Source organism: Triticum aestivum, chromosome 2A (assembly GCF_018294505.1).
Source record: "Triticum aestivum cultivar Chinese Spring chromosome 2A, IWGSC CS RefSeq v2.1, whole genome shotgun sequence".
NCBI classification, from domain to species: domain Eukaryota; kingdom Viridiplantae; phylum Streptophyta; class Magnoliopsida; order Poales; family Poaceae; genus Triticum; species Triticum aestivum.
The window spans coordinates 731,690,207-731,762,295 of NC_057797.1; the positions used below are offsets into that span (position 1 = coordinate 731,690,207).

General features: G+C 46.4%; 1 pseudogene; it reads right to left on the reverse strand.

Moving 5' to 3' along the window:
- Nucleotides 1-13,255: 13,255 nt before the first annotated feature.
- LOC123191940 (E3 ubiquitin-protein ligase RNF14-like) lies at nt 13,256-33,171 on the reverse strand (annotated as a pseudogene).
- Nucleotides 33,172-72,089: the final 38,918 nt, after the last annotated feature.

Here is a 72,089-nt window from a genome sequence, read left to right on the forward strand (position 1 = left end):
AAGGACAAGCTGATGTCCTAGGTGGAAACCATCTTAAAATCCCTCCAAGAACCGTTGGCGATCACAAGTGGCTAAACAGACCTCACCCTGCACTGGGGCTGGAACCATGGACTCAGCTCAAGATCTCTGAAGATGATGATGGGCTCCTGTCGCCAAAGAAAAGAGACATTCACTACGCTGCTCCTTCCAGCCCGGTATATCCGCTTCTTGCCTGTTGGTCACCACAGTCGGACGCTGCCCCTCGTCTGAAGGCCATGAAGACAACACTGGCTCCCCCCTGTGCCCTTTGAGCGCTTTCAGCTTAGCTGCTTTTACCGTTCCTGGCACCTTTAGGTTGCCTTGTAATAAAAAAAGCCACTCCTGGATGTTAGTCTATTTCTTTCTTTCCGTTTTTTAAACTGCTGTATCAGACTGGTGTGCTTGGTTTCGTTCTCAGCAATGGAACCGGGGAGGTGCTCCCTGTTTTTCTAAAAAAACAGGTGCTAATAGTCTGCATTTTCACACAACCAAGACTGTATTGCAAACTTCAAAGAAATTACCTAGCAACAAGTAAGCAAAAATGATGACATAGGGTAGTAAAAATAGCGCACTTACGTCTGTACTATAAGCTTCATAGCCTCCTCTGGGGATTCCTTGCACATCTCCTCACTTTGGCATAGCTCCTCTTCCCATGGTTTCGCCGAATCAGGTTCAGGTTCTTGGAAAAACGAAGGCATTGGGGTGGAAAAGCAAATGTCTTCAAATTCTTCAAGTTGCCCCTGTATTCCTTCAGCGCTTGCTCCTTGCTTCATCTGTCAAACCATACTCTTCATCTCCTTACGCAGGCCATCATATTTCTTCCTCTCAGCCCTTCTCCTCTGTCGGACTTCCAGTTTCTTCCTTTTCTGAACCTCCTGGCACCTCAGCTCTTCTGCCTCCTGATCACCTTGATTGTTCTGCATTTTCTGTTTATCTCGCTCCTCCAGCTCATACATCTGGTAAAGCTTCTTGATCAGATTCTCAACAGGGACCGTAATGTCTATGAAATCAAGATCGGCGCTGGCGTACAATGATTCCTCCTTCAACTTGGAAGTGACATAGAAGTCCCGCTCGGTGAAGCTCAGGGCGACTGTCACGGACCAGCAGTGCAGCACAAAGAGAATGTCACAAAGCTTGACACCGAGCCCCACCACATGAGACATGATGGAAATCCCCTCGCCGCCGGGCAGCCTCTGGATCACGGCGACCTCCCTGGGGCCCTCTTTGAAGACGCCTTCTTTGGGACGTGAAAACTCCCTGTAACTCGTGTCGGCGTGGTAGGACAGAGCACCGGGCTACCGGCCCTCCCCCGCCTGCTCCAGCCGGAACCCGCCGTCCAGTGCGATCACCAGGCGCGCGACCCGCAAGGCGCAGGTGTACCCCGGCCGCTCCGGAGGGAACATGTCGTACTTCTTCATCCACCATGATACGCGCGCTTTCTTGGCGGACGCCTTCATCTTGAAGAGGAAGAAGGGTTGCTTGAGCTTGAGGGCCTTCCTGCTCCGGTCGCGGGGGCGTATCCACTGGCCCAGTTCTTGGTCGTTCCGGTTTCTCTTGTCGAAGGACGCGAGCAGCTGCTGGAGCAGGCAGGCGTGTATCGCCTCCTCGGTCTTCAGTCCCGTGCGGATCACGGCGGAGAGGGTCTCCTCGGCGTCGAGGCCGCTCCGGACGGCGAGGTGGAGGATCTTCTCCGCCTCATCGGCCTCCAGTCCGCCGCGCTGTACGGCGTTGTCAACTAGCTTCCTCACTTGATCGGCGTCGAGCCCGCCCCTGGCGTCGATGTAGACGGCTAACTCGGCTTTGAGCCCGCCCCAGAAGGCGAGGGATACGGCCTTCTCCGTTTCCACGGCGTTTAGCCCGCTCTGACAGGCAAGGGAGAGGGCCTTCCTCCCCTCCTCGGTCTTGACATCTGATCCCTCTCCCTCGGCCGGTACCCTGCCACCAATAGTGTATGCACTCATGTCCAGGGAATCCCCCCCCCCCCCCCCCCCCCCCCCCTTCTCCGGCTCTAGTCGCGCCGGAGTTTCGCCGCCGCCGTCGCCAAGTTGAGATCGAGATCGAGATTAGGGGAGCTGTATGTCGCACAGAGCGAAGACCAACTGGACCGGCCCATGTAGCTAACCCTACTTTAGCGAGCGTTCCTCATGATTTTTTTATTTTTATTCTTCTTTCTGTGTTTTTACTTTTAATTTTGCTTTTCTAGAAGAAGAAAAAAATAATTTAGTTGTTTTAAACAGATGTTTTTAGAAATTCCTGAATATTTTTTAAACAATGAACAATATTTAAACATGAATATTTTTAGGCACAATTTTTTTAACCTTTTTAGAAATCCCAAAAAAATCCCTATTTTTAAAAATAACATTTTAAAAATCAAATATTTAAAAAAAATTGAAATACAAAAAATAAGAAAAAAAATCAAACCAAAACCTTTTAGAGGTCCCAAAACTGGGATGCAATAGTACATATCCCAACTAAATGGGTCGGCGAAGTTCAGTCACTAGCTTCCTCCTGATGTGATTTGGGCAAAATTTGGTTAGAGTGGGCAACAAATAGGATTCACCCATGATTACCCAGGGGCGGGCCCAGAGATAGGCTTAAGCCCCATGTTATGCCTTATGTGTGGCCTTTGGGTTCTTACTTTCTATAGTTTTTTCTACATTTTAAAGAAGCATTTAGGGAAGTTTTTGGGGCTAAGAACCAGGCTAAAGCCCGGGTTGCCTTGGGTGTAGCCCCCCCCCCCCCCTAAGATTATGGTTCATTTGCGGATGGACCCTCCTACCTCTCTCTCTCTCTCTAAGGCTTCCCTTATATTATTTTGAAGTAAACAATTTGAGTTTACTGATTAACTAGGCAAAATACCTCGGATCGAGAAAACTTAGACACACGTGAACATCAAAGTTTCCAGATAAACTTACATCAAAGATATTCAAAGTCTATCGCCCTTTCTAATTGCACCTTTTGCATATTGACGCTCGTTGGAAACTCTATCTTCCTTTCTAACCTCAAAGGTTTGAAGAGGCGCTTGAGGCGGTCACCCCAACAGGTGAGAACTTATGATCATTGACTGGGTTGCAGATGTGGACATGCACTTTGCAAGACATGTTGCAAAAAGGCTCATTCATCGTCATTTTGTTGAGGAAGAACTCATGAGCACAAAAGAACGAAGCACAAGGATTACTCAGAATACCAACTAGACACCACAAGATCGAATGTTGGCATTCTGTTGAGGAAAAACACTATGGGCACTAGTGTCAACAGCGTCGTCCAAGGAAGCCACACCAGGATGGGGATAGAGTTGTGTGACTTTTATATGTGTGAGCGACATCATCTCCACCGTGAAACATGTGGTGACCATTGACACAAAAGGATAGCATCAAAGAAAAAAAATTGCACCGTGGAAAAGTGTTCAACATAAGGATTGTTCGTCTCGTCGAGGCGCACAAGTTTCATATTTGGGCCGTCTTGATCGGAGGTCATATGCAAGCTCAGTGGCCCGCGCAAGGAGGAAGACAGAAGTTGGGCCAGATTCAGACTGAATCCGAGTTGGAATAGAACTAGGACTCTAGGACGTGAATTGATGTAATTTTTTGTAAGGAAAGCCTAGATGAATCGTTTGCTTGTACGGGAAGTCCAGCCGCCTCTTATATATGTTGGGGGTGATGGCCGATTGAAGATGGTCTTATTTGGAAAAGTGTTCAACATAAGGATATTCAAGATGGTCTTATTTAGAATATTCAAGATGGTCTTATTTGGAAAAGTGTTCAACATAAGGCTTGTTCGTCTCATCGAGGCGCACAAGTTTCATATTTGGGCCGTCTTGATCGGAGGTCATATGCAAGCTCAGCGGCCCGCGCAAGGAGGAAGACAGAAGTTGGGCCAGATTCAGGCTGAATCCGAGTTGGAATAGAACTAGGACTCTAGGACGTGTTGAACAACACACAATCGAACAAATCAATATACTACTTTTTCATCTACGTTTTATCTCTCCACCATTTTTCTCTCTCGTTCTTCGCTGTTCTTCGTGTTTGAGAGCTACGAATCCCGAGGCTCTAGGGGCGAGCGAATCGACCTAGGGCAGCCCATAGCCGCCGCACTCCCTGACGGGGTCCCTCCCGGGGGTGTGGGGTTTTCGGGTCTGCAAAAGCGCCCGTCGACTATCTTGTGTATCGCGCTGTCGGTCGGGTCTCCTTCGACGTGAGCTGCGGTGCATCACCCCCAGCGTCGAGGGTACACGTGACGTGTTCGTGTGTCAACAGGTTACACAGATCTATGCCGACGGCCGCCGTCGGCACAGAACGGCCGTCGACCTAGATGCAGACATGCCGACAGCCGCCGTCGGCATACTTGTGGGTCCGACGACCCCGCCCGTGACTAGCGGCTAACGCCGTCAAACCTATGCCGACGGTCGGGACGGGCGACCGTCGGCATATCTCCGCATGCCACGTCACCGATCTGCGGTCTAGGTATGCCGACGGCAGCCATCGGCATAGGTGACACGTCACTGATCCGCGGCACGGCGCCCACCAAAACCCCGCGGTCTCTATGCCGACGGCATAGCTATTTTTTTTACATGCGTATTTTTGCATACGTTTTTATGCTTTTTTTACATATGTTTTTATGTTTTCTTAAATATGTTTTCATGCTTTTTTACGTATTATATGAATATATATGTAGTTTGTAATTTTTTCCATAGATTATGAATATATATATATATATATATAGTTTGTATTTTTTTCAAGCACATTAATAATGTGCTGTCATGTTCTTTTGAATACAGGTCCTTATATTTTATTAAAATAAAAAACAGTTATGTGACAGAAGTTGAGTGGCGGTTGCAAACGCCCGGCACCCGTCTCTGGAGTGTGACCCCCTCACGTCCGCGGTGTTCCCCCCTCACGGACGGCGCCGTCGCCAGCATCTGGAGGGCGGAAATAGCCGCATCGGGTCTATACGGAGGGGACGTTGCTCCCAAGTGTTTCTATGGGATGACCTACCACAACCGGGTGGTGTTGTGGCATGTTCGAAGAGGCGGCACGCATCACCAGGGCATGGCCACCCTAACGGACGGCGCCGCCGCCCACACCTGGAGGGGGGAAATGGACGCATTGGGTCTACATGGAGGGGATGTAGTTGTCGGTTTGGCCCGGATGTTGCTCCCAGGTGTCCCTTTGAGCTGACCTGACACAACCGGGTGGAGAGGTCCACTATTCAAAGCCCGTCCGTGGAAAGTCAAAGGGCTAGATCTCTTGGTCAACCGCTCCAGGGTTAGGCGTGACGGGGGCCCTGGGGGTAGCAATGCCACCGAAGCGTCGCACCGGCCCCTCATACATGCGGGGTGGTGTGGTGGCATGTCCGAAGAGGCGGCACGCGTCTCTGGGGTTTGGCCCCCCTCACGGACGGCGCCACCACCGGCACCTGGAGGGGGGAAACGGATGCGTCGGGTCTACACGGGGGGGGGGGGGAGGTCTTGCTGTGGGTCTGGCCCGGATGTTGCTCCAAAGTGTTCCTATGGGCTGGCCTAACACAACCGGGTGGAGAGGTCCACTGGTCAAAGCCCGTCCGTGCAAAGTCAAAGGGCTAGATCCCGTGGTCAGACGGTACAGAGGTTAGGAGGGACGGGGGCCCTGGGGGGTAGCAATGCCACCGGAGCGTCGCACCGGGCCCTCATACATGCGGGGTGGTGTGGTGGCATGTCTGAAGAGGCAGCACGCGTCTCCGGGGTGTGGCCCCCCTCACGGACGGCGATGACACGGTAGTAGACGTTCTGCGGTAACGATGCGGCGTGAATATTATTAACGGAGCGCGATAAAATCTTGAGTTTTTTACACGATGTGGGCACATGTGCTATAGGACTGATGGTCATTTTTTCATAATTTTTCGTGATGGAGAAGTATCTGAAACTTCCTTCTACGCGGATTGCTCTTCGCGCGTCTACGATTGTGGCCGGCGGCCTCTGGGGGCTAGCATGCCGCCAAATCTTGCGTAGGCGGCCTCTCGCAAGTCTGGAAGTGTTGTGGCGGTTGCAAATGCCCGGCACGCGTCTCCGGGGTGTGCCCCCCTCACGGACGGCACCGCCGCCGGCACCTGGAGGGGGGAAACGAACGCGTCGGGTCTACACAGAGGGGATCTTGATGTGGGTCTGGCCTGGATGTTGCTCCAAAGTGTTCCTATGGGCTGACCTAACACAACTGGGTGGGGATGTCCACTGGCCAAAGCCCGTCCGTGCAAAGTCAAAGGGCTAGATCCCGTGGTCAACCGCTACAGTGTTAGGCGGGACGGGGGCCCTGGGGGGGGGGGTAGCAATGCCACCGGAGCGTCGCACCAGGCCCTCATACATGCGGGGTGGTGTGGTGGCATGTCTGAAGAGGCGGCACACGTCTCCGGGGTGTGCCCCCCTCACGGACGGCGCCGCCGCCAGCACTTGGAGGGGGAAACGGACGCGTCGGGTCTACACGGAGGGGATCTTGTTGTGGGCCTGGCCCGGATGTTGTTCCAAAGTGCTCCTATGGGCTGACCTAACACAACTGGGTGGGGAGGTCCACTGGTCAAAGCCCGTCCGTGCAAAGTCAAAGGGCTAGATCCAGTGGTCAAACGCTACAGGGTTAGGCGGGACGGGGGCCCTGGGGGTAGCAATGCCACCGGAGCGTCGCACTGGGCCCTCATACATGCGGGGTGGTGTGGTGGCATCTCCAAAGAGGCGGCATGCGTCTCCGGGGTGTGCCCCTCCCTCACGGACGGCGCCGCCGCCGGCACCTGGAGGGGGAAACGGACGCGCCGGGTCTACACGGAGGGGATCTTGCTGTGGGTCTGGCCCGAATATTGCTCCAAAGTGTTACTATGGTCTGACCTAACACAACCGTATGGGGAGGTCCACTGGTCAAAGCCCGTCCGTGCAAAGTCAAAGGGCGAGATTCTGTGGTGAAACGCTACACGGTTAGGCGGGACAGGTGCCCTGGGGGGTAGCAATGCCACCGGAGCATCGCACCGGGCCCTCATACATGCGGGGTGGTGTGGTGGCATGTCCGAAGAGGCGGCACGCGTCTCCGGGGTGTGGCTCCCCTCACGGACGGCGCCGCCGCCGGCACCTGGAGGGGGAACGGACGCGTCGGATCTACACGGAGGGGATCTTGCTGCGGGTCTGGCCCGAATGTTGCTCCAAAGTGTTCCTATGGGCTGACCTAACACAACCGGGTGGAGAGGTCCACTGGTCAAAGCCCGTCCGTGTAAAGTGAAAGGGCTAGATCCCGTGGTCAAACGGTACAGAGGTTAGGAGGGACGGGGGCCCTGGGGGTAGCAATGCCACCGGAGCGTCGCACCAGGCCCTCATACATGCGGGGTGGTGTGGTGGCATGTCTGAAGAGGCGGAACGCGTCTCCGGGGTGTGGCCCCCCTCACGGACGGCGATGACACGGTAGTAGACGTTCTGCGGTAACGATGCAGCGTGAATATTATTAACGGAGCGCGATAAAATCATGAGTTTTTTACACGATGTGGGCACATGTGCTATAGGACTGATGGTCATTTTTTCATAATTTTTCGTGATGGAGAAGTATCTGAAACTTCCTTCTACGCGGATTGGTCTTCGCGCGTCTACGATTGTGGCCGGCGGCCTCCGGGGGCTAGCATGCCGCCAAATCTTGCGTAGGCGGCCTCTCGCAAGTCTGGAAGTGTTGTGGCGGTTGCAAACGCCCGGCACGCGTCTCCGAGGTGTGCCCCCCTCACGGACGGCGCCGCCGCCGGCACCTGGAGGGGGGAAATGGACGCGTCGGGTCTACACGGAGGGGATCTTGATGTGGGTCTGGCCTGGATGTTGCTCCAAAGTGTTCCTATGGGCTGACCTAACACAACTGAGTGGGGATGTCCACTGGCCAAAGCCCGTCCGTGCAAAGTCAAAGGGCTAGATCCCGTGGTCAACCGCTACAGGGTTAGGCGGGACGGGGGCCCTGGGGGGGGGGGTGGGGGTAGCAATGCCACCGGAGTGTCGCACCAGACCCTTATACATGCGGGGTGGTGTGGTGGCATGTCTGAAGAGGCGGCCCACGTCTCCGAGGTGTGCCCCCCCCTCACGGACGGCGCCGCCGCCAGCACTTGGAGGGGAAACGAACGCGTCGGGTCTACACGGAGGGGATCTTGTTGTGGGTCTGGCCCGGATGTTGTTCCAAAGTGCTCCTATGGGCTGACCTAACACAACTGGGTGGGGAGGTCCACTGGTCAAAGCCCGTCCGTGCAAAGTCAAAGGGCTAGATCCAGTGGTCAAACGCTACAGGGTTAGGCGGGACGGGGGCCCTCGGGGTAGCAATGCCACCGGAGCGTCGCACCGGGCCCTCATACATGCGGGGTGGTGTGGTGGCATCTCCAAAGAGGCGGCATGCGTCTCCGGGGTGTGCCCCTCCCTCACGGACGGCGCTGCCGCCGGCACCTGGAGGGGGAAACGGACGCACCGGGTCTACACGGAGGGGATCTTGCTGTGGGTCTGGCCCGAATATTGCTCCAAAGTGTTCCTATGGTCCGACCTAACACAACCGTATGGCGAGGTCCACTGGTCAAAGCCCGTCCGTGCAAAGTCAAAGGGCTAGATTCTGTGGTCAAATGCTACACGGTTAGGCGGGACAGGTGCCCTGGGGGGTAGCAATGCCACCGGAGCATCGCACCGGGCCCTCATACATGCGGGGTGGTGTGGTGGCATGTCCGAAGAGGCGGCACGCGTCTCCGGGGTGTGGCCCCCCTCACGGACGGCGCCGCCGCCGGCACCTGGAGGGGGGAACGGACGCGTCGGATCTACACGGAGGGGATCTTGCTGCGGGTCTGGCCCGGATGTTGCTCCAAAGTTTTCCTATGGGCTGACCTAACACAACCGGATGGGGAGGTGCACTGGTCAAAGCCCATTAGTGCAAAGTCAGAGGGCTAGATCTCGTGGTCAAACGCTACAGGGTTAGGCGGGACGGGGCCCTGGGGGGTAGCAACGCCACCGGAGCGTAGCACCGGGCCCTCAAACTTGCGGGGTGGTGTGGTGGCATGTTCGAAGAGGCGGCACGTGTCTCCAGGGTGTGGCCCCCCTCACGGACGGCGCCGCCGCCGGCACCTGGAGGGGAGAAACGGACGCGTCGGGTCTACACGGAGGGGATCTTGCTGTGGGTATGGCCCGAATGTTGCTCCAAAGTGTTCCTATGGGCTGACCTAACACAACCGGATGCAGAGGTCCACTAGTCAAAGCCCATCCGTGCAAAGTCAAAGGGCTAGATCCCGTGGTCAAACGCTACAGGGTTAGGCAGGACGGGGGCCCTGGGGGTAGCAACGCCACCGAAGCGTCGCACCGGGCCCTCATACATGCGGGGTAGTGTGGTGGCATGTCCGAAGAGGCGGCACGCGTCTCCGGGGTGTGGCCCCCCTCACGGACGGCGCCGCCGTCGACACCTGGAGGGGGGAAACGGACGCGTCGGGTCTACACGGAGGGGATCTTGCTGTGCGTCTGGCTGGTATGTTGCTCCAAAGTGTTCCTATGGGCTGACCTAACACAACTGAGTGGGGAGGTCCACTGGTCAAAGCCTGTTCATGCAAAGTCAAAGGGCTAGATCCCGTAGTCAAATGCTACAGGGTTAGGCGGGACGGGGGCCCTGGGGGATAGCAATGCCACCGGAGCGTCGCACCGGGCCCTCATACATGCGGGGTGGTTTGGTGGCATGTCCGAAGAGGCGGCACGCGTCTCTGGGGTGTGGCCCCCCTCACAGACGGCGATGACACGGTAGTAGACGGATCAGGCACTCGCATAGTTACTGGATCAGGCACTCGGTAACGGTACCCCTCATTTAGTTGCTCTCCTATGTATCACCTTTCGCGAGACCATAGAAAATATTTATATCATAAAGAAATGTTGCCCCCTCAATTTATTTCGAAATATTTTAACACAATGTATATTAAAATATGTATACGAAACTTTTCAATACGTATGAAAATAATATACACTAAAAATATATTTGAAGACAGTTAATAATATATGCCACGTGTGTAATTAACATGTATACGGCTAGTTTGTAATTAACATGTATAAAAAAAATATACCTATGCCTATGGCTTAGCCGTCGGCATATATGCCAGGTGGCATGATTTATATATGCCGACGGCATAGGGCTCCTTATCCATCCCTAGGTTCGCCCCGTCCACTCGTTTCCCTGTGCTCTCCCCGACCCCGATCCAGCTCGTCCCCGACCCCTGCTGCCGCCGCCGCCGCATTCATCCCCACCGCCTGCCGCCGCCCACTCCACCCCTGCCTCCCCCGCCGCCATCTCCACCCGCCGTCGCCCCCGCCGCCGTCTCCACCTGCCATCTCCCCGCCATCCCCGCCGTCTCCACCCCTGCCTCCCCCGTCGCCGCCTCCACCCGCCGTCGCCCCGGCCTCCCCTGACCGCGCTGCGCCGCCCCGGCCTCCCCCGACCCCACCGCCGCCCCAGCCTCCCCCCGATCGCGCGCTGGACACGGCTCCTGTCGGCCCGCGCGCTGGGCCCTCCCGTCCCCGGCTGCCCCTGCCTCACTGTCCGCGGCTGCCCTGATGAGCTTTTTTTTTCATTTTTTTGCATTTTGTTACTGCTTGTTATGTGATAGATGCATGTTGTATGGATGAATGGATGGATTGATGTATATTGGTTAGTTATAGCTTTGGTCAAGTTAGTGATGTTGTCAAATGTTGTCAAATTTGAAGAACAAAATTGGTATATTTGAGATGTTGTCAAATAGCTATAGTTTCATTTTGTGATGTTGACAAAATTGGTATCTGATGAGTAGTTATTTTATCATGATGATCTTGCTAAAAAAATTGAAGAACAAAAATTGACACTTGATGAAAATTAGGATTTGAAGTATCATGATGATCTAAAACCTTGACTAGATGTCATTAGCAATATGAATTTTTTCATAGTTTGAAGTGTCAATGCTTTATGTGATGTGATGCCATCAAATTTTTTGACTCGGTAAAATTTACAGGATTTGTGGTATTTCATATCCCTGGAGCCTTCGTCATCTGGGTTTGGTCCGTGATCCTGCCGCTGCTCGACTACTTCCTCTACAGTGGAGGGTGAGCTACGAATCCACCTTCACCTCCTAGCCTCTTTTAACTAGATTAAATTTTCACATCAAGTCGCGTAACCTAGGTCTCCCATCCGAAAGGGTTGCATCAATAAATATGCATTCAATTGCATATTTATCACCGCAGCTCTTTCGGATTGTCCAGCGCTTTCCACGAACAGCCCGAGGATGTGTAGATTGGGTACATTGTTCATGCTCTACCCCGTTCCGAGACAGGATTTCGGCGGCGCCTCCCTGTTGTTCTCCGGATGCACATTCTCTCGGCATTTTGCCAAGACGTGTATTTGGAGAACAACGGGGAGGTGCTGCCGAAATTTTGTCTCGAATGGGGTAGAGCATGGACAACATACTCAATCTACACATTCTCGGGTGGGATTAGGACCCATCTTTACCTATTAGAGATGTAGGTGGATTAAATGTCGTTTCTCGTCAACCTTGTAAAAAATAAAATATTGATGTGAGTAATTTAAATGAATCCTTAATTTTGTTGTATGGCTTCCAATAAAGCAGAGGTGGCAGATAATCAGTGGATGTATAGTGGGCTTTTCCGTCGGAATAAAGTAACAACAGAGTGGGTCGAGAAAACTGATGTGTTTTTGAAAGAGATATTTTGTAGTCCAATAAGGAAGGTGCTAGAATGCCCGTGTGCCAAATGTAAGAGACGTATCCGCATAGATAAGAGTGAGATGACTAAGCACCTTCGCACGCATGGATTTATGCCCAACTTTAATATGCCGATAAACTTTGCCCAGTGGGACCATGGTAGAGAGGATGTGATACGACAACGCGTTGCTGGTTATGAGGACGATGGGGTTAGAGACATGCTAGATGATGTCTTTGCTGCACAGCCGACACCTCCGTCACATTCAGCGAATGAACCGGAGGAGCCGGAGGAAACCGCAAAGGCCTTCCTCGAAATCTTGGCCTCATCAAAGAAACCTCTCTATGAGGGTGCCAAGCTGTCTGTGCTGGATGCCATCTTGCAACTGATGGCAGTCAATGCTGAGTACGGCGGAGGTGGTCTTGGTGGTGGTGGTTTTGGCAGAGGTGGTCTTGCACGGCGGAGGTGGTCTTGGTGGTGGTGGTTTTGGCGGTGGTGGTTTTGGCGGAGGTGGTTTTCGCGGAGGTGGTCTTGCTTGATGTCGATGATGATTCCGTGCATGTGGCCGTCGTGCCATGCCTTTCATGTTCCTACTTTTATGATGTTCCATGTCTTGCACTACTTTTATGTTCATGAACTTTCACCGGTGATGATCTTTAGATGATGAACTTGACTATGTTTAAATGATGATGATGAACTTGAGTATGTTTAGATGATGAACTGTCATATTTCTGCATAATTCCATATTATTCTGCTTTGAAATGTTGTCAAATGAATTGAAAAAGAGAAAACAGGGAAACAAAAAAACTATGCCTACGGCAAAGCCGTCGGCATATATAAGCCCAGGAGTTACCAGGGCGTGCCACGTGGCAGAGCTATGCCGACGGCAAAGCCGTCGGCATAGATGGATCTATGCCGACGGCTTTGCCGTTGGCATAGCCCTGCCGCCAGGAGAAACCAGGGGACGACATGTGGCAAGGATATGCCTACGGCAAAGCCGTCGGCATAGATTCCATCTATGCCTACGGCTTTGCTGTAGGCATAGCCCTGCCACCAGGATGCACCATGGAATGCCACGTGGCACAGGTATGCCGACGGCTAGGTCGTCGGCATAGATTTCTACCTATGTCGACGGCCAAGCCGTCGGCATACCTCTGCCACGTGGCATTCCATGAATCGCCAGCGCTTTTAACGGCGCCGTCCGTTGCCGTCAGACGAAAAACACTACCGACGGCTAAACTATGCCGACGGCTGACGCTCGGCCATCGGCATAGGCCCCTATGCCGACGGTCTGACAAGACTACGCTCACGTGATCTATGCCGATGGGTCTATGCCGACGGCAGCCGTAGGCATAGATCTATGCCGACGGCAAAGGACCTATGCTGACGGCCCTGGGCCATAGGCATAGGCCGCGAGTCCGGTAGTGCCCCCCCCCCCGGCTGGACCGGCGACCTTCTGAAGTCCTGTCCATGTTTCAAGAAGTCCCAAAGTCTTTTTGTTCTATTTCAAGTTTGATCACCATGAAAGAGTAATATGTATGTCTTATAACACATTGGCTACCCCCACCATTCCGGTGATCCCCAGTGCCCCCCTGCCCCATGTTGCTTTGTAAACTGGACCTGCTTCTGGCACAACGTACAATACCTAGCTTGGCAATGCCAGCAGTAAATATATTCATCATCATCCTGGAAACATACATATGATAATCGCATCGGTATTAGATAGATGCATACGACAGGTAGCTCAGTGCTTAGTAAATTGGTCACTGCTTGCAAATTTATACCATGTTGCAAATTGAACGAGACAAATTTCCTTACCTTGTAAATTTTCCGATGGCAGCTTGGGCATTCTACGGTGCTACCTACCGAGTCCTTTCGAGCCCTTCGTTCCATCATTTGTAGTTCTTTCAGTCGCTTCTGCAAATCATTTGTGTCATCTTCTCGTTGCGCATACATCCCGCATTTGCTGCAAACCATATGTCACAGCCCTAGCTCTGTCCTTTGCTTGTCATTGCATATGCATCCATGCATCATCTTAAATTCCAGTAAATTGAATTGAGGGAATTCTCAACCCTCAGAAATCACCTCAGAAATAATCAACATTAAAAAAATGTCTTCAAACAAGCCCAATAAAATGTTCCTGTTAATATTTGGAAATATTGGCAAGAGATAAAATTCAAACCAATATTTTTAGAATCTCAGGAATATTTATTTTGGGCCCTAGAATTAATCCAATAAATATTTGAATTGGACTTATATTTATTATTTAATAAATATATGTTCAATAATTCTGCAAATTGTTGTGTGGTTTGGGTTAAAGACCACTTAGTTCGCACAACTATTTTCATGAAGTTTTGAAGTGGTTTAGTATTTTTGCTAAATTAGAAAACAAAGACAGAAATAGAAAACAGAAACAAATAAAAAAAGGAAAGCAGAAAGAGAGAGAGAAGCCCACCTGGACCTTACCTGGCGGCCCAAGTGGCTGGCCCAGCCCGCCTGGCCCCTCCCCTGTCGTCTTCCTACTTCGCCAGGAGGATGGGCGTGTGGCCGCCGTGCGCGCACATGCGCCCCGGCCACCTCCTGCTTGCCGCTTCCCCGACCCCCCTGGAGATGCCACACACCTCCCTGGCGCCACATCCACTTCTCCTTCCGACCCTATCCTCCTCTGCTCTCTATCCCTCCTGCGACCGAACACCACCATCGCCGCCGCTCGCTGCCAACGCGCCCACCGAACTCGCCTGACCTCCCCACCGTATGCCTAGGCTCCGCCGCGGCTCTGCACATCGACGAGAAGAACAAAACAAGCCCCGGGAGCCCCTCAGCCTCACCATCGCCGTCGTCCTCATCCTCGGGAACCGACCACCGCCGTCGTCGATTCGCCGGCCACAGGACATCCCCGAGCAAGCCGAACCCATCATAGTGATCACTGTGAGCTGCACCGTCGTTTCCCCCTAACCCCGCGGCCTAGCGCTCGCTGTAGCGCCATTTTCCATGACGACCGAAGTATGCCGCCGCATGAACTCGTCGCCGACGAGGCTCCGGTGGCCAATCGGCCCCGTTCATATGCCCGTTGGCTTTGTGAGAGCCTGCAGAACGCGTAGGTGCTACCAGTTGATCCTCCCGTGCATGGTGTCGTCGTTTTCATCGGCGCCCGAACTCCGGCGGCCGCAACCGAGCTCGCCGCCGTCGACTCCGGCCACCCTAGGCCCGGAGACCATCACCATCTGACGCGCTATCACGCCAGCTCTCCGTAGGGCCAAAGGGCGCACCGAACGGTGCACGGTAGGCGAAACCCGAGCCACCCCGGTGGGTCTCCGCCGCGTTTTTGGTCGTCGCCGGTGAAACTCCGGCGAGCCAACGTGGCACACTTAGTTAACACTAATGACGCCATTAGCTGATCACTGTGCCACTGACGGATGGGCCCCACGTGCTAATTAACCCCGGAATTTATTCCCTGTTTAACTTAGACTAACCCACCGGGCCCACATGTCAGGTTGACTTTGCTTCTAACCAGCACTGGTTCACTGACTAGTGGACCCCACACGTCAGTCTCGCTTGTAGTTCCGTGTGGACTTCGATGTTTAGCTTGATACCTCAGCTACGAACTTGTGCCCTCGGCAGGATCTGGTAGATAGTCAGGCTTCTTAGCCTTTTTCATTTGTAGATGTCTGTTCTCAAACATGTTAAGCTTCCGCATGTGCTTTGACTTGTATGCTATGATTGTTGGGTCATGAGACCCATGTTTGTAATATCTCGCTCCTCGGAGCCTAATGAATAAATACTTGAGTTGTAGAGTTATGTTGTGATGCCATGTTGTATTTACACATATCGAGCATATTGTATGTATGATTGAAATGCTTGGTATGTGTGGGATCCGACAATCTAGTTGTTTATCCTTGGCAGTCTCTCTTATGGGGAAATGTAGTCTAGTGCTTCCATGAGCCATAGTAGTCCGCTACAGCCCGGTTCACCGGAGTCCTGCTAGCCCAGCACTACCGCTCAGGACACTTGACTGGCCGGCATGTGTTTCACTTCGTTCCTGTGTCTGTCCCTTCGGGGAAATGTCACGCGGTGACATCCGGAGTCCTGCCTAGCCTGCTACAGCCCGAGTTCACGGAGTCCTGTTAGCCCAGTGCTACAGCCCGGATTCACACGTTGCTGACCGACACGCTCGATGTGATTCATGTATGCCTGTCCCCATAGGTTAGTGCCGCTTTGGGTTCACGACTAGCCATGTCGGCCCGGGTTCTCTGTCATATGGATGCTAGCGACACTATCATATACGTGAGCCAAAAGGAGCAAACGGTCCCGGACCATGGTAAGGCGACACCCATGGGAATACCGTGCGTGAGGCCGCAAAATGATATGAGGTGTTACCGGCTAGATCGATGTGACTTGGAATCGGGGTCCTGACAGTTTTTGGTATCAGAGCCTGACTGCCTGTAGGATTACCAAGCCAAACCGGTCGAAGTTGTGTCTAGAAATGCTTTAGTTATGTAAGGGAATTGATTGTGGAAGGGAACGAAAGGCTCTTTTACTCCTTATACCTTATGCCCTTCTGATCGGAGTCAACCTCTTCTTTTCTGCGGGGGTTAAGAACTAGGCTTCTCTTCTATCTCTCAGGATGATGAGTTGCTAAACCGTAATTGCCTAGGATTGTTGAGTTCAAGCCTCAGTTCCATTCCTACTACCTCCGTATGTTGACAGTTGATCTCGGAACCTTGATATTGTGATGTTAAGTGGTTATGCCACCATTCTACAGGATGTCTCAAATCATTTTGAGCAATTATAGCCGTTATGTTGTCCGAGTCATCCCAGGTTTCTAAGTAGTCTGATGCATTTGCAAACCCCTTCCTCCTGTTCCTGATGTCCATTTGGGCCAGATTGATCACACTATCGGTGAGTTGACGTACTCTATTACCCCGACATATATGTTGGAGCTATTATTATGACCCTAGGTGTCTTAGGGAGTCACCTAGTAATCTAGCCATGTTTTGTGTTCCGGTGTGATAATTCTGGCCACCATTCTCGAAAGCATCCCGTGATGCCATTTAGTAGTAGGTATTCCATTCCTGGGTTCTTGAACCCGAGATTCACCCTACTTACCTCTTGTTGATAGTGTTTGCTCGTTCCTTTAGGATGTTAGTAACCTTTGCATTAGTCCTCGAGGTCCGTGGTATTTCCTTCTTCCAAATACTATGAACCACTTATGGCAGAAGTTTGTTGGATCAAAAGATCACAACAAGAGTGCTCTCGATGAGTTTCCCATTCTATATTGTGATTCTGCCAGTCCTACCGTTCTGCATGGGTTGTCCGGAAGAAATGTTGAGCTTTGCTCGACATACTAATCTATGCATCCACAACTCGGAAAATTATATGTTCCTTAGTTGTTCCTCTTTAGTTGTATCCCGACCATCCCCTATCAGTTGATAGCCAAGAGTATGTGTGCATTTGTGTTCATAAATGCCCTTTTATTCTTGTGGTCCGTCAAGCCATTCTATTCCAGAATGACTAGGAGAAAAAAACTCCATTACCTCATCCATATCCAGGATTGGGTCAAAGTAGTTGTGTTCTGTTCTGTAGATCAAATGCCAATCCAGCTTTTGCTCTGTTCTATCCTGGAGTATTACCCCCTTTATGTCAGGATTGCCATAAGAATTGCACCATCTCTTATGCACTCTTGACGCAGTGATACTTCTCGCTATCATTATTCATTCCTCGGTCACGTGTTGTTGTAACCGGAATGCCGACAAGTGAACCATGATGTGTGAAATTTATACTCCTAGCAACCGTGTTGCTTGGTAGTTAATGGACAATATTCTCATTCTTAGTGTGATGGTTATTAAATCATCATCCTAAAATTGATCGTGCTACATAGTCTTTATTTCTGGTGCACTCTTTGATCAATGAGTGAGGATTATTCAACCCCTTGCTTATTTGATCAGATCGTCTTGCCTTGAAAAGCAAGATTGTTCCCGAGCTTAGAAACATATCGGTGGTTCGTGATTTTATGATTATTTCCTCGGAAGTATCACCATGTTGCCCCCTGACTGTTATGTTGAGCTCGAGATCAAGTTGGTTTCTTGTAAACCACCCCTTCTCCAAGAATCTGTGTTGGATACCCTGAGCTAGTTGGTTAAGCTGAACAACAACTTGGAGAGTTGGAAGATGAAAGCTTGTCCGGCTTAGTTCATTCCAAAGGGATATCCTTGTGTGTGTGTGTGTTGAAGAAAGATGATATTTTCATCGATTGTTCCTCGGGATCGGTTGTTGAATCTATCGTCTTGTCCAAACCTTGATTTGAATGTGGGCTATCGTCAAGTCAAATGAGAACCAACGATGTTCATAATGTTGTCTTACTCGTGGTTGTTTCCTCGAGCATACACCGTTATATCTTTTGGGTCTGACCAATGCTATCACCTTGTTCACCTAATTATGGAATTCCATCTTCATGGAAATCTGGATGACCTGTTGTTGAGCCCATCGACAATATTTTCATCGTATCCATGATTCATGTTGAACATTAAGCTAGTGCTGGAAACTTTGAAAGCATTTCTTCATGCTAGCTCATGAAGCATATGTTTGGTATTAGAAGTGATTTCCTCTAGTTCACGTGCATTTGAAGCAAGTTGCCGCCATGAATTTGGGAAAGTTTGTCTCGCCTTCTCTGGAATCATCCCAAGTCAGTCATGCATATGTGCGAAGTATTCTGTGGTCTAGAGACTTGCAACCTTCATTCTATATGAATCCCTAGCACACCAAGCCACTGATTGATTTGTTCAAGGAGAAGAAGTTTCTTCTTAAGAGCTAGACTTACGCAAGGACTTCGATATCCTCGATGATGGTTCCCCATCTGGACTCGGTAGTGTTTTATTATAAGACTACTATGTGGTCATGCTTGTCTAGGACAGCGTGTTCACAGGTTTGTAGCAAAACCGGCTCATGTTTTGGAGCTTACTACCATAGTCCATTTCCTGAGAATCTCGCAATGACATCTCGTCGATTTGTGTTGCAAACTTTCATTTTCTTTCTAGACTCGATGACTCTGGAATATCCTAACACCAACCAGATATGAATCTCGGGCAGATATGATGGTTGGAACGTACTCCAAGAACTATATTGTTGGTCCCTCTGTAACCGGTAACGTGGATGTCGTGGCCAACACACCTAACCAGAAGGCCTATTATTGTAGTATCCTGGTTGAAGAAGTTAGTCACCTCCCCATAAGGATCTCCCAGGATCTGCCTTCATAGTTATTCCTTATGGATTCTTGAGCTTCCGAAGTCTGACCTTTTACTTGATGTTCTAGATATCAAACCATAACTATGAATGGATTACGCTAGCACATCAAGGAGAACATTAGAGGCGGAGTGCTAAATGTCTCTCGGTCGATCATCCAGATTCTGATCCCTTGGCCTCGCTAAGGTGAAATCTGAGAAAGTGTTATCTTTCTTTGCATCTGCATCTTCCACCATTATTCATCATGGTAGCATGTTGTGTTGCTAGGATCCTTGACACGGATATTGGCAGAACCTTGATGAATACGGAAATGCTCAAGTTCTTGAGAGCATGCGCAAGCACTAGGATTTATCGTCGGCATTAATTGGGATCCTTTATCAGTTTCTTCGATTATGCCATAACCTTTCAAACAGTGGAATCTCTCTCTACTGTTGGGTTTCTCCCCAGTTACTAGAATCATTCCTAGCATTTGCATTTTGTTCCTAGCTTGCACCGCCATTGTGCCAATCCCCCATGGGTTGCCCTTCTCGGTAGTTGCTGTCCAATATCATCTTCAAAAGTGGACTTGTCATGGGTCCCATCCATTTCCGGTGATAAGCAAAAATCATCCATTGCTTTGTCTTCAACAAGGTAGTCCACATCATCCATTCTGGTGTGAGTATGCCATTCTTTCGATTTCGTTCAAATGATCGTTTGTGATTGCCTTAGGGTGGTATAGAGAGTTGCAATGATCTTTGAATCAAAAGTAATTCTTTTTGCCAATTAAGGGAATAATTCTACGAGTCACCTTCCCCGAGGTGTCCCGTAATGGGATCATGGCAGTTTCTCCTCGCTACTATGAAACCCTCGTCAATTATTTCTTCCATCCTTTTAAAGGTGTGTTTGGTGTCTCAGCTCAAGAGATGTTCAATGTCTCATTCCGCGAGTTGATCATGAGTTGCTCGGTCTTTAAGAAGATCGATTCCTATAGAGTTATCTTGCTCTTTTATCCTCGTGTTGGGTGAAGATCTCACAAGCAAAGATGCCAAGATCAATATGACGCAAGGAATCGGCATCTTTAAGAAGGGCAGTTGGATCATGAAGATTGTGTTATTAGCTTTGTGTCCCCTCTGTCTTCTTACCTCACGTCCTGAATCTCGGGACGAGATTCTTGTTTAGTGGGGGTGAGTTGTCACAGCCCTAGCTCTGGCCTTTGCTTGTCATTGCATATGCATCCATGCATCATCTTAAATTCCAGTAAATTGAATTGAAGGAATTCTCAACCCTCAGAAATCACCTCAGAAATAATCAACATTAAAAAAAATCTCTTCAAACAAACCCAAGAAAATGTTCCTGTTAATATTTGGAAATATTGGCAAGAGATAAAATTCAAACCAATATTTTTAGAATCTCAGGAATATTTATTTTGGGCCCTAGAATTAATCCAATAAATATTTGAATTGGACTTATATTTATTATTTAATAAATATATGTTCAATAATTCTGGAAATTGTTGTGTGGTTTGGGTTAAAGACCACTTAGTTCGCACAACTATTTTCATGAAGTTTTGAAGTGGTTTAGTATTTTTGCTAAATCAGAAAACAAAGACAGAAATAGAAAACAGAAACAAATAAAAAAGGAAAGCAGAGAGAGAGAGAAGCCCACCTGGACCTTACCTAGCGGCCCAAGTGGCTGGCCCAGCCCACCTGGCCCCTCCCCTGTCGTCTTCCTCCTTCGCCAGGAGGATGGGCGTGTGGCCGCCGTGCGCGCACACGCGCCCCGGCCACCTCCCGCTTGCCGCTTCCCCGACCCCCTGGAGATGCCACGCACCTCCCTAGCGCCACATCCACTTCTCCCTCTGACCCTATCCTCCTCTGTTCTCTCTCCCTCCCGCGACCGAACACCACCATCGCCGCCGCTCGCTGCCAACGCGCCCACCGAGCTCGCCTGACCTCCCCACCGTATCCCTAGGCTCCGCCACGGCTCTGCACGTCGACGAGAAGAACAAAACAAGCCCCGGGAGCCCCTCAGCCTCGCCATCGCCGTCGTCCTCATCCTCGGGAGCCGACCACCGCCGTCGTCGATTCGCCGGCCACAGGACATCCCCAAGCAAGCCGAACCCATCATCGTGATCACTGTGAGCTGCACCGTCGTTTCCCCCTAACCCCGCGGCCTAGCGCTCGCTGTAGCACCATTTTCCATGATGCCCGAAGCACGCCGCCGCATGAACTCGTCGCCGACGAGGCTACGGTGGCCAGTCGGCCCCGTTCATATGCCCGTTGGCTTTGTGAGAGCCTGCAGAACGCGTAGGTGCTACCCGTTGATCCTCCCGTGCACGGTGTCGTTGTTTTCATCGGTGCCCGAACTCCGGCGGCCGCAACTGAGCTCGCCGCCGTCGACTCCGGCCACCCCAGGCCCGGAGACCACCACCATCCGATGCGCTATCGCGCCAGCTCTCCGTAGGGCCAAAGGGCACACCGAACGGTGCACGGTAGGCGAAACCTGAGCCACCCCGGTGCGTCTCCGCCGCGTTTTTGGTCGTCGCCGGTGAAACTCTGGCGAGCCAACATGGCACACTTAGTTAACACTAATGACGCCATTAGCTGATCACTGTGCCACTGATGGATGGGTCCCACGTGCTAATTAACCCCAGAATTTATTCCCTGTTTAACTTAGACTAACCCACCGGGCCCACATGTTAGGTTGACTTTGCTGACGAGGCAGTTGACTGGGCCCACACGTCAGTGACCCTAACCAGCACTGGTTCACTGACTAGTGGACCCCACTGGTCAGGTTTGACCCGGGGCAGCCCTGTTGACCTGCTGAGGTCAGCATGACGTAATGCTGATGCAATAATGTAATTTCTGGAATTATTTCTATTCAGGAAATTCCAGAAAATTGCCTAAACTTCTAAAAATCATAGAAAATCAACCGTACCTCCAAATGAAATAAATTATATATGAAAAATTATCAGAAAAATTCAAGGAATCCATCTGTACCATTTTCATGCATGTTTGAACAATGTTTGTCCTCTGTTTCGGACAAAACAAATAAAGGGCATTTAAATAATCATATATGGAGTTAGAATTTGAATCTTGTATTCAAACCAACTTCATTTAAATCATAACTAGTTGCATTAGCTCAATCAACAGCATATTGCCATGTCATGATCATGCATCATATTGTTGCATCACATTGATTGTGTTCTTCCTTGTTTGCTGGTAATTGTCCCCTCTCAGTAGACGCTGCTCCGATGCTGTGATCGTTGACACTAATGAAGACTCAATGTCATCTTCAGAAGTGCCAGGCAAGCACAACCCCCTTGTTCATTCCGATACAAGCCCACTCTCTCGCTCCTGCTCTCTTTTACTGCATTAGGACAACAATGATTCATCTGTTACTTGTTGCGGTAGTTGAACCCCTTATCCTCTGCATGACCTGTCATTGCCACAGTAAATAGATGAAACCCACTAGCATAAGTAGGAGTTGTTTGAGCCCTGATGTGCCTACTCATTCATGCTTATTTGTCATGCCTGCTACTTCGTAGAGTTGAGTCAGGTCTGATTCATCGGGGATGGATCGGAGGTGTGTAAACATGTCCTACTGTTGAGAGCTAAGTGTGTGAACACGATTTGGTAAAGGTAGCGGTGAGAGGCCATGTAGGAGTACATGGTGGGTTGTCTCATTGAAGCCATCCTTAGGAACTGAGTTCTGTGTTTGTGATCCATGAAACAGTTACTACCACGCATTGGGCCCGAAACCAATGGACCCTCTCGGCTTCTTGATCACCCTTGTCCTCTGTCCAGGAGTTGCAACTAGTTTCTGGTGTTTATAGGATATGTGTTGGCGGCCGTGCGTAGCGCTGACCCTAGGGGTGGGCTATGATGCGGTAGATACACCGTGGCACGGTGTACCGGGCGCCCGTTTGGTGTTTGGGAAACCCTGTTCACATCGTTCGGGGCCGTATGTGGAAACCTCGGCCGGACTCCCTGTGGATGGAACCTGGATAGGCGATAAACCTGGACTAGAGACTTGAGTGTTTAGGTAGGCTGTGGCCGACACCCTCGTTGGGCTTCCGCTTGAAGGTTGCCGAGTACATGTCGTGTAAACGGCGGTAAGTGGTGAGAGCGTGTGTGAAGAAGTACACCCCTGCAGGGTTAACATCATGTATTCGAATAGCTGTGTCCGCGGTAATGGACTCCTGGGTTGCCTATAACAGTTCATAGACAAGTGAAAGTGGATACTCTAAAATGCGCAAGATAAGCGTGAGTGCTATGGATGGTGTTCTCGTAGGTAGACGAGAGCGGATCCATAGTAGTGTATTGATTGGTGAATATGTGGACTCGTGTGCGCCACCTCAAAAGAGTTGCTTGCAGTCGTAGTTCAGGTTAGCCACTGAGTCAAAGCTGGCTTGCTACAGTTAAACTCCACCACCCCCTTTATTGATACCGATGCATATGTAGATAGTTCTGATGTAAGTCTTGCTGGGTACATTTGTACTCATGTTTGCCTATTTTATGTTTTGCAGAGAGACTCAGTCTCGCTAGTAGTTCCGTGTGGACTTCGACGTTTAGCTTGATACCTCAGCTACGAACTTGTGCCCTCGGCAGGATCTGGTAGATAGTCAGGCTTCTTAGCCTTTTTCATTTGTAGATGTCTGTTCTCAGACATGTTAAGCTTCCGCATGTGCTTTGACTTGTATGCTATGATTGTTGGGTCATGAGACCCATGTTTGTAATATCTCGCTCCTCGGAGCCTAATGAATAAATACTTGAGTTGTAGAGTTATGTTGTGATGCCATGTTATATTTACACATATCGAGCATATTGTATGTATGATTGAAATGCTTGGTATGTGTGGGATCCGACAATCTAGTTGTTTATCCTTGGCAGTCTCTCTTATGGGGAAATGTAGTCTAGTGCTTCCATGAGCCATGGTAGTCCTCTACAACCCGGTTCACCGGAGTCCTGCTAGCCCAGCACTACCGCTCAGGACACTTGACTGGCCGGCATGTGTTTCACTTCGTTCCTGTGTCTGTCCCTTCGGGGAAATGTCACGTGGTGACATCCGGAGTCCTGCCTAGCCTGCTACAGTCCGGGTTTCCGGAGTCCTGTTAGCCCAGTGCTACAGCCCGGATTCACACGCTGCTGACCGACACGCTCGATGTGATTCATGTATGCCGGTCCCCATAGGTTAGTGCTGATTTGGGTTCACGACTAGCCATGTCGGCCTGGGTTCTCTGTCATATGGATGCTAGCGACACTATCATATACGTGAGCCAAAAGGCGCAAACGGTCCCAGACCATGGTAAGGCGACACCCGTGGGAATACCGTGCGTGAGGCCGCAAAGTGATATGAGGTGTTACCGGCTAGATCGATGTGACTTGGAATCGGGGTCCTGACACCATACATGCATAAACATAAGCCTGATTTCTTGGATGCCTCCTCCCCTTTTTTGAAACAGAAAAGTACTCTTGATTGCTTAGGATAGCCTACCTCAAATGATCAAAAGTGCCACCACCCAAGGCCTTGCCACAATGGAAGCAGAATGACTTACCACAGTTCACACAATACATGTGGTTGCACCCTTCGGTTTTGATAATGGCCATTCGGCAGTATGGGCATGCTCTAGCATCCTTGTACAGCTTTCTGATCATTAGCATTTCTTGCACCATCTCCCTCGCAGTTAACTTGCCTGATGCCTGCGAACATTGAATTGAAGACTGAATTATTATGTTGCAACAATCAATATGTACGTAACTCAACTCCATATATCGTTAGGAGGTACATAACAGTTTTTGTTTTGTTTCCTGGGAAGCACGTAACAGGTTATTACTATTATGACTATCAAATTTCTTTGCATAACAAATTAACAATATGCAAGGTTAAGGGTATCAGCCTCCGTCCAATCCTAAGCTAATACAGAACAGATTTTAGTTGCATTTCTACCTGCCGCTGCCGGAGCTTTTGTTCTGGAATTAAACACGGTTCCCTGGATGGCGCGGGTCCTTGCAAACTGAGCAGAATGTAAAGGAACATTTTGGACATTGCACACTATTATCCTCGTCCGCCAAGCAAGCAATACCACACCTTGGACAGTAAACAACGTCTGACATCGAGGTCAATGCTTTCTCAAGAACAAGCCTATCCCAGCGTTCAAATTCTTCTTCCCTAAGAAGATTCTTTAGTAGATGTGGTGGAATAGAAGAGTTGCACTTGGTGTCGGGGCACACCAATCGAAACACACTACCTTCCTTCACATGCATCCTGCATAAGGTCTCCATGCACTTGACACAAAACAGGTGCTCACATGGCAGCTAGATGAAGTTTGAACCTAATTGTTTGAAAGCTCGAGTTAGTTCACCGGGGAATGAACTTATATTCGCACGATTCAGTTACCTAAGAAGCTTTAGTTGAAAGGAAAAACAGGCCCACCAGTTCATATTGTTTATCATGAACCATGGAAAAATCAGCCAGTCATTTGCTACCACTATGGTGCAGTTCAACAATACTACAACATGGAATGGACAGCATAAAATAAGTGACCCTCTTCCAAAAAAGCACAATGACGCTCTTCACTATATCAAGGATCGTAATAATTGTTGGTATGAATGCACAATAGAGAAGAATTGAAAAGGGCAAAGACTTACCATTGCTCTCATTAAGGCATATCATGCACGTGTGGTTTTGTGTAGCTTGAGCTACACGGTACCCTTTATCTTAGCCATCCATTTTGGCATCAAGATCCATGCAGGCACATTTGTCATTTTTGTTTCTCTCAAACGGAACAACGTATAAACTTTATACTTTGCAGGACAACAAAACATTCTAATCACTATGTGGGAAAAACTTTCAGATTTTTTCATGCATTTAAAATGCTAAAATTTATTTTTTTAATCAAAAAAATCCTCATTTTGTATATTTATGTTGGTCCAAAAAATCTGAAAGTTTTTTCACACATTAAAGTTGTAAAGTGTGTTTGATCTGCAAAGTTTGAAGTCCATATGTTCTTTCATTTGAGAGAAACCAAAAAGAGAAATCTGCTTGTTGCAAGTTAGTTGAAGAGTACGGATCTCAAAATAGTGTTGAAGGGCTGAAGATAAGAGGTTCCATGTAGGACGAGCTACAAAGAAACTTTGTGTATCATGCACATATGAAGATCTTCAAGAAAAGCTTTATGACGCTTCTTACTACTGTAGCTAAGCATTGAAGGGATTACATAATCCAATGGGAGGCCTCTTGAGATAGCACGGTTATCTGGTTTCTTCGCTGGACTCTCTATACCTAATATTATTTCGGAGGGGCTAAAAATCAGTCAACTGATTTTTTACCAAGTCTCAGTCGACCCCCCACCCCCCGCATTAGATCACTAGGGGCTTCAAAATCTGTGCATGCTGTTTGTTTCTTGTGAAATAGGCCCGTGGAGGGATACAACAGCCTGTTTAGTGCTTTTTTTTGTTTGTGAAAGGTGCAGGCATGCGTGGTGGGCTTGGCATCTTCCACACTCCCCATTCCAGTGCGTGTCTCTTTCACCTGGCTACATTCGAAACAAAGCAATCCAACCTTTTTTTACTCGTCTCAATTCTTGTTAGTTTCTTTTGCCGGGTTATTTGGCATTTTTATGTGGCATTTTCCTTTTTAGGGGAATGTGGCATTTTCCTTGATTCATTTCTTTGTCCCTTTTTATTTTTTTGTTTTCCTTCATCTTTTCTCGTAATATTATTTCCTTATTTATTTATTTTATTTTCAGTTTTCTGTTGCATATTATTATAATTTTAGGAAAAATAATATATCTCATTCACGTCCTTCTCCGTCTGACAAAACCACATTGCAATTCTTGGATTTGGTCACGTAACACTTAGTTCCGTCGTGCGAGTAGTGCAGATAGGCATCATAAGTCGGCTTCTCTTTTTTTTTAACACGGGTGGGATAAGGTTGTAGGCTTCTTATGTTGCATCCCGGTTATTTTTGCAGTGCAGCCTTTTTGTCCTCTTTATCCTGTTTTTATGGGATATTTTGAGTCATCGGGTGTTTGTTGCCCTTATTTTTTATTTTATTTTCTTTCTTTTTTATTTTCATTCCGTTTATTTTTTCCTTTTTTCTTTTTTCAATTTTTTTGCTTATTTTCTTTTTTAGATAGTTCTTTTTTTTCTTGGGCTATTTCTTATTTGTCATTTTCTCAATCGACAGAGAATTAGTTAGATCTCATTCGTTTTGGTAGCTATGGATTTTGGACATCAAGTTTTGTGTGTGGTTGACATGTGTGTTATTATTTACATAGACCGTAAGGTTGTGGTGTTTTATTAGGGGAATGGGGCCTTTGCATGCTCGCCAATAGGCATGAACTTCAAAGTGTCACTCCAACTTCAATTGCATGTTCTCAACGCGACTTCAATTAAGTGGTGTTTTGTCAATAGAACGGTGGTTGCATGTCTACCACTAGGCACACAACTGCAAGTGTCACTCCTGATTGCACCTCGATGATGTCTTGTTAGGGAAAGGTTCCAGTAGCATGTATGTCAGTACGCCGCAATTTCAAATGCCCCTTCCCCCGATTTCAACTACATGTCTTCGAGGCAATTGTAACTATGTGATGTTTTGTTCGGTCAGGGGTGAGCTGCATGTCTCCCACTAGGCCACAGCTAGAAGTGTCGCCCCGACAACAATTGCATGTCTTCAACAAAAGTACAACTATGTGGTGTTTTGTTCGGTAGTGGTGTGTTGCATGTCTCCCATGAGGCCGCAACTGCAGCTGTCACCCCCAACTTCAACTACATGTCCTCGACACAACTGCAACTATGTGGTACTTTGTCTGGTCAAGGGAGAGTTGCATGTCTCCCACTAGGCAGCAACTGCAAGTGTCGGCCCGGCTGCAATTGCATGTCTTCGACGTAACTGCAACTATGTGGTATTTTGTTCAGTCAGGGGTGAGTTGCATGTCTCGCACTAGGTCGCAACTAGAAGTGTTGCCCACGGCTACAACTGCATGTCTTCGACGCAACTACAACTATGTGGTGTTTTGTCTGGTAGCGGTGAGTTGCATGTCTCCCATAAGGCCGCAACTACAAGTGTCGCCCCTGGTCAAAGGTGAGTTGTATGTCTCCCACTAAGCTGCAATTGCAAGTGTCACCCCGCCCGCAACTTCATGTCTTCGACACAATTGCAACTATGTGGTGTTTTGTTCAGTCAGGGGTGAGTTGCATGTCTCCCACTAGGTCGCAACTGTAGGTGTCTCCCCCGACTGCAACTGGATGTCTTCGACACAAGTACAACTATGTAGTCTTTTGTCCGGTAGTGGTGAGTTGCATGTATCCCATGAGGTCGCAACTGCAAGTGCCGCCCCTAGTCAGGGGTGAGTTGCATGTCTCCCACTAGGCCGCAACTGCAAGTGTCATCCCCGATTGCAACTGCATGTCTTCGACGCAACTGCAACTATATGGTGTTTTGTCTGGTCAGGGGTGAGTCGCATGTCTCCCAATAGGCCGCAATTGCAAGTGTCGCCCCAACTGCAACGACAAGTCTTCCATGCAACTATAACTATATGGTGTTTTCGGTCAGGGGTGAGTTGCATGTCTCCCATGAGGTCACAACTGAAGTGTCTCCCCCGACCGCAACCGCATATCTTTGACGCAACTGCAACTCTGTGATGCTTTGTCAGGGAAGAGGCGACAATTGCATGTTTGCCCCTAGTCCACAACTGCAAGTGTTGCCCCTGACTGTAACTACATTTCTTCAACGCAACTACAACCATGAGGTTTTTTAACCGAGCCAGGGTGAGTTGCATGCCTCCCACTAGGCCGCAACTATAAGAGGCAATTGCATGTCTTCAACACTACCGCAACCCTGTTGTGTTTTGTCCCAGCATGGGTGAGTTGCATGTCTACACAGGCACGCAACTGCAAGCAGAGGCGGAGGACGAAAAAAAATTAAGGTGTGGCGAACCGCTGTGATCACACTGCGCTCTGCTGGTCGTGGTGTGAAGGATGCGAAGTAGCCGCCGCTCCTGCACCACTACGCCTTGCGCGGGAGCGCCCTATCTCCCCACTGGCTCGACGCCCGCCAAAGGTCACAGCCGCCGTCGTCCGCCACTCTGCCTCGTCCTGGCCAGCTACTGCGCGCTAGGGTTGCTGCGTGCCACTTGTGTGTGTGTGTGTCTCTATATCTGAGCTGGGGAGTTGGTTCTCGATCGGTTCGCTGAGAGAGAGAGAGAGCTTTTTTTTGAGAAGATTGAGAGCGAGAGCTCTTTTTGTTTTAGACAATTGAGGGCGAGAGCTTTTTTTTTGTTTTTTAGACAATTGAGAGCGAGAGCTAGCCACCGTGAAGTGTAAATGGGCCAACTGCTTCTGGATGCCGTGTCTATATTTGGCCCAAATTTCAACTATGTCTAATCCGCCCATCCAACGAATGGCCTCTCCCTTTATCCATTTTTTCAGCGACGAGATTCAGCATAGCCAACCGCGAGAAGTGTGTGTAGGTATAAAAGTATTTTTGCACCGAAACAAGGCATGGCGGCTGCCAGACCTTGCCCACTGGGGTCCACCGCCAGTGACTGCAAGTGTTGGTCACGACTGAAACTGCATGTCTTCAACGCGACGACAACTCTATGATGCTTTGTTGGGGAAGGGGGCAGTTGCAAACCCGTGTCTAGTGATGCTTTATGGGAGAGGGGTGGTTTCTTTGTATTTTTTTGCCTTTTTATTCCTTTGTTTTATATAATAGTTTTTTAAAATAATACGAAATGATTTGTTAAATTAAAAAATAATAATAAAATTAAAGCAAGCAAGAGGACGAAAGAGAAAAGAAGGAATAGACACATCACGAGCAATACGAACGAGCCAAAACAATGGGCTGATTCCAGGCCCATGTAGCGATCCTCGTGTAGGTGCGCACGTAAAAATAATCCTACGTTCAAGTTCCAGCCAAAAAAGAAAAATTATACGATGACATCAGCCGACTTAGACTTCGCGAAGTCTAAGTCGACTGAGACCTAGACAAACCCATATTATTTTGCCATCAATCCAGAGGCGTGACAGCGATGAATTGCGGATCCACTCAACCCACTGATATACCACCTCCTGCCACGCGAGTTGTGCCCAGATGGCGTCAAGCATCTCACAGATCTGAGAAACTTGGGACCCATCCATCCATTTGGCAGTGATTGTAAAATATGGGGGGTCTTTGCTAGGATACGAATGCGGAAGTAAGCATGTCAATACCAAAGGAAGCAAGTAGTCAAGGTTGCAAGTGCAAGAGTATTCCTCTGGTTCATCACCATCATGGGGGCATTCTCCGTCGGCAGAAGAAAACTTAGCACACACTTGAGCGGCATGATGCAAGTCGTAGTGTATGTAGATCTGGAATTAAAGAAAGAAACCACCAAAATCAGTTTTCAACATCCAATAAGGCAGGAACAAATGAAACAAGACAACACTGATGGCCAACACAGGAAACCTGGAAACAGTGGAGCCCTGCTTTTTTGCCGAATTCAACCAGACCATCCCCATAGATTGCTTCCAATGCCATCAGCTGCAGTGAACAATGAGATCAAACTCAGCAAACAGTTGATTCATCCTGCAATAGTTCAATGTCAATGTTGTATTGTTGCAAATAATTAAGCTACTTTCTCCGATCTGAATTAATTGACGCAGCCTGTATATGATGTATAGAGGACCGGACTTGCTAAAATACTCTTTTTTTAAGAATCACGGGGAAGCTGGGGGGGGGGGGGGGGGTTCCCCCACCTAAATATATCACTCAAAGTTGTAACGGCAAGCTATATGGCAGAGTTATAGAGACACATTACAGCGTGCAAAGAGGAAAGACCGCCACGTGGAGACGGCCTACTTGCCACCGGCGATGTGACCAAATGTCTAGATCTGAGATGATTAGTCTGGCGGATGATGTAGTTGAGCGTCTGTCTACGGCCCTGAATGCCTTGTCGTTCCTGGCTTCCCAGTGGAATGTGGCCATGCATAAACTTTTCCAAAAACTGACTAAAGTTGCAACCCTAAGCCATGGAAACGTTGGCATCACTACCCGACGAGCACGGAAGCTCCGTTGCAATCTATGAATCATAGCACAGGGCTAGAGACCAAGATCGAGCATAAGATTGTTTAAAAAAATCCAGCTTGATAAGAAATTAGTAGTGTCACGAGGCCTCGCTCCCCTCCCGAGTCGCCCCCCGTATGGGCGGCCGGGAGGCCCCCAGATCCCGTCGGCCGGCCCTCCCCCACTCCTCCTCCTCCTCCCTCGCTGCCGCCCAAGGGCGCGGCCAGGCGAAGCCTGGTCGTCGCCGGCGGCGGCGGGGACTCGAGCCCTCTCGCTCGCATGGGGCTGGCGCGGGCCGGCGCCCACGGGACGGAGCGTGGCGGCGGGCCGGTCGCCACGGCGGGTGGTGGCGGCGCCTCGGTGACTTCGCTCCCCGCGGCAGGAGGCCTCGCGATCTGGTGCGTTGCGGTCGCCAGGGACGATGGCGGCGTGGCCGGATCTATGCCCAAGCGTGGGCCTCGATCGCTGGTCTGCCGTCGGCACGGTGGCGGGTGCGACTCATCGGCAGCTGGGCAGATCCGCTGGAATTCTACCCTTGTCTGGTCCTTGACAGCGCGGGCATCTTCGGGAGGAAACCCTAGATCTCCTTGGGATCGAGCGATAACAGCGATTTTGCATCGTAGTCCCTCTTTAGGGCATCGTTTTGGAGTTTACTCTGGTTGAAGGGACCAGCGCCATCGGTTGCGCACGTCTGGTGGAGCAACTGCCGATGAAAATCGCGCCGACTACGGTCATGGCGGACGATGACGACATCTTAGATGTCGTTCCCTTGTCGAGGCATCGTCGTTGCAGTCTGCGTCATCAGGCTCGGGATGCTCCGGGGGAAACCCTAGATCTGGGTCTTCCGGATCGGACGATGATGGCGTTTTTTCGCTTTCCCTCCTGGGGGCACCGTTTTGGAGCAAGTGATGGCTAGGGGGATGGTGGAGCGGTACTTCATCTCACACATTGATGGCGGCGGAGATCGGCGGCATGGCGCTGTGGAGGCTCGGCGTCCGATGCGTGGAGATGGACTCGCGCAGGAGGAGGTAGCTGTTTGACATCATGGTGAAGTCAATGGCAGAGTGGCCAGACAAGGTAGAACCCTCAATATAATCTGAAAACGGACCTGTGGAAGATGGCGGCGACGACACACGAGTGTGTCTGACCGAATTGTGCCCCAGACCCAGTATGTGGCTCGGCTGGGGCTTTCCGGCTTTTGATGTTAGGCTTAGGTGAGTGGTTTGGGTAGTGGCCCAGTTAGCATCCCTTCATCATATGGATAGAAGTAGCGGCATATGTTGCCAAGATGGTGGATTCAGGTATATTGTTTGTAATACTTTGTAAGGCCCTCGAGAATAATCAATAAAGTGGTCGTATGCATCTCTCAAATGCAGAGGCCGGGGGTCATCCTTCTTTTTTAAAATAAAAAAAGAAATTAGTAGTGTAGTGGACCTCGTCCTGCTGTCGCTCCTGGTTGACTCGTATCCCCTCTTCTTCCTCCTCTTCGGCACGAAGTTGGATTCTCGCCGTAGCAGCGGCCTCCTCCAGTATGGATTCCGCCTCGGCCGCCGCCACCCACGGGGAGTCCAGGTTGAGCACGCCCCCGTCACTCCCATCAGCGTGCGACGAGGGCGAGGAGGAGGAGGACGCTTCAGTGGAGAAGCCTGGGTCGGGGATGCGGCGGGATACGATTGCCCGCGACAACGAGGAGGCACCGGCCGACGATGCTGCCATGACGGGAGCTCGGAGTTGCCGGGGAGTCGGTCGGAGTGGGTAGTATACCTCAAGAATCAAGGTCTTTTTTTTAACACCTCAAGAATCAAGATCGAACCCCGAGTCTATCAGATCGGCCCGTACGTTCACCACGTACTGCAGTACAACTCTTTATTTTTGCATGGTTTCCATGTGATGGAAAATATTCAATATAATATCAGAATTCGAAAATATGACACGAATCAACTTGTGGTTGAATGATTAAAGAGATTGTGATATCCCCAGTCCACTAGGTTGAGCACGTCTCCGTCACTCCCATCAGCGTGCGACGAGGGCGAGGAAGAGGAGGACGCTTCGGTGGAGAAGCCCGGGCTCGTTACCATGCATTGCCCACGATGATGATGAGGCACCGGCGGACGCTGCTGCCGTGGCGGGAGCTCTGAGCTGCCGTGGAGTCGGCCGGAGGTGTCGCACCTCACGATCGAATTGGCCCGTCGCACCGCATAGGCCGATTCTACGGTATTTTAATTCTGTTTCCGTGTCACGGACGACGGTCTGGAAAATACTTTTGGAGCTCAACCAACATTGCAGACAGCGTCGAAGAGAAGGACTCGTCCTTCATGGGCCTGTTTGTATACTTTTTAGGCTTCCTTGCACATGGGCCTATTCTCGACGATCTTCGGGCACGGACGCGACAACGCTTGTGCTGAAATCACTAGTTGACAAGTACTTGTGGTAAAGATCACTTAAATTACCCGGGCTGCAATCAGGAGCGGAGCTAGACTTATTCAAGGGTATGCAATGCATACCCAATAATTTTGGCAAAAAGGAATCAGTATATATGTCCATACATACATATATATATGCATGATAGCAGTCTTTTCACGTGTAGAACTCAGGAAAAAACGAAATGCATAGCCATCCCGTACCCTCCCGCTTCATTCTTACCCGTCTGGGCCTAAGTATTAGCTTGGGCTGCTATCGGATCAATATACCAGCCCTGCCTCTTGCACTCCTGCTATATCCCAATATCTCGCCTTGTCCTCAACAAGCATGGCGCATGCAGCACACTCCACATCAACAACGCAACATACCGTAATTATGTGAGCTTTTCATCTGGATTTCTTATTTTTGAGAACATAGAATGATCTTTAATATATTGATTGATTTTCTTTCAGAATAATTTTATTAGCTAATTCATTGTAGTCTGTTGCATTCAATCGGATTTAAGCACCAATTTGCATTTGTTCAGTTAACACTTGAGAGAGGAGCTAAATTGACTTGGCAGTTGGCAGTGATATTGGAATTGTAGACTATAGTGTTAAACTATATTTTTCTCATTATTTTCAAAATGCCACTAGACTGTTCGAGATTGTTTCTGGAAAGACAATTTATAGTTCATCATGGTCATCGTGAACTTTCATGTCATATTATTATATGATACAAAAAAATATAGCTTCACATATCCATGTAAAAAATCCTGGCTCCGCCGCTGGCTGCAATAAATGACGCACATGCAACGCGTCACTTGTCGTAACCTGAGAGTTTTCTTTTTTCGTAAATTGTTTATTCAAAACATTTTATCTCTCAAACCGTGCGTCCAAATCTCAAACCGCTTTCATTGTTGAATTCCTCGCGTCGAGATCTTCAAAACTAGATCCCTTGTTGATAGGTGTTGACGGACTTTTTTTTAAGAAAAACTTGACAAAAAAACTGAACCGGGAGCACGAGTTTTTTTCCTTTCCAAAAGTGGCATGCCCGTGCCTCTCACGAAATCACAACCGCGCCTCTAGCGGAAGCAAAACCGTGACTCTCGCAGAAGGAAAAAAAGAGAAATCGTGTTTTTTTTCGTTTCCGTGGAGGCACGGCCGTGCCTCTCGCGAAAACGCAACCGTGCCTCTTGCGGAAGCAAAACCGTGACTCTCATGAAAAAACAGAAAACACGTTTTTTCCGTTTCCGAGAGGCACGGCCATGACTCTCGCGAAATCACAACTGTGCCTCTCGCGGAAGAAAAACCATGACTCTCGTGAAAATAAAAAATACAGAAAATGCGTTTTTTCCCATTTTCGAGAGGCACGGCCGTGACTCTCGCTAAAGTACAAACGTGCCTCTCGCGAAAGCAAAACTGTGACTCTCACGAAAAGAAAAAAAACAGAAAACATGTTTTTTTTTCGTTTTCGAGAGGCACGGCCGTTGCTCTCGCGAAAACACACTCGTGCCTCTTGCGGAAGCAAAACCGTGACTCTCGCGAAAAGAAAAAAAAAGAAAATGCATTTTTTTCCGTTTCCGATAGACACGGCCATGACTCTCACGAAAAAAAATCGTGTCTCTCGTCGAAGCAAAACCGTGACTCTCGCGAAAGAAAAAAAATGCGATTTTTCGTGCAAATTTTTTTTTTTGAAATATTTTTTGATCGAAAAGCTAAGGAAATCCGATGGAAAACCAGAACGTAAAACAAACCCCGAAAAAACCATTTAAAAAGCCGAAAACGCGTGCGAAAAAAATCTAGAAGGAGCGTCCAGAGCATGACACGTGACGAATGACTGAAAACACCAAGTAACGTTGATCATTGCGAGGCTCCCGAAGGACCGCTCGTTAACTAGTTGCTAAATCCTATTCGGCGCCCTCTGCCCCCGCTAAACTATGGACATCCTGCAAAACTGCAAGCTGCGCTAACCGCACTGACATCCCCAATTGGACGTGCTAGTTTCATGTTTTTAGGTCTTTACTTCCTTTTTTTCTTCTGGTTTTCTTTTTCGTTTTTTTCTTTTTCTTTTTCTTCTTCTTGGGTTCGATGAACTTTTTCAAATTCGTGTCCTGTTTCTTCAAATTTGATGAACTTTTTTCGAATTCGATGAACTTTTTCCATATTCGACAAACTTTTTTTCGAATTCGATGAACTTTTTTCAAATTCGACAAACTTTTTCAAATTCGATGAACTTTTTTTAAATTCAACGAACTTTTTTGAAATTTGATGAGTTATTTTGAAATTCAATTATTTTTTCCCAAATTCGATGAACATTTTTTTAAATCGATGAACTTTTTTCCTAAGAACAAGAAATACGTGATGTAGCCAGCTGGTTGTTTTTTCCCTAAGAAAATGTGTACATAACGCAGCAATTTAGTGATAGGAAAAAAACAATCAAGTGGGAGCCAACGATCGAGCGTGCGGCAGGGGCCAGAGAGCGGACGAGCGGAGGAGCCAGCTAGCGAGCATTGCTGGGCCAGGCCCAGTCAAGCCACGTAGCGGGCGCTGCATTGCCAACTGGCGCTGAAGGCGCCAAGGAGGAGGTATCCCTTGTAGCTACCATCAACGAGGGAGAGAGGAGGCAGACGCTTACGGTTTCCTTTGGGTGGGCTGGCCCAATTGCCGTTGAACTTGTTTTTTGAACCTTTCAGGTACAATGGGACTGGTTTTAGGAATTTTCATCCGTTACGGGGAGATTTTGTCATTTTTTCTTCTTTTCTGTGTTTTTCATTGGGAAATGTCTAGGGCACATCTAGATGTGCTTTAGCAAAACTGTTTTCATTACGGTTTTTGGTTTCCTTCTTACTTTTCTGTCTTTTCTTCCATTTTTTCCTTATTCAAATTTATGAACCCTTTTCTTTTATTGAAAACACACTTAGCATTTCTTTATACATGTTGAATAATTTTTAGATACATGTTGAACATTTTTCAAATACATGTTGAACATTAATTTGAATATTTGCAAAATGTATATAAAATATTTTCTATATACACAGTGAACATTTTAAAACACGCGTTAAATATTTTTTTTAACAATTCCATGAATTTATTTTTAAAAGCGTAAACCTTTTATGATATGAAATATCATGGTATTTTTTGGGACATCACGACAAGACAAGCAAACAAGAAAACAGACAGACGGAAATTATTTTTGTGTTTTTGTGAAAACGTTTTAGAAGTGGGGGGATGAAAACGAGAGGCAAATGACAAATAATGTAAATGTAAGGAGATGAAAGTTTTATGCGATGGTATTTGATAGATGTTGCCCGGCAACGGCGCTAGAAATTCTTTCTGCTACTTGTGAGCTGCGTTGGAATTTCCTTGAAGGGGAGAGGATGATGCAGTACAGCAGAGATAAGTATTTCTCTCAGTTAAGAATTAAGGTTATCAATCTAGTACGAGAACCATACAACACCCCATGAACAGCACCTACACATAAAATAACAAATACTTGCACCCAACACAAATAAGGGGTTGTCAATCCTTCGACTATTAATTGCAAAGATTAAATCTCATAGTGATAGATAGATGAACAAAAACACGAAAAAAGAATAAAGATAAATAAATTGCAGCAAGGTATTTTTGAATTTTTATATATGATTAAAATATACCCGGGGTCATAGTTTTATCTAGAGGCTTCTCTCTTCAAAATATCATTCGATGGATAAACAAATTACTGTCGGGCAATTGATAGAGAAGCGAATAATGATGACGATATAGAAGGCAATGATCATGTACATATGTATCACGTCTGAGACAAGTAGATCAACTGTTGTCTACTTCTACTAGTATTACTCCGCACATCGACCGCTATCCAGCATGCATTTAGAGTATTAAGTTCTTAAATAACGGAGTAACGACTTAAGCAGGATGACATGATGTAGACGAAGTAAACTCAATCAAACCCCATCATTTTACCCTTAATGGCAATAATACAAATACGTGTCTTGTCCCCTTCTGTCACTGGATATAGATCACCTCAAGATTGAACTCATGACAAAGCACATCTCCCATTGCAACATAAATCAATCTAGTTTGCCCAACCAAATCAATAGATCTGAGAGAAATACAAAGCTATAATAATCATGCTATAGAAGAGTTCAGAAGACTCAAATAATATTCATGGATAATCTGATCATAAACTCAGAATTCATCAGATCCCAACAAACACACCGCAAGAAAAAAGATCACATCGAATAGATCTCCAAGAACATTGCATTGAAGATCAAAGAGAGAGAAAAAGCCATCTATCTACTAGCTATGGGCCCGTAGGTCTGTGGTAAACTACTCACACATCATCGGAAGGGCAGCAAGGTTGATGTAGAGCCCCTCCGTGGTCGATTCCTCCTCCGGCAGAGTGCCGAAAAAGGCATCCTGATGGGATCTCACGAGAACAGAAACTTACGGCGGCGGAAAAAGTATTTTGGGTGGCTCTCTAATGTATGGGGAATATTTAAGAATTTATAGAGGCGGAATTAGGTCAAGAGGTGTCACGAGGGGCCCACATGACTGCCCCCCTAGGGTGCGCCTCCCGAGCTTGTCGCTCCGTCGTGGATCATCAGGTCTTCTCCCAAACCTTCTAGGGTCCTTTCTGGTCTAGAAAAAATCAATCCAAAGTTTTTTTCTCCGTTTGGACTCTATTTGATATTGATTTTCTTAAAAGCCAAAAAACAAGGAAAAACAGCAACTGACATTGGGCACTAGGTTAATAGGTTAGTCTCAAAAAAGATATATAATTGCATAATAAACATCCAAGATTGACACTATAATAGTATGGAACAATCAAAAATTATAGATACGTTGGAGATGTATCATGCGCGCATAGAAGGCATCGAGGCGCACTCTAGGACACACGAGGCGGGCTACGACCACGGCCGACAAATAGGTTTGTCGACGCATGTCGTGCTTGTCCTGGAACCATGTGTCTCAGAGGGGCGAGTCGACATCGTATCTGCGGTCGCCGAGGAGCTAGCACGGAATACTGGCGCGATGACGGACGGTCTCCTTGAGGCGGGCACGAGCACTCACCGGGACGGGGGGAATGGGCACCAGATCCGGGCTCAGATGCCACTCATTGAGGAGGTGGGCATCTGACCACGGCAATGGGGTGTTGTTCTCCCAGTATTGGCGGTAGACATCGACCTTCATGTACAGCCTATAGCGTGGCACGACCGCCAGAGGGGAGATGGAGAAAGACGTCGGCTAGGTGGAGTGGCTGGCCGCACTTCAAAATGAGGCGGACGACGACCCCGCCTCATGGTCGTGCTTGCTCTTCTTGCCAGGGTGCCACTTCCAGAAACCCATGGCCGGCGGGGAGCGAGGTGGACGGCGGCTAGAGTTTGGTGTTTCCGATGGAGTGGGCAATGGTGGGAAGTGGAAGTCCACGGCTTCGCCACAAAAAAGTGAAGGAAATATGCCCTAGAGGCAATAATAAAATTATTATTTATTTCCTTATATCATGATGAATGCTTATTATTTATGCTAGAATTGTATTAACCGGAAACATGATACATGTGTGAATACTGAATACATAGACAAACAGACTGTCACTAGTATGCCTCTACTTGACTAGCTCGTTGATCAAAGATGGTTATGTTTCCTAGCCATAGACAAAGAGTTGTCATTTGATTAACAGGATCACATCATTAGGAGAATGATGTGATTGACTTGACCCATTCCGTTAGTTTAGCACATGATCGTTTAGTTTGTTGCTATTGCTTTTGATGACCCACAAGTATAGGGGATCTATCGTAGTCCTTTCGATAAGTAAGAGTGTCGAACCCAACGAGGAGCAGAAGGAAATGATAAGCGGTTTTCAGTAAGGTATTCTCTGCAAGTACTGAAATAAGTGGTAACAGATAGCTTTGTGATAGGATAAATTGTAACGAGCAACAAGTAACAAAAGTAAATAAAGTGCAGCAAGGTGGCCCAATCCTTTTGTAGCAAAGGACAAGCCGGAACAAACTCTTATAATAGGTAAAGCGCTCCCGAGGACACATGGGAATATCGTCAAGCTAGTTTTCATCACGTTCATATGATTCGCGTTCGATACTTTGATAATTTGATATGTGGGTGGACCGGTGCTTGGGTGATGTGCTTACTTTAACAAGCATCCCACTTATGATTAACCTCTGTTGCAAGCATCCGCAACTACAACAAAAGTATTAAGGTAAAGCTAACCATAGCATGAAACATATGGATCCAAATCAGCCCCTTACGAAGCAACGCATAAACTAGGGTTTAAGCTTCTGTCACTCTAGCAACCCATCATCTACTTATTACTTCCCAATGCCTTCCTCTAGGCCCAAATAATGATGAAGTGTTATGTAGTCGACGTTCACATAACACCACTAGAGGCTAGACAACATACATCTTATCAAAATATCAAACGAATACCAAATTCACATGACTACTCATAGCAAGACTTCTCCCTTGTCCTCAGGAACGAACGTAATTACTCACAAAGCATATTCATGTTCATAATCAGAGGGGTAATAGTATGCATATAAGATCTGAACATATGATCTTCCACCAAATAAACCAACTAGCATCAACTACAAGGAGTAATAAACACTACTAGCAACCTACTAGCACCAATCCCGGACTTTGAGACAAGAATTGGATACAAGAGATGAACTAGGGTTTGGAGATGAGATGGTGCTGGTGAAGATGTTGATGGAGATTGCCCTCTCCCGATGAGAGGAGCGTTGGTGATGACGATGGTGATGATTTCCCCGTACCGGAGGGAAGTATCCCCGGCAGAACAGCTCTGCCGGAGCTCTAGATTGGATCCGCCTCGTGGCGGTGGAGTCTCATCCCGAAAAGTTCCTTCCTATTTTTTTCTCATCGAAAGACCTCATATAGGAGAAGATGGACGTTGGAGAGCCACCAGGGGGCCCACGAGGTAGGGGGGCGCCCCCCCTCGTGAGCAGGGTGTGGGCCCCCTGGCCTTCATCTTTGCCGTGGATTTCACTTTATTTCTTTTAAGACGTTCCGTGGAGTTTAAGGACTTTTGGAGTTGCGCAGAGTAGGTCTCTAATATTTGCTCCTTTTCCAGACCAGAATTCCAGCTGCCGGCATTCTCCCTCTTTATATAAACCTTGTAACATAAGAGAGAATAGCCATAAGTATTGTGACATAAAGTGAAATAACAGTCAATAATGCGATAAATATCGATATAAAAGCATGATGCAAAATGGACGTATCAACTCCCCCAAGCTTAGACCTCACTTGTCCTCAAGCGAAAAGCCGATAACAATAAATATGTCCTCATGTTTAGAGGTAGAGGCGTCGATAAAAATAAAATATGGACATGAAGGCATCATGATTATTCTCATAACAGCAACATATATAGATTTTGTCATATGATTACTTATGTTCAAATGATGATCTATTCACAATGCAAAAGTATAAATCATAAACCTTATTGGGCTCCGACAGACAATAATCTCAGTCATTGAAGCAATTTCAATTTATCATAACATCGGAAAGAGTCTATGTCAGAGCTAAAAAGCAAGTCCACATACTCAACTATCATTTAGTCCTCCATAATTGTAACACTCACGCGATACTTGTGGTTACGGAGTTTTAATCGGACACAGAGAAAGATAGGAGCTTATAGTTTTGCCCCATAACCTTTTACCTCAAGGGTAATGTCAATAATAATGGTTCATGCTACCCTACATCCAATTATATATATATATATATATATATATAGGGTGGGTCTATTATGATAACACCCCTTAAGACCTTATTCTGCACACCAAAACGCCTTATTCTGCACACCACCAAGATCGCGCCGCCGCCCCTCCCCTCCCCGCTTTCTCCCGTGGTGGTGGCCTGGGAGCGACGCCGCCCTTCCCCTCCCGGCCTTCTTCCGCGGCAGTGGCCGGCAGCGACGCCGCCCCTCCCCTCCCGGCCTTCTTCCGCGGCGGCGTCCTGGGAGCGATGCCGTCCCTCCCCTCCCCGCTTTCTCCCGCGGCGGCGGCCTGGGAGCGACGCCGCCCTTCCCCTCCCGGCCTTCTTCCGCGGCAGCGGCCGGCAGCGACGCCGCCCCTCCCCTCCCGGCCTTCTTCCGCGGCGGCGGGCAGGCAGCGACGCCGCCCGTTGCCTCTCGGCCTTCTTCCGCGGCAGGCACCGAGCAACACCAGCCTATCGGCCTTCTTCCACGGCAGCAGCTCGGTAGCGCCGCCATCGAACTCCTCCGGGCCTACAATTAGTTGTACTTCATCAGATGTGGATTGGTGCTGCCTCGACATCAAACCAATTCGAGCAAGGAGGAGTGTGCGCAAGGTTGCTTCATCCACGGTAGCTTCTTGGAATAAGTCTGCATCGACCTTCAGAGCAAATCCTCCTTCCCCGTTCACCTTGAGCAACGTCCAGACCGCCCATGAACTTCTGAAGGGCAAGTGGACTGCACGGGCGAACGTGAAAGTTGTGCAGGCGGACGAGAAGGGAACTTCCTCCTGTAAACGCAAGGAATCACTGCATCACGAGGTAAACAGTACACTTCCTCAACCATCTCAGTGTAGTTATCATAGACAAAGTAGTACAAGCAGTACATCGCGCGATTATGCAGTACAAAACCTATGCAGTGCGGTTGCTTCAATTTGTTGTGGGGGAAAATGCAGTACGCTTGTATAGGTTCATTATAGATAATGATGCAGTGCGGTTGCTTCAGTTCACCTTGTGGGGTGATGCAGTCACCATGCAATGCTTCGGCAGTACCATTTTGAACACATTGCAGTTCACATGATTCAGTTCATTTAACCTGACAATGCAGCTCGGTCATTTTGTGTGCAGGAGATGACGTTCAGCAGATACAAAATGTCGCGCATAATTGACAGCACTGAGAATAACAACTTTCAGAAGAGTGGATATTCTTCTGAAAGAGATACTGGCTGGGTTACCCCTGAGATTCCTCGTGGATTCTTCACAACGACAAACAGGGTGCAGTACTCTCCACAAGAAGATTTTTCACATGACGAAGATGTAGTTGAAGATGACGATGATGTCACATTCGTTTGGGAAGGCACTCACCAACGCGATGATGAAGACGATGACGATGAAGATGAGCCGATAACAGTTCTCAACCCAGAGTATAAGCACGAGTTCACTATGTTTGGACAGCATGTCCGAACAGACAATGATGACGCAGTTGAACATGACGTTGCAACAGATGATGATTATGTCTATGATGATGTGCCACTGCTCCAAAATTTTCAAACCAATCCACTGAGACATCATCACAACACTGGATTACCACCACGTCCACCTGCCGCACCCCAAAACAGAGCTCAGCATCCACCTGCTGCACCAAAAAACAGAGCTCCAACCAGACCTGCTGCATCAACTTCGACGCTGCGGCCACCAACGGTGCCTCAGTCAAAAGTAAATAGCAGGTACAAATCCTCCTCACTGTTACCGCCGCGAGATCCTCAACTACACACATCTGCTATAACCCCGCCATGTCCAATACAACCCGGCGAGCTGCAAACACCATCAGGCGAACGACTCTACACACATGTAAGTTTATGGTCTGAAAAAAATAAATAGTTGCAGTCCATTCAGATAACATTGCAGTGCACACTGATATTTCTTGTGAGCTTTGGCTAGGAACATTGCAAATGCTTTATTAAACTCGTATGCACTCCTCGTATTCAAAAAATAGAACAGAACAAATTTTCTCATATAGCATTTCAATTAATGCAGGATAAAAACATGCCGCTGAACCTCGTACCTGCTGCTGGAATGAAATTCACCACGTACGACAAGGCATGGGACTTTTACAACAATTATGCAAGATGTGCAGGGTTTGGTATACGCAAGAGGGAAAAACACAGGACAAATGCCTACATTGTCTGCTCAAGAGAAGGGGTCCACAAGTAGGCTGTGTCAGATTATCACCGGGTACGTCAGAAGAAATCAAAAAGGATTGGCTGCAATGCAAAGATTAGAGTCAAAAAAAGGAAGGATGGCAAATTTGTGATAGAAATGGTTCAACTCAACCACAATCACAAGATGCTGGAAAGCCCCGGGATGCTTTTGCACATGCGATCGCACAAAAAAGACGATCCTTTGATAGACCAGTTAGTGAAAGACATGCAACTGGACAACCACACACATGCTCAGATGATGTCGATGCTGTCGCGTATGTCCGGTGGTCTGCAGTACATGGGACATACTAGCCACGACTGGGTAAACAGGTAAGCACGTAACAGAGCATATCTCTTGAGCATTCTGTCTGTAATTATTCCATGTTTGGTGAGATAAGTTTGCATTGTCTCTGAAAATGCAGGAAACAGAAGTTTGCCAGAGAAGAGTCTGAAGATGATGTCAAGAAACTTCTGAATTTCTTCGAGAAAATGCAAAAGATAAACCCAGAGTTCTTCTATGATTATGACGTTGATGCAGATAACCGTGTAAGAAACGTCTTTTGGGCGAAGGCAAGTTGCAGAGGATCGTATGAAGATTTTGGAGACTGCGTTACATTTGACATGACGTATAAAACTAACAAATTCCACATGCCGCTGGGAGTGTTTGTGGGGGTGAACCATCATCTACAGAGCACCATATTTGCTGTTGCACTCGTGCGAGATGAAACAATACCATCATTTGAGTGGGTTTTCAAAACCTTTCTGAGGTGTATGAACAACAAGCCGCCAATCTGCATGCTCACAGGTACAAAAAATAAAAAACACCTGCATACTTACATTTTGTTTTGTTTTGTGCACTTATATTTCTTCCATCTATCTTGCAAACACACAAACAACTTAATAAAAAAAACATTGTTTGTCTCTTCTCAGACCAGTGTTCTTCGATGAAGGCAACATTAAAAACTATCCTCCCACAAACTCTGCATAAGCTGTGTCGGTGGCATATCATGAAGAAGTACAAGGACCACCTCGCCTTGCTGTATAGGGCGCACGAGAAGCTCAAGGACGAACTCAATGCAGTGCTGAACCACCCACTAATGCCGTCAGAATTTGAACGAGCATGGAAGAACCTCATTCAAAGGTACAACTTGCAAGAAGACGAAGTGATGAATTCACTGTGGGATGACAGGCACAAGTGGATCTCAGCTTACTACAAGGAAATTTTCTGTGCTCGGATGACTTCCACACAGAGAAGCGAGAGCATGAACTGCATACTGAAGAAAATTTTTGTTACGGAGAAGCATGATCTCCATCTGTTTGCTCAGCAGGTGGACAAGTGCATTCAGACCAGGAAGGCCGTCGAGCACGCAGAGACAGTAGCAAATGAGGTAAACAAAATGTCAATCAAAAACTGCTTAAAAAATATGACTACAAAAACAAACATTTTTTTCATTTCTCTGGATCGTAACAGCGCATTTGTGATCATGCAGTCAGAGGTAAGAACAACAACAAAGTTTGGCTTCGAAGTTCAGCTATCAAAAGTGTATACAAGGGCAGTGTTTGCAGATTTCAAAGAAACACTCTACCGTAGCACTGCATTCAGAGCAGAACGGTGCCCTGAGAACCCGACAAAGTATCTCGTACACCACTACAACAGATCAGATGCATTTGACTGGGCAAGGCATAATTTCCAAGTGGTCGCCGATGAAGAGAAAGGTGTCTACGAATGTGAGTGCAAACTCTGGACACACACAGGTGAGACTCCTAGCAAAAAAATTCTAGATCCTCATAGTCATGCACGAAAGCTAACTTACTGAACTTTAAAAGTACATATGCATGTGTAATTCACAAAACTAAATGAAGTTCACTTCTTTAAAAAATGAACAAATAATGAAAAAAATATATGTTTACTAATTTCATGCAGTTAACTTACAGAACAAAAAAAATCATGTGTTTGTCTGCAGGCCTCTTCTGCGTCCATGTCTTATGCATGCTTTCTCATTTGAGAGCACTCAACATTCCTGAGGTGTACATCATGAAAAGATACACCTGTAACGCAAGATTAGATGCAATGTTTGACAGAAGAGACTACGAACAAACAACACCAGATGGAACCTTGCTTTTTTGCCGTAGAAAACTGCTGACAGAAACAACAATGGACCTTGCAAACAGAGCGACAAGGTCCGACGTTGGGTGCCACAGAGCGTTGTATGGTATGAGGGCACTGATAGAGGAAGTTGACATGCTCAACGAAGAAGAAGAAGAAGAAGAAGCAAAACTAAAGCAAGCAGAGAAATCCCAGCATGGCAATAATGTCGAGCAAGTAGAAAATACTGAACACATCGGAACTGGTGCTATCAAAAAAGAAACAATTCTTCCACCTCCTGTTTCAAACACAAGAGGAAGGAAGAAAGGGGGAGATGCAACCCAGAAAAAGGTGGCATGCAAGGAGAAAAATGATGACAAAAACAATAAGCCACAGCCTGAGCTGGACAGTGATGGTCACCCACTAGGAATAAGAAGGTGCAAGACATGTAACGAAATCAGCGGCCACAATTCCAGGACGTGTACGAAAAGAAATGAACAAGAAAAACGAGGACATGGAGATGCACAACAAAACAGAAATTCCACTCACAACACTAAGAAATGGACGAAACCGAGACGTTGTAGCATCTGCAAAAAGAGGAAGAGACACAATTCAAGAAACTGCCCCAAAAGAAAAAGAAAAAGATCAGAAAATGAGGAAGACGAAGAAGGTGAGATCAAAGAAGAAGATGATGACAGAACTGAAGAAGAAATGGCTTATGAAGAAGCAGATGGAGAAGAGGAGGAAGAAGAAGAGAGTGAAGAGGACGAAGAACGTGAAGAAACTGAAGAAACAGTGGCGTATGAAGAAACAGATGATGAAGATGATGAAGAGGAAGAAGAGAGTGAAGAGACTGAAGAGAGTGAAGAGGACGAAGAACATGAAGAAACAGTGTCAACAAGACCACCACAAGGAAATGCTGCTGTACAGAAAAAACCGAGAACAACACCACTTTCAAAAAACATGGTAGGAGCAAAGAAGGATGCAGTTCACAGCACTGGAAAACGAAAACCACCATCAACCAGCACGCGGGGATCAAAGAAGGATGCAGTTCACAGCACTAGAAAACCAAAGCAGCCATCAACCAGCACGCGGGGAGCAAAGAAGGATGCAGTCCACAGCGCTGGAAAACCAAAGCAGCCATCAACCAGCACGCGGGGGGCTACAAACACAAAGGTGCAGAGACAAGAACCAGCAACACCGCCATGGAAAACAAAATAAAGTGCAACGTTAGACACGCTCCAGTCACCGCGCAGAAGCAGCAGGTTAACGACCAAATAGATGAACAGACAATAAATTAATCGTATGCATAGCAGTTTGCTTATCTCTATGACTTATGTATCAGTTTAAATTTTGTGTAAACACAAATTTCTCGTTGACTATGAGTTATTCAACTAAACCATGTAAAAGAGAAAATGGTATATAGAGTATACCATATATATAGCAGTCTTGAGTAAAACATTGACACATTTTGATTCAAAAACCATATAAAAATGCTGTTAGCTCGCTGCAGTCCAACGAGTAGTACATATAAAACGCATTTCAATATGCAGTATGGAACTTGCAAATATGCAGTATGCTTCGAACTATCATGCAATACTATAGACTAACTACATGTAGTACACACCATACAAATTGGGAAAATTGTGGAAACATGTAGTGCTCAGCTAACATATAAGTAGTTCACATATTGTAACCATGTAAACACAAATTTCCCACTGAATAATAATTGAAGTGGTTCAGATCACAAAAGTGCTTGTTACAAAACACATCAAAAAAGATGAAGCGTTCAACACGCAAAAGTACTTATTACAATTCAACCTCATAACCTTAGCCAATCACGTCAAGCGTGATTCTAACCGTACGATCCTCGAGTTCAAAGAAGTTGAGGACAACAACTTGCTCAGACTTCAGGCCACTATCAATGACAAATTCCTTCCACCCTTTGTGCAGACACAACCGCCCGTCAACGCCTATAGTGTACTTGGCTGGTTGAAGGTATCCATTACCAAGAAAAACTTGAAGAATTCCTTTCTTCTTGAGCCGGACATACCTAACAGCTCGTTTAGGAATTTTCTGTAAAAAATAATAAAACTGTTTGAGAACGAAACTAGCAGTACAATTCTCATACTGTGCACAGAGATAGATGAAGTGCACAACAGTCCAACGAGTAGTACATATAAAATGCATTTCAATATGCAGTATGGAACTTGCAAATATGCAGTACGATTCGAACTATCATGCAGTACTATAGACTAGCTACATGTAGTACACACCAAAAAAATTGGGAAAAATGTGGAAATATGTAGTGCTCAGCTAATATATAAGCAGTTCACATATTGTAACCATGTAAACTAAAACATAAGCTACATGCACACAAGCATAAAAATAAAAACAAGAAATAAGAACACATTCCAGTACACTTCAAAAAACAAAGAAAAAAGTGCGTTCCTAAAATACTGCAAGTTCAGAATGCAATGGAATTATACAAAAAAACACAAAGAAAAAAATCATATATAACGAATCATACCATCTTGTAGTGAGTCTCCACATCTATTGGCGTAAGCTGATGGACAAAAGGACTCGTGCAGCCAAGGCCACGCCGAATCAAGGCAGAATAGAACGCAGAAACGTTGATCTGGCCCATATCCAATCCTTCTGTGAATACTGTACCATATGCAAGCTGCTCGGCTCGCTCAGTTCGGCACAACACCTTCCCACCACAACGAGCACGACGGGCCTGCGAGCAAGCTAAACCAGTGCGTCGGCACACCACAACCATGGCCGCAGCAGAATAGATACGCACAGGGGCCTGGAGCCATCGCAACAAAAATCTAGAAAAGCAAAAAAAAAAATAATAGGCCGGAGAAAGGAGAGAACTTGCGGCTAGTGCAGAAATGAAATGCAAAGGAAGGGTATAAGTTAGCCTTCATTTATATAAGAGGAATGCAAAAAGGTCAAAACTAAAAATTAAAGGGGACTTAATGGAAATTATGTTCCCAAGAATAAATGGCAATCAATAAAGGCTTATGTTACCAAAGAAAAAGGAACGAAAAAAGAAGGTGTACTTTGACTGTAGCAATTCCCACGAACAAAACCGCAGATCATTAAAAAATAATACTCTGAAAAATTATAATCCACACACCATATTATGTGTGCAGTTCTCCAAATTCATACCAGGAAGTTCACTATATGTGTGGATGAAGTGCAGTACATGATAAAAAAAGCAAAAGAGAAGCACTTTCGCAGCATTGGCATAGCCAGTCACAACTTTTTGGCAAAAGGAGGATGCACGCAGTGCAAAATGTGTACACATGCAGCACAGAACTATGACGAATGCAGTGCGCATAGGAGCACAAAAGCAGTGCACACCCGTACACTAAGAAAAAAGGATACGAAAGAGGAAAAACAATAAAGAAAAATGATACCGATGCAGTGCACAAAAATGTAGCCCAGAAAATGTGCAGTATGGTATGCGTGCACATGCAGTACTGAAACTAAATCAATGCACTGCACGATGATTTACTAAAAAAGCAGTGCACACCCCAACGTTGAAAAAGTAACAAAGGAAAAAAATTGACCACCCAGGTGCTACCGGCCCCAGCCAGTCTCGTAATAGGTCTGCACCCATAGAAGGGGAGTCGTTCTGAGCCACAGTGAATGGGGCCGGTTGCACATGGGCCCACAGGTCATAGAGCATGTAGCTAAGAGCGTCGTGTATAAGCGCCCAGATAAGTATACGATGGAGTTCGACCAGTATGCCTCGCCAGCGCTTATAAACAGGTCGGGTGCGCCTTCCGCGGGCGAGGTGGGACTAAACATTAGGACGCACACACAGCGAAACAGGAACCAAGCCGTGCTCATAGGCCGACTTGGACCCAAGTACGTCTCTAAACTGGCCGAACACAGGCCCAACAAGGCCGACTAAGAAAAAACAATAAGTTTAAACAAAATGGGGGGGGGCACCCCCCCTTTCCCTACCCGTCCCGTCCCAGCGATTGAAGTAGGTACAAGCAAAAACAAGATGCAGGACATAGCTGTAAACAATGCAGTGCATTACGTTACACGATGCAGTGAGGTATGGCAATCCAGTTCCCGATTACCCCTACACGAATAAATAAACTCAACAAACAGTGAAGTACGCACATGTATACACAAGTGCAGTACTGAATTCTAGAAGATGAAGTGCAGGACTATATACTAATGCAGTTCATTGTCGCACAGGATGCATGTATAAAACGTACAAAATGCCCGTTTGCATAGAAAAAAATGGTGGTTCAAAAAATGTGCTAATCAAAAATAAAACAAACCCACCTTAAAAAAAACCACACGTTCTCATACAACCACCCGATCGGAGAAGTTCCATCGCCACAAGCCCACGATCATAGATGCAAAAAACCAACCCACGATCCGCACAACCGGATCATCAGCGCGATCGTGCAGTTCATCCGACGAGGCCATCCCACCCCGTGCCCTCCCCTTAAATTCAGACCCCTGCCAAAGGCCTTCTCATCCACAAACAACACAAGTATCCATTGCGCTCCCACCAAAAGCACCAAGCCCTGCCACCGGCGATGACGTTCACCGACGAGTACAAGGGCGACAACGCCATGGAGGCGCACGGCAACACCAAGTTGCACGTCATCCAAACCAACGACAGGAAGCAGATGGCGATCACCCTCGCGCAGTACGAGCGCCACCTCAGCCTCCAGCGCCACAAGATCGTCGGCATTGATCTCGAGTACGACAATGACCCTGAAGCGATGTAGAAACCCGCCCTCTGCCAGCTCTCCATCGGCAAGAATCACCCGGTGCTGCTCTTCCAAATGAGCGACAGTGAAAGGTGCATCGTCTTCGACAACTTCCTCGCCGACCCCAGGTACACCTTTGCAGGCTTCTCCATCGACGGCGACAAAACCAGGCTGGAGCGCGTCAAACTGGAGGTCGCCAACTTTGTCGACATCCAGAAGGAGTGGAGGGTGCCCGAGGCAACCAAGCCGTTGGACTCCCTTAGATATGTCTCCGGCGTGCTCATCGACGACTACTACAACAACATGAAGAAGAAGATCACCGACGACGAGCACCAGCGCTGGGCCATCCTGCCTCTGTCCAGGAGGCACATCGACTACGCGGCAAAGGACGCCTACGCAGCGTACGAGATATGGAACCGCATCACCCTCACCCAAGACGGCCTTCGCCGTGCAAAGCTGGAGAAGGAGGATCCCCCCAAGAAGCGCGCCAGGAGCAGCTGGGGATGGGGAGAGCCTGACTGGTGAAGAAGAAGATGGTGCCGGCCAGGAGCCAACAATGCCAGCGTTATTTTAGAATTATCATCAAATTTGCTTTCTGTTGTTTGCTTATGTATCGTTAGTTTGCTTGTGTGCTGAACCTAGTTTGCTTGCCATGCACAATCGCTTTGTAATGATGAACTCTGATTATGTTAGTTTGCTTTCTGTTCAACTTAGCTTGCTGGTGATGAAAGTGTCGTACATAATGCAAACAGGACGCATGCAGTGCAAGTTGCGCACGAATGCAGTACAGAATTTGTCGAATGAAGTCTTAACATACCCAACAAAGCAGTGCACGAACATAAATTTTGAAAAAAGGAATACATAAGAGCAAAAAAACAAATAGAAAAATGCAAAAACATGTAAAATAATTCAATACAGTCCGGAAGTACACGAAAGTACAGCACAGAACCATAATGAGTGAAGTACAGGTATGATTTACTAAGCAGTGCACTCCCATACATTGGGAAAAAGATTACATAATAGCAAAAAGACGGAAGGAAAAAAATGGCAACTATACATGCAGTACGCAATGCGTACACATGCAGTACGGAACCCTGATCAATGCAGTGCACACTCCAACTTTGAAAAAAAACACATAGGCAGAAAAAAAATTCAATACAGTCCGTTGTGTTGTTCTTTGTTTCATGTATGCAAGATTTTGATAATGTCCATTGCTTGTGATCAATTGCTTTCGCAGAAATTAGTTTGCATTAGAACAAGTATCTACACAACTTTGAAAATTTTAATGAGTGACACCAAAACATACTATGCACATAAAAAACATAACAGTCCACAAAAAATAGTAATTATATAAAAATAAAAATTAATATTGATATATCCGTATACCTTTCTAAACAAACGTGAATACAGTTCACAGAACTAACATAAGGCAGTTCAACAAGTGTATGCGTGAAGTGCAGTACATGCATAAATGAAGAACGACAAGGGCCCCAACACACACACTTGCTACACGAAGTGAAGTACTCAACATTGGTGTAAGCAGTACAAATGACAAGGGCCCCAATACATAAATGAAGAACGACAAGGGCCCCATCAAAGGGGACGCGCGCAAAAACCCACCCGGACCCCACACACCCTAAGATAAACAGGGGGGCGACGGGGTATGACGGACTCGCCTACGCATGCGACGCCGCGGCAAGCCGCGTCGCCGCCTTCTCCGGCTCGTTCCAGGCTCGGCCTCGCAGGGGGATGTGGAGGGGGGGTCACGACCCCCCTCCCCACCCCCTGCTCGGCCTCGCGCTAACGCACGCAGTGCGCTTGGTTGACAGGCGCAGTGCGGACATTCTGTTTTTCCCATCAAAGGGGACGCGCGCAAAAACCCACCCGGACCCCACACACCCTAAGATAGACAGGGGGCGACGGGGTATGACGGACTCGCCTACGCATGCGGCGCCGCGGCAAGCCGCGTCGCCGCCTGCTCCTGCTCGTTCCAGGCTCAGCCTCGCAAGGGGATGTGGAGGGGGGGGGTGGTCACGACCCCCCTCCCCACCCCGTGCTCGGCCTCGCGCTAACGCACGCAGTGCGCTTGGTTGACAGGCGCAGTGCGGACATTCTGTTTTTCCCATCAAAGGGGACGCGTGCAAAAACCCACCCGGACCCCACACACCCTAAGATAGACAGGGGGCGACGGGGTATGATGGACTCGCCTACGCATGCGGTGCCACGGCAAGCCGCGTCGCCGCCTGCTCCGGCTTGTTCCAGGCTCGGCCTCACAGGGGGATGTGGAGGGGGGTCACGACCCCCCCTCCCCACCCCCTGCTCGGCCTCGCGCTAACGCACGCAGTGCGCTTGGTTGACAGGCGCAGTGCGGACATTCTGTTTTTCCCATCAAAGGGGACGTGCGCAAAAACCCACCCAGACCCCACACACCCTAAGATAGACAGGGGGGCGATGGGGTATGAGGGACTCACCTACGCATGGGGCGCAGTGGCAAGCCGCATCGCCGCCTGCTCCGGTTCGTTCCAGGCTCGGCCTCGCAGGGGGATGTGGAGGGGGGTCACCCCCTGCTTGGCCTCGCGCTAACGCACGCAGTGCGTACAAGAACAATACAAAAAATATATAGACAGCTAAAAAAATTGGGGGGGGGGGGCAACCCCCCCCCCATGTACCTGAACGTACAAACAAATAAAAAACCAACTACAAAACGCAACTATAGGCTAAAAGCAATGCGTTTTTTGTTTTGGCAAAAAAAGCAGTTCGGTGTCATAAAGCAATGCAGCTTCGGCATGCACACACGTGCAGCATTTTGCTTGAATGCCAAAAAATGCAGTTCTCTTATATTGGACAAAGAAGTTCGGCATCAAATGCGATACAGTTTATCGAACACATATCATACATATAAAGCGTGACAAAAATGCCAGTTCGCATAGACCGTGGTCGTCAACAAAAAATAAAATTATACACTTATATATATTGTATCCGTTATTGATATGAAATACACATACATATACAAAATTATCCACATGCACTGCTGCATAAACGAACAAGAAGAAACACAACGACAAAAAAAGTCTTTTTCATACATTGTCTACCTTAGTGAGCACACTCAAACAGAATATCAAAACCTAGCTATTGTCCATGCACAGCCTTTTGCACCCAGTAGAAAAACAGTGCCCCAAATGACTGTTACTGCGTCTGCGACTACGTCTGTGATTGGGACAGGGAAGTGAGCCCGAGGTCCGCAATCAGTTCATGTAACTCAAGCGGCATGTCTTCATAACACAACATGTTAAAAGGATTGAACACCAGCTGGAACATGTACTCCGCCTTCCAATCTTCAGCAGCAGGCTAAAAAAAAGAAAAAAAATGCAAACAAGTGATTAAAAAAAAGGTTGTCATAAAGAACAAAAAAGTAAAAATAAAACAGAGAAGCTATTACGTCGGATTTCAAAATTTTCTCAACTAGACGTTGGCCGTCATACAACTGCGTCATCCTCAGAACATAGATTCCGCACTCATTTGCTCCCTGCGCTGGCACGACCGGGTAAGATGGCTTCTCTGCCAATTTAACCCAGTCAGGAAGGTTCCTCGATTTATGCATTTTTTCACCATAAATCGCCTTCAGCAGCTGAGTCATCCTCCTCATCTGGCAAAAAAAAAGAAGCACAAGGTAAGAATAACACACATCACGGATCAAAAAGTTGATATTCAAACGAACCCAAAAAAAAGTTGTTCTCAAACATCTAAACAATCCCTCTTTTAAGTGCACGTGTGAGAAAAATGCAGTTCTGTCGCGCATATGTTGAAGTTCACTACATAAACAATTGCAGTTTATAAAAAAATACAGTGGGAGAAACACAAAGAAAGCTTTACGCTTGGCAAAGAAAAAATAACATACCACTTCAGTGCAATCTGCGTGGTAGTCAGTCCTGCGCCACCTTGTCGTGACATCAGGATGGCCAGTGTACTTCCTACTGTCATGGATATCAAGGGTCTGGCGATGCTGGTTCATCGTGTATAAGGAATAATGACCATCCTTGAATCGCGGCATCATAATCTGTTCGCATAAAAAAATGAAATCAAAAGTTCTTTCGACACGTACCACCAGGACCACTGTTCCAAAAATAACTATAAAAAGAAATGCAACAAACCAGGAAAAATAAATGACAAAAAACAATGAATTTACCAGTTTTGCATCCAACAGGTTTGCACCGTCGTTCATAAAAAATTTGAACTGCTTAACTGCATCTTCTAAAACAAACGAGCTATGCACAACTAGCAACACAGGATTTCCATCATTATCTCTCGTCACAGAGGTTTCCATTTGAAGAACGTACTGCACACAAAAAAGAACAAAAAAAGGACATGAAAAAAAGAATAAACAATGCAAGCAGGCATGGACATGAAAAAGCACAGTGCAGTAGGAAAGAATGACAGCAAACGTTTACTGTGATAAATAAAGGTGAAAGTAGCAAACGTTCACCGGATTGATAAGCTAAACCCAATTCAGGGTCTTGCTTCCAGTACTTGATGACAAAATCCATGATATACGAATCCATTAAAGCTCCTTTGAAAAATGTATCATAGATATAGTCGATATTGTAAGTATCAACATCACCAAAAGGACCATGCACCATAAAGAACGCGTTCCTGCAGTAAACATACACAGATGGGATCAATAAAATTAAAATTAAAATCAAAACACACAAAAAGCATGAAAGGGCACAAGCATCACATAAAAAACTTACTCGCGGTATTTGGTTACAAAATCTTTGCTGAGAACAAGATCCTTTATTTTAATCGCCTCATCCATATATCTGAACCTCGGAGGCTTCAATTTCTCTATAGAGCATCTCAACTTAAAAGCCCTCTCACCTGCCCTCTTGTTCGAAAATACTTCAACCTCATCCAAATGAGGACGATTAATTGCTGCACTCCTAGTCCTAGTTGCACGTGCACACGGTGTAACAAAATCATCATCATCAACATCATATACATCATGTGGAGAGCTAGGTCGAGAGGCACTTCCACCATCAGGTCCAGACGCCACATTTGTGTTCAAACCAGAATTATCTAGAGAGATTTCAATGACACAATCCTCCATAACCACATCAGAACCCTGGGACTCAAACAGTGACGTACAGCCTTCATGAAGCCCCTAATCAAAACCTAAAAACGTGCAGAAAAAACATGGAAGCACTCAGTACAAAACACAAAAACCAAAAAACATGTATAGAGAAAAAATAGAATGCAGCCCACTGTTGTATACAGCAATGCAGCCCACACTTGTATACAACAATACATCCCACATATAAATAACAATGCAGCCCACTTCTCTATAGCAATGCAGCCTGCACTTGTATACAGCAATGCAGCCCACATGTAAAAGAACAATGCAGCCCATTCTCTACAGCAATGCAGCCCGCACTTGTATACAGCAATGCAGCCCACATATAAATAACAATGCAGCCCACTTCTCTACAGCAATGCAGCCCGCACTTGTATACAGCAATGCAGCCCACATATAAAAGAACAATGTAGCCCACTTCTCTACAGCAATGCAGCCCGCACTTGTATACAGCAATGCAGCCCACATATAAATAACAATGCAGCCCACTTGCCCATAAAGAAGCGGAACCAAGCAGTAGTCAAAAATAAAATAAAGCGAGGATAAAGAAGTTCAATAAAACAACCTTTATCTGCAAAAATTAGAAGTGATGTTAAATCAAGGCAACACTTCCTCGATGTTAGCCAGCTATAGAGCATGGCCTTTCTGATGTAGCCAATGTGCTCCACCCCAAACTTAGCAACTCGAACACCATCCCATGTCTGCAAGAATTGAAACATATAGAATCCACAATCATGCCTGCAATAAAAAGAATAAAAAACATCAGTTTCACAAAAATTAAGTGAAAAAAAAACTTGAACGGTATGACACAGAAGGGCTGTAAAGAACGCACCCATTTGGCTGCAATGGGACAATGACATGTTTCAACACAAATCCATCAAGTGTGGGAGGATTTAGCGGCTCATCAGAACTCAAGCTACCTTCTTTCCATGCACGCTTGATATTTTTAACCATCCTCCTAAAAACCCTGACCGCATCAGGGCTGCCAGGTTTGTTGAGCGAGTCAAGAAATTCAAACCGCCTTTCTTTCACATTTAACGCAACTACACAATAATGACCAACACCATCCCTCGTATCTGGCGGATCAAAAGTTGCAAAAAGGACCTGTTGGAAGCATGAAAAAATAAATAAAATTATTATAACAAGAAAAAACATAACGCTATAAAAACAAAACAGGCAAAATACACATAAAAACGTCTCTCACCATATCCTTTTTATCAACACGCTCCTCGGCTTTTGAAGAGAACATCATTTTAACACTCCTGCCTACAGTACCACCATTCCAAATATTTGTCTGCAAATCAAAACCAAAAATCAAGTAAGCAAAACAAGTCATCGCACGAAATCAGAAAAGAAAATGAAAAAAAATAAAACAAAAATTTCTGCATTCTTACACAAATATGGTACGGGACAACCATTGTCAGAGATCTCTTAAACTTATCTACCAGCAAAGAAACCCCAAGATCTACAAGCCTTGTAGTGAGCATCCCTTTATCCCAAAAGGATTGACCAACTTCGCCAATGCTAATATCACCCATCTCAGTTTTAAAAGCAATCATGTCCCTGAATTTTTCATGAAAAACTCAAACATAAGATACTAAAAAAATAACAACAAATAAAAACAGGTAAATACAAAAATTAGATAATACATATGAACAAATTTTTTTCTAGAAAACCATACTTCTTCTTCTTGTCCTTCCGAGCCCTTGTAACAGCAGCGTACAACTCATTGTATCTTTTCAGAAGAGCTGGATCAATGCTCGACGGTGTCACAGCAGGGAGTTCATCATTTGTAATAAAAAAGATGAAGTTCACTTATACAAACAATGAAGTTTAAATATTAAGATAAGGGAATTCTGCTAGCTATTTTGAAAATTATAGACAAAAGATCAAAGTTTCACTTATCATTAAACATCTAATACAGATACCATAGTAATTAAACAACATGAATGAGAAAAACATCAAACTGCACCGTTAAAAAAAATCTCTTGCCTTCAGTGTCAGAGTCTTCAGGCTGCTGTTCTTCAGAACCGAGCAAAATATTTTCTTGCATAGGTTGCGACGAATCCACCACAACCTCACTGGACTTTCCTTCTGCAGGAACATCAGCATTCCCTCGATTTACAACAATCTGGTCAACAGCAGCTTCCTTAGATACTTCAACTACATGAGGCTCCACTATCGATACTTCCGGAACATCATTGGACACCAGAGAGACAGGGGAAGCAACAACACTAGCAGCAGGGGCAACATTCTCCGGTGGCTTTTCAATGCCAACATCAGAATCTTCATGCCGACTGGTGGGAACAACATCATGGGATCCTTGAGCTACAGAAGGATCTGCACACTCAACGGCAACCGATACAGAAGCATCAACACTAACACGGCCATCAACAGCACAACTGCCCTGATTTAGATCAACGTGGACTTCCACGTTTTGTTCTCCAACCTGTGGAAAGTTTAAAAAACACCCAGTAACACAAAAAGAAGCATGGGGATAACCAACACAACAACACACATCACACTTATGTCAAAAGACTGCTGGCAACATACACATAACAACTACAGTCCACATATGCAAAACAACACCAACACATGTGTGTCAAACACAACTACAACTGCAACCCACATATACATAAAAAAACTGCAGTTCGCTTTGACAAACGCTGTAGTTCAGTTATGTTAAATACTGAAGCTCACGTACGTAAATAAGTATGGATCACGCATGCCAAAAAGAACCGCAGTTCACTTCTGTCAAACAGTGAAGATCACACATGTAAAACTATTGTAGCTAACATATGCAAATGAAAATGCATATGGATGAACATAACAACGTACATCAAGTTTATAACAGACAACAAAAAATTAGATTACAACCCGCTAACAGAACAAGTAATACAACTATACCTTATCAGCTACAACATCCAGAGGGGACGCTGCATCACCCAAGACCTCATCCTTCCCAGAGCAATCGTAAGTCTCTTTGTGCACATCACGAGCAGCGACACCAGTCTACGGGCATAGAACAAACCAAAAACGAGAAATAAGATGGTACCGACTGAAAAAGAAAAAACTCCAACTATGCACAAGCAGTACACACTTCACAACAGAGAAGTACACAAAAAATATGGGAACCAAACAAATGTAAGTTCAAATAAAAAGGGAAGCATGGCAGAACAGACATGGCAGGAGTATTTATACCTGATGAACTCCATCGTGTCTAGTTCCATCGACACCAGAAGATTCCACTCCAGCCTATAACAAAAAAAACAAAAATAGTGAGGAGCAGTCAACATAATACACAAAAAAGAGGTCCAAAACCACAAAAAACCTAGAACATACATTATCAGCGCCAATGCCAGCGTCCTGACAGATCATTTCATCCACAATATGCCCAGCATCCTTCTCATACCGACCGCATTTTTCTTCTTGTGAAATGTCTCAATTGAGCATACGAAGAACGAACATTTGTCACTGCAATCTTCAGGCTTTCAATCACACCACAATTAAAATTGTGAGCAGCAACAATATCTTCATCTCGTGGGCCATGGCCAACAGGGAAAAAACCAGCAACTGTCCTCAACCTGTCACCAGAGGTTGGCAAATCTTCAGTCAGCTTCAAAACCAGAAGAAGCTCATCAATCTCCTCATGCTTTTTGCCACCAACAAATGTCTGTTTATAAGAGCTTGTATTATCAAACATCTTTCAAGCCATGAAACCACGAGTATGCGGCACCTCATCATCACAGGCAGGAAGCTGACTACAGATAAGCTCATAAAACCTATCATGAATGCTAGGCCCCACATCAGAGCTGCCGTGTACAACTGCAACAGGATGGTTGTACACAATATCACCTGACGCCTTCCACTGCAAAAAAAGACAACACACAAAGAGAAGTACACATGTGAGTACTAGAAGAGTTAACATTTATAATGACTGCACATTTTTTTTAAAAAATCTGATATTAAAAAATCAGCTGCACTAACCGGCAGCTTCCCAAATTTGTAACTTTCCAAGTAAATCTTTCCCTTCACAAGCACATCCTCATTGTACAACTTCATCAAGTCCTTGGTCATCGGGTATGACGCGCGTGGCGTCAACGTGTGCATGACTGAAAATTTGCGAAGCTTCAAGCAGTCAAGATACATAATCAGGGGGATAATGGCACAACCCTCTGCACAATTCTGCTTGCTGCCTTCTGATTGCCACCTAACCACAGCTTCCTGCAACTCATCAACAACAAGCTGACAAAAGTCCATCTGAGCCATAGCCGCATAATCCATGTTCTCTACCATCGCAGCAACTCTACCCAAACGAACTATAGGCCCCGGGCACAGCAAATTCTGGTAAAGTATCAGGAAGAACACCTTCACAGCAAGGTCAACACTCACATAATCATCTTCCTCCACCAACACCTTCAACTTCTCAAGCAAGTCCTTGACACCTATACTTTTTGAACGGTCAAAGCCAAGCTCATCCTTGAGGGCAGTCAACGATTCATCATGACCGCTGGAAGCAGGCATGAGTGCAGTGTGACGTCCCATAGGTAAATCAAAAATGTGATGAACTGCATCACGATTGATTCAAAGAACCCTGCCATTCCCAAAGTCCATTAACATAGTGGCAGGGTCAATCACTCCCATCAAATAGCACATAAGAATGCGCGACACATTTTTCTTTACTGTCAGATCAAAGACAACACCAAATCCAGCATCCCTAACACGGCTGCAATGTGCCTCTTTCAACAAAGAAGCAGCCTTGCAAACAGTGGGAAGCGACAAACGCACGGTCTTGTTAAATCGAGAATCATCTCCCTCACCATCATCTTCAGTTGCATTGCTCTTACTAGACTTGTTCCTCTGTGTAAAGGGAAATGCAGTCCACATTAGAAGATTAGGCATAAAAAAGAGACATAGAAAATATAGAAAGAATAACAAATGAAGGAAACAAATGCAGTGCACTTCAACAAACCTTTGGACCAGCATCCACCTCCTCGCCAGAATCACCACCAATATCTTCGTCGACATCATCATGGGCACGCTTGGGTACACTCTTAGATGAACCACAGTCTTTGCGTCTAGAAGGATGAACACCCTTCACATAATCAACAAGCACAAAGTCGTCGTCATCAGAATTGGGACCTTCAGTGACATGTAGTCGTTTGCGCTGAGGATCATCACTTCCACCAACTTCAGCTGTTCTCTTGCCAAGATTCTTCTTCATTCCAGCAACATGTGGACTCCGCCGAGGTGTACCACCTTCCTCAGCAACAGTACTCAACCTCTTCTTCACCTTGCCAAATTTACCACCCTTGGCACCATCTGTAGTTCTCCTCTGCTTCTCCTTTTCAGCAAACCTTCTTCTTGCTTTGCTTCAACTCATATTGACGAAGTTGTTCCGGGACCATCCAATCCTGTGTAACTTCCTCTGTACCATCAACAGACTGCGACTGTGTTTCAAACAAGACAGGACGTCTCTGATCAAAGCTCACACCAACATTACCCTCTGCAAAATAATGACCAATCAATTGAGTAACCTCCTCAAACCCAGGCGCCCCAGCATGGAAAACAGACACTGCGTCAAAATAAAGTTTGTCTATGCTCGTTATAAATTGCACAAAAAGAACAAATGCAGTACAGTTAGACATATAAATGTAGTGCTTAACCATAAACTCAAAATAAAAAATAATGCATTGTACAAAAAACTTGAATAAAACAACAATGCAGTTCACAAGTACATACACTGGAGTTCACATACAAAAATAAAATTCAGTGCTGCATATACTAAATTCACGGATATTCGCAACAAAAATGTCAAACTAGATAAAACAAAGCATACACAAAAATAAACAAATTAATCACATACCAGAAGAAGGGGCCACACTTATAGGAGAAGATTCAATCGGCGAATTCACTTGATGTCCTCCCTCGACACCATGATCCTTACCACCAGGACAAGGAGAGACAATTGGTGTATCATTATGAGCACTGCAATCACCTGCTAGATTAAAAAAAACAAGAAAAAATAAATTACAAAAACATCACATGACAAAATAATGCAAACGAACGCTGACAACTAACAGAGCATAACCCAATATGCAGGATGAATTAGGAAACTAGATAAACACCAAACAAAATAAACAAAGCCTAACGAATAAGCACTCCACATACCCTGAACTCCTTCTCTCGGCCTGCTCGGCGAAGACATAGCGTTTCCCTGCAACACAAAGGACGAAGTGACAGACATAAGCAACAAAATCGGCGAAAATCTCACGAAACCCTAGATCCGCATTGCTACACACAACTATCGACTTCAAAACGAGATAAAATCGACTGCCTACAAAAAATTACACAAGCAAAAAGAGCTACAGCAACTACAAGAATCACAAAAACAAGGCGAGGGGACAATCAACACCGAGCCAAGCGGAACGTACCGAAGAAAAGTGTGCGGCGACGGTGGCGGGAAGGGGGAAGGGGGGGCGGCGACGGGAACAGACAGGAAAGGGCTACGGGAGCACAGCGGCAAGGGCTCACGGAGCGGACAGTGACGCTGAATGCAGGAATAAGGACCTCTTGAGGGCGGCGGTTCTCCGGGCGATGGCGGTTGGTGCGTGCTACGACGGTTTTGCCCGAGGGAGAGATGCCTCGGGAGAAACTGCAAGAGAGGAGAGGGGATTGTTCTCGATCTCTTTCTCTGACAGCGGAGCGGTGGAATAGCCTGGAAACGATACGTAGGAGGCCCGCGTGTCGCAAAAAGGGTCACAAATAACGGGCCGGCCCAAAAACAGCCCGGACAAAATAAGCCAGTCTACATCAAAACACACATATTACTAAAAAACAACAAAAAAACATGATGCAGTTCTCTGTGAAGAATCATGAAGTGCAAACGGTAAAACAACAAATAAAATACATACAATTCGTAAAAAAGTTAAAATAAAAAACAAAACGCATCTTAAGAAAACACATCCGAAAAAAAGTCTACCTTCAATTAAGTGCCACACAAAGCAATGTGCCCCCCCCTCTGCTCTCCCCTTAAACCTCCCGTACAGTGAAGTAAGCACAGGTAAAAAAACAAATGCAGTACGCACTGCTGAAAAAATACAGTGCATTTCTATACGGGATGTAGTACGCTATTATGCATTTCTTTTTCGGGATGAAGAAAAACGCGAACCCGGAAAAAGTAAACGCAGTGCACAAGTACACTAACATGCAGTAAAGTATCATAAACAATGCAGTACAGTTGTAATTTGCTAAGCAGTGCAGTCCCGTACATTCGAAAAAAAAGATTACAAAAAAGTAAAAACACGGGAACAAAAATGAGAACTGTACATGCAGTAAGGAATGAAGTTCACATCTAGTACATAACCATGATCAATGCAGTGCACCGATGATTTACGAAAGAGCAGTGCACTCCACGACATTAAAAAGCATACAAAGAATAAAAACTGATCACCCAAATGATACCAGCCCCAGCCACACAAAATTTGACAACGTACATGCGTCTCTGAACTACCCGAACACAGGCCCAACAAAACCGACTAAGAAAAAACAATAAGTTCAAAAAAAAGTGGGGGGCCCCCGCACCCCCCTCCCTCCCATGTCCCTACCCGTCCCATGCAAGGGACTGCAATAAGTACCGGCAAAAACAAGATGCAGTACGGTGCGGTAGAAGTATGTAGTGCATTCCGTTGCGCAATGCAGACCGCCGAAGCATATAGCAAAGACATGCAAAAAACGATGAAGTACACACATGTATACAATGTTGTAGTTCTGATTTGTACGCAACGCAGTGCGTAAGTGTAATCAATGCAGTTATGTTGTCACGCAGTATACATCTATAAAACATGACAAAATGCCCATTCGCATAGAAAAAGATGGTGGTTAAAAAAATGTCCTGATCAAAAATAAAACATGTTGGGGAACGTAGCATAAATTCAAAATTTTCCTACGTGTCACCAAGATCTATCTATGGAGTCATCTAGCAACGAGGGAGGAGTGGATCTACATACCCTTGTAGATCGTGCGCGGAAGCGTTCAAGAGAACGGGGTTGATGGAGTCGTACTCGTCGTGATCCAAATCACCGATGATCCTAGCGCCGAACGGATGGCACCTCCACGTTCAACACATGTACGGAGCAGCGACGTCTCCTCCTTCTTGATCCAGCAAGGGGGAAGGAGAGGTTGATGGAGATCCAACAGCACGACGGCGTGGTGGTAGTAGCGGGATTCCAACAGGGCTTCGCCAAGCGCTGCGGGAGGAGGGAGATGTGTCATGGGAGGGAGAGGGAGGCGTCAGGGCTCAGGTATGGCTGCCCTCCCTTCCCCCCACTATATATAGGGCCAAGGGAGAGGGGGGAGGTGCAGCCTTGGCCCTTCCTCCAAGGAAGGGTGCGGCCAGGGAGGAGTCCCTCCTCCCCAAGGCACCTCGGAGGTGCCTTCCCCCTTTAGGACTCTTCCTTTCCCTTGATTCTTGGCGCATGGGCCTCTTGGGGCTGGTGCCCTTGGCCCATATAGGCCAAGGCGCACCCCCTACAGCCCATGTGGCCCTCGGGGTAGGTGGCCCCACCCGGTGGACCCCCGGGACCCTTTCGGTGGTCCCGGTACAATACCGGTGACCCCGAAACTTGTCCCGATGGCCGAAATAGCACTTCCTATATATAATTCTTTACCTCCGGACCATTCCGGAACTCCTCGTGACGTCCAGGATCTCATCCGGGACTCCGAACAACTTTCGGGTTACCGCATACTAATATCTCTATAACCCTAGCGTCACCGAACCTTAAGTGTGTAGACCCTACGGGTTCGGGAGACATGCAGACATGACCGAGATGACTCTCCGGTCAATAACCAACAGCGGGATCTGGATACTCATGTTGGCTCCCACATGTTCCACGATGATCTCATCGGATGAACCACGATGTCAAGGACTTAATCAATCCCGTATACAATTCCCTTTGTCTAGCGGTACGATACTTGCTCGAGATTCGATCGTCGGTATCCCGATACCTTGTTCAATCTCGTTACCGGCAAGTCTCTTTACTCATTCCATAACACATCATCCCGTGATCAACTCCTTGATCACATTATGCACATTATGATGATGTCCTACCGAGTGGGCTCAGAGACACCTCTCCGTCACACAGAGTGACAAATCCCAGTCTCGATTCGCGCCAACCCAACAGACACTTTCGGAGATACCCGTAGTGTACCTTTATAGCCACCCAGTTATGTTGTGATGTTTGACACACCCAAAGCACTCCTACGGTATCCGGGAGTTGCACAATCTCATGGTCTAAGGAAATGATACTTGACATTAGAAAAGCTTTAGCATACGAACTACATGATCTTGTGCTAGGCTTAGGGTTGGGTCTTTGTCCATCACATCATTCTCCTAATGATGTGATCCCGTTATCAACGACATCCAATGTCCATGATCAGGAAACCGTAACCATCTATTGATCAACGAGCTAGTCAACTAGAGGCTTACTAGGGACATGGTGTTGTCTATGTATCCACACATGTATCTGAGTTTCCTGTCAACACAATTCTAGCATGGATAACAAACGATTATCACGAACAAGGAAATATAATAATAACTAATTTATTATTGCCTCTAGGGCATATTTCCAACAGTCTCCCACTTGCACTAGAGTCAATAATCCAGTTCACATTGATATGTGATTAACACTCAAGGTCACATCCCCATGTGACTAACACCCAAAGAGTTACTAGAGTCAATAATCTAGTTCACATTACCATGTGATTAACACTCAATGAGTTCTGGGTTTGATCATGTTATGCTTGTGAGAGATGTTATAGTCAACGGGTCTGAATCTTTCAGATCCGTGTGTGCTTTACAAATCTCTATGTCATCTTGTAGATGCAGCTACTACACTATATTTGGAGCCATTTCAAATAACTGTTCTACTTGGAGCTATTCTAAATTGTTGCTCCATTATACGTATCCGGTATCTCTACTCAGAGCTATCCAGATAGGTGTTCAGCTTGCATCGACGTAACTCTTTACGTCGAACTCTTTATCACCTCCATAACCGAGAAACATATCCTTATTCCTCTAAGGATAATTTAGACCGCTATCTGGTGATCTACTCCTAGATTACCTTTGTACCCTCTTGCCAGATATGTGGCAAGGCACACATCAGGTGCGGTACTCAGCATGGCATACCGTATAGAGCCTATGACAGAAGCATAGGGGACGACATTCGTCCTTTCTCTTTCTTCTGCCGTGGTCGAGCTTTAAGTCTTAACTTCATACCTTACAACTCAGGCAAGAACTCCTTCTTTGACTGATCCATCTTGAACACCTTCAAGATCATGTCAAGGTATGTGCTCATTTGAAAGTACCATTAAGCGTTTTGATCTATCCTTATAGATCTTGATGCTCAATGTTCAAGTAGCTTAATCCAGGCTTTCCATTGAAAAACACTTTCCAAATAACCCTATATGCATTCCAGAAATTCTACGTCATTTCTGATCCATAATATGTCAACAACATATACTCATCAGAAATTCTATAGTGCTCCCACTCACTTCCTTGGAAATACAAGTTTCTCATAAACTTTGTATAAACCCAAAATCTTTGATCATCATCAAAGCATACATTCCAACTCCGAGATGCTTACTCCAGTCCCTAGAAGGATTGCTGGAGCTTTGCATACTTATTAGCATCTTTCAGGATTGACAAAACCTTCCGGTTGTATCACATACAATCTTTCCTCAAGAAAATCGTCGAGGAAACAATGTTTTGACATCCTATCTGCAAGATTTCATAAATAATACAGTAATCGCTAATATAATACCAATTGACTCTTAGCATCGCTACGAGTGAGAAAGTCTCATCATAGTCAACTCTTTGAACTTGTCGGAAAACATCTTAATGACAAGTCGAGCTTTCTTAATGGTGACATTTACCATCATTGTCTGTCTTCCTTTTAAAATCCATCTGCACTCAACAGCCTTATGACCATCGAGCTGTTCTGTCAAAGTCTACACTTTGTTTCCATACATGGATCCTCTCTCGGATTTTATGGCCTCGAGCCATTTATCGGAATCCGGGCCCACCATCGCTTCTCCATAGCTCATAGGTTCATTGTTGTCTAGCAACATGACTTCCAAGACAGGATTACGTACCACTCTGAAGTAGTATGCATCCTTGTCATCCCACGAGGTTTGGTAGGGACTTGATCTGAAGTTTCATGATCACTATCATAAGCTTCCACTTCAATTGGTGTAGGTGCCACAGGAACAACTTCCTGTGCCCTGCCACACACTAGTTGAAGAGACGGTTCAATAACCTCATCAAGTCTCCACCATCCTCCCACTCAATTCTTTCGAGAGAAACTTTTCCTCGAGAAAGGACCCGATTCTAGAAACAATCCCTTATTGCTTTCGGATCTGAGACAGGAGGTACACCCAGCTGTTTTGGGTGTCCTATGAAGATGCATTTATCCGCTTTGGGTTCGAGCTTATCAGCCTGAAACTTTTTCACATAAGCGTCGCAGCCCCAAACTTTTAAGAAATGACAGCTTAGGTTTCTCTAAACCATAGTTCATACAGTGTCACCTCATCGGAATTACGTGGTGCCCTATTTAAAGTGAATGTGGTTGTCTCTAATGCCTAACCCATAAACTATCGTGGTAATTATATAAGAGACATTATGGTATGCATCATATCCAATAGGGTGCAGTTATGATGTTCGGACACACCATCACACTACGGTGTTCCAGGCTGTATTAGTTGTGAAACAATTTCCACAATGTCTTAATTCTATGCCAAACTCGTAATTCATATATTCATCTCTATGATCATATCATAGATATTTTATCCTCTTGTCACGACGATCTTTCAACTTCACCCTGAAATTACTTGAACCTTTCAATAATTTAGACTCGTGATTCATCAAGTAAATATAGTCAACATCTACTCAAATCATCTGTGAAGTAAGAACATAACGATATCCACTACATGCCTCAGCACTCATTGGACTGCACACATCAAAATGTATTACTTACAACAAGTTGCTTTCTGGTTCCATCTTACTGAAACCGAGGCTTTCAGTCATCTTGCCCATGTGGTATGATTTGCATGTCTCAAGTGATTCAAAATCAAGTGAGTCCAAATGGTCCATTTGCATGGAGTTTCTTTATGCATATACACCAATAGACATGGTTCGCATGTCTCAAACTTTTCAAAAATGAGTGAGTCCAAAGATCCATCAACATGGAGCTTCTTCATGCGTTTTATACCGATATGACTTAAGTGGCAGTGCCACAAGTAGGTGGTACTATCATTACTATCTTTTTGGCATGAACATGTGTATCACTACGATCGAGATTCAATGAACCATTCATTTTAGGTGCAAGACCATTGAAGGTATTATTCAAATAAACAGAGTAACCGTTATTCTCCTTAAATGAATAACCGTATAGCGATAGACATAATCCAATCATGTCTATGCTCAACGCAAACACCAACCTCGATGGTAGAGGGAGCGAGCGATGCTTGATCATATCAATATTGGAAACACTTCCAACACATATCGTCAGCTCACCTTTAGCTAGTCTCCGTTTATTCCATAGCTTTTATTTCGAGTTACTAACACTTAGCAACCGAACTGGTATCTAATACCCTGGTGCTACTAGGAGTACTAGTAAAGTACACATTAACACAATGTATATCCAATATACTTCTATTGACTTTGCCAGCCTTCTCATCTACCAAGTATCTAGGGTAATTGTGCTCCAGTGGCTATTCCCCTTATTACAGAAGCACTTAGTCTCGGGTTTGGGTTCAACCTTGGGTTTCTTCACTAGAGCAGCAGCTGATTTGCCGTTTCATGAAGCATCCCTTTTTGCCCTTGCCCTCCTTGAAACTAGTGGTTTCACAAACCATCAACAAATGATGCTCCTTTTTGATTTCTACTTTTGTGGTGTCAAACATCGTGAATATCTCAAGGATCATCATATATGTCCCCGATACATTATAGGTGATCATGAAGCTCTAGCAGCTTGGTGGCAATGACTTTGGAGAAACATCACTGTCTCATCTGGAAGATCAACTCCCACTTGATTCAAATGATTGTTGTACTCAGACAATCTGAGTACAAGCACAACAATTGAGCTTTTCTCCTTAGTTTGCAGGCTAAGAAAATCGTCGGAGGTCTTATACCTCTTGACGTGGGCACGAGCCTGAAATCTCAATTTCAGCCCTCGAAACATCTCATATGTTTTGCGACGTTTCAAAACCGTCTTCGGTGCCTCAATTCTAAACCGTTTAACTGAACTATCACGTAGTTACCAAAATGTGTATGTCAGATGTTTGCAACATCCACAGACGACGTTCGAGGTTCAGCACACTGAGTGATGCATTAAGGACATAAGCCTTCTATGAAGCAATGAGGACAATCCTCAATTTACGGACCTGGTCCGCATAATTGCTACTATCAACTTTCAAGTAAATTTTCTCTAGGAACATATCTAAACAGTAGAACTGAAGCACGAGCTACGACATAATTTGCGAAGACCTTTTTGACTATGTTCAGGATAATTAAGTTCATCTTATGAACTCCCACTCAGATAGACATCCCTCTAGTCATCTAAGTGATTACATGATCCGAGTCAACTAGGCCATGTCCGATCATCATGTGAGACGGACTAGTCAACATCGGTGAACATCTTCATGTTGATCGTATCTACCATACGACTCATGCTCGACCTTTCGGTCTCTTGTGTTCCAAGGCCATGTCTATACACATGCTAGGCTCATCAAGTCAACCTAAGTGTTTTGCGTGTGTAAATCTGTCTTACACCCGTTGTATGTGAACGTAAGAATCTATCACACCCGATCATCACATGGTGCTTCGAAACGACAAACTTTCGCAATGGTGCACAGTTAGGGGGAACACTTTGTTGAAATTTTTAATGAGGGATCATCTTATTTACTACCGTTGTTCTAAGTAAACAAGATGTATAAACATGATAAACAGCACATGCAATCAAATAATAGTGACATGATATGGCCAATATCATATAGCTCCTTTGATCTCCATCTTGGGGCTCCATGATCATCTTGTCACCGGCATGACACCATGATCTCCATCATCATGATCTCCATCATCGTGTCTCCATGAAGTTGTCACGTCATCTATTACTTCTACTACTATAGCTAACGATTAGCAATAAAGTAAAGTAATTACATGACGTTTATGTTGACACGCAGGTCATAAATAAATTAAGACAACTCCTATGGCTCCTGCCGGTTGTCATACTCATCGACATGCAAGTCGTGATTCCTATTACAAGAACATGATCAATCTCATACATCACATCCTTTTGGCCATATCACATCACATAGCATACCCTGCAAAAACAAGTTAGACGTCCTCTAATTGTTGTTTGCATGTTTTACGTGGCTGCTATGGGTTTCTAGCAAGAACGTTTCTTACCTACGCAAAGACCACAACGTGATATGCCAATTGCTATTTACCCTTCATAAGGACCCTTTTCATCGAATCCGATCCGACTAAAGTGGGAGAGACAGACACCCGCTAGCCACCTTATGCAACTAGTGCATGTCAGTCGGTGGAACCAGTCTCACGTAAGAGTACGTGTAAGGTCGGTCCGGGCCGCTTCATCCCACGATGCCGCCGAATCAAGATAAGACTAGTAACGGCAAGCATATTGAACAAAATCAATGACCACAACAACTTTGTGTTCTACTCGTGCATAGAAACTACGCATAAACCTAGCTCATGATGCCACTGTTGGGGAACGTAGCATAAATTCAAAATTTTCCTACGTGTCACGAAGATCTATCTATGGAGTCATCTAGCAACGAGGGAGGAGTGGATCTACATACCCTTGTAGATCGCGCGCAGAAGCGTTCAAGAGAACGGGGTTGATGGAGTCGTACTCGTCGTGATCCAAATCACCGATGATCCTAGCGCCGAACGGACGGCACCTCCGCGTTCAACACACGTACCAAGCAGCAACATCTCCTCCTTCTTGATCCAGCAAGGGGGAAGGAGAGGTTGATGGAGATCCAACAGCATGACGGCGTGGTGGTAGTAGCGGGATTCCAACAGGGCTTCGCCAAGCGCTGCGGGAGGAGGGAGATGTGTCATGGGAGGGAGAGGGAGGCGCCAGGGCTCAGGTATGGCTGCCCTCCCTTCCCCCCACTATATATAGGGCCAAGGGAGAGGGGGGAGGTGCAGCCTTGGCCCTCCCTCCAAGGAAGGGTGCGGCCAGGGAGGAGTCCCTCCTCCCCAAGGCACCTCGGAGGTGCCTTCCCCCTTTAGGACTCTTCCTTTCCCTTGATTCTTGGCGCATGGGCCTCTTAGGGCTGGTGCCCTTGGCCCATATAGGCCAAGGCGCACCCCCTACAGCCCATGTGGCCCTCGGGGCAGGTGGCCCCACCCGGTGGACCCCCGGAACCCTTCCGGTGGTCCCGGTACAATACCGGTGACCCCGAAACTTGTCCCGATGGCCGAAATAGCACTTCCTATATATAATTCTTTACCTCCGGACCATTCCGGAACTCCTCGTGACGTCCAGGATCTCATCCGGGACTCCGAACAACTTTCGGGTTACCGCATACTAATATCTCTATAACCCTAGCGTCACCGAACCTTAAGTGTGTAGACCCTACGGGTTCGGGAGACATGCAGACATGACCGAGATGACTCTCCGGTCAATAACCAACAGCGGGATCTGGATACCCATGTTGTCTCCCACATGTTCCACGATGATCTCATCGGATGAACCACGATGTCAAGGACTTAATCAATCCCGTATACAATTCCCTTTGTCTAGCAGTACGATACTTGCCCGAGATTCGATCGTCGGTATCCCGATACCTTGTTCAATCTCGTTACCGGCAAGTCTCTTTACTCGTTCCGTAACACATCATCCCGTGATCAACTCCTTGATCACATTGTGCACATTATGATGATGTCCTACCGAGTGGGACCAGAGACACCTCTCCGTCACACGGAGTGACAAATCCCAGTCTCGATTCGCGCCAACCCAACAGACACTTTCGGAGATACCCGTAGTGTACCTTTATAGCCACCCAGTTACGTTGTGACGTTTGGCACACCCAAAGCACTCCTACGGTATCCGGGAGTTGCACAATCTCATGGTCTAAGGAAATGATACTTGACATTAGAAAAGCTTTAGCATACGAACTACATGATCTTGTGCTAGGCTTAGGATTGGGTCTTTGTCCATCACATCATTCTCCTAATGATGTGATCCCGTTATCAACGACATCCAATGTCCATGGTCAGGAAACCGTAACCATCTATTGATCAACGAGCTAGTCAACTAGAGGCTTACTAGGGACATGGTGTTGTCTATGTATCCACACATGTATCTGAGTTTCCTGTCAACAAAATTCTAGCATGTATAATAAACAATTATCATGAACAAGGAAATATAATAATAACTAATTTATTATTGCCTCTAGGGCATATTTCCAACAGTCTCCCACTTGCACTAGAGTCAATAATCCAGTTCACATCGATATGTGATTAACACTCAAGGTCACATCCCCATGTGACTAACACCCAAAGAGTTTACTAGAGTCAATAATCTAGTTCACATTACCATGTGATTAACACTCAATGAGTTCTGGGTTTGATCATGTTATGCTTGTGAGAGATGTTATAGTCAACGGGTCTGAATCTTTCAGATCCGTGTGTGCTTTACAAATCTCTATGTCATCTTGTAGATGCAGCTACTACGCGAGTCATTTCAAATAACTGTTCTACTTGGAGCTATTCTAAATTGTTGCTCCATTATACATATCCGGTATCTCTACTC